This window comes from Strongylocentrotus purpuratus, unplaced genomic scaffold (assembly GCF_000002235.5).
Source record: "Strongylocentrotus purpuratus isolate Spur 01 unplaced genomic scaffold, Spur_5.0 spur5_scaffold_18, whole genome shotgun sequence".
NCBI classification, from domain to species: domain Eukaryota; kingdom Metazoa; phylum Echinodermata; class Echinoidea; order Camarodonta; family Strongylocentrotidae; genus Strongylocentrotus; species Strongylocentrotus purpuratus.
In genome coordinates this window covers 28,708,002-28,780,090 of record NW_022145603.1, presented here as the reverse complement: position 1 = coordinate 28,780,090, position 72,089 = coordinate 28,708,002, and the positions used below count along the sequence as shown (strand labels likewise).

At 37.1% G+C, this 72,089-nt stretch overlaps 3 protein-coding genes and 1 long non-coding RNA gene across 4 annotated transcripts; 3 read left to right on the top strand and 1 right to left on the bottom strand.

Moving 5' to 3' along the window:
- Window positions 1-5,025: 5,025 nt before the first annotated feature.
- LOC115925340 lies at window positions 5,026-8,196 on the top strand. The gene is made up of 3 exons (XR_004064638.1): window positions 5,026-5,094; window positions 6,645-6,716; window positions 8,130-8,196. It is a non-coding gene; the product is annotated as an uncharacterized LOC115925340 (long non-coding RNA).
- A 5,885-nt stretch (window positions 8,197-14,081) lies between these two features.
- On the top strand, window positions 14,082-24,646 carry LOC100890960 (G-protein coupled receptor GRL101). Its single transcript, XM_030989676.1, has 6 exons — window positions 14,082-14,147; window positions 15,562-15,633; window positions 19,593-19,664; window positions 21,215-21,286; window positions 22,125-22,196; window positions 23,150-24,646. Coding segments are annotated over exons 5-6 (1,125 nt in total). The 5' UTR covers window positions 14,082-14,147; window positions 15,562-15,633; window positions 19,593-19,664; window positions 21,215-21,286; window positions 22,125-22,194; the 3' UTR covers window positions 24,273-24,646.
- Window positions 24,647-39,043: 14,397 nt separating this feature from the next.
- On the top strand, window positions 39,044-51,984 carry LOC105444749 (hyalin-like). Its single transcript, XM_030989675.1, has 10 exons — window positions 39,044-39,333; window positions 40,964-41,221; window positions 42,431-42,694; window positions 43,738-43,989; window positions 44,874-45,137; window positions 46,191-46,442; window positions 47,324-47,587; window positions 48,544-48,762; window positions 51,098-51,167; window positions 51,704-51,984. The coding sequence occupies exons 1-10, from the start codon at window positions 39,243-39,245 to the stop codon at window positions 51,798-51,800; spliced, it is 2,031 nt and encodes a 676-aa protein (XP_030845535.1). The 5' UTR covers window positions 39,044-39,242; the 3' UTR covers window positions 51,801-51,984.
- An 8,868-nt stretch (window positions 51,985-60,852) lies between these two features.
- On the bottom strand, window positions 60,853-62,160 carry LOC580134 (muscarinic acetylcholine receptor M1-like). Its single transcript, XM_780206.2, has one exon. The coding sequence runs from the start codon at window positions 62,158-62,160 to the stop codon at window positions 60,853-60,855; it is 1,308 nt and encodes a 435-aa protein (XP_785299.2).
- Between the last annotated feature and the right edge of the window lie 9,929 nt (window positions 62,161-72,089).

Below are 72,089 nucleotides of genomic sequence, written 5' to 3'. Positions count from 1 at the left end.
AGTTATATGTTTATCGGCAATTGCAAGAGAATGAAAGCCACGTTACCAGCTAAGAAAAACAACGAACAAAGACTTGCTCCTGACTACCGGTGTCAGAATTGGTAGATCGCACGATTAATGCACAGCATGGAAGAAGATGAAGGATCTTCAGGGCCAAGCTTGGAAGGGGAAAGACATGGGGAAAAGGAAGAAGAAACCATCGGTAGATCGCTGTATGATAATTAACTGTACATGGGTACGGTCCACTTTACCAGGCAGCTACTGTTCACTCCGTGCCTGGGCCGATTTCAACACTAAAACAAAAATTACATGATGAAAATATCGACTAATAGCACATCGTTTGCATGTATATGTCATCATTTTTTTAAATGGGAATTGATATTAATACTAAGAAATATTAGGGGAAGGTAAAGCATTGTACATAGAATTATGATTTATTAGACTTTTCAGCCTTTGAAACAAAAATAAGCAGAAAATCGTATCTCTCTGAACAGGCTTTCTATTGAACATCCGGGTAAGTGAATATACTCTTTCACGGACGTGATGTCCTATATAGTAGACCAGCGCCGTGACTGACTTTCTATACAAAGAGAGGCGGATATTTTCGACATTTCAATTAAGGATTTCGAGTAGCCAGATTTTTGTGTGGATATACTATGTAATTGAAAAACTTATAAATAACATATGCTTGCCGTAGGTACCAAATTAAGGGACATTTATTTGCTTAGAATATCAGCTTTAAGGAATAATGCTGAGTGTATCTCACTCTTCTCTATTCTTTTCTTTCCTTCTCTCCATTCTAGCGCATAGGAACATATTCATGATATGCGCTATACAAGTATATTATTATTATCATAATTATTTCCTGTAGATGTCTATTGTTCACTGTTGACGGTGTCATGTGGAAGTCCGAAACGTTTGTACGCTCTCCCAGCACCGCTACGATACATGACAGACGTCGAAGCTTTTAAGAGAGCACTATCAAAATGTGATTTGCATTAGGCGGTGTCTCAACATTGTGAAAAGCCAATTATCTAAAAAAACAGCTTTGTAGATAATTCGCTGTCTGTCATCAATTATCCCGCGAAAAATCTCGCAAAAATGTCGCGAAAAATCCTACAACCATTCGAGAAAATTCTCCCATATCGAGAAATTTCAAGGGATTTTTCGCGGGAAATTTCTGTCTGTCACCTGTCTGTCACCTACGTAAGTAAAATAGTGTCACGCAGTTTGGTTAAGATATTTGATGTAATATTATGTATGTATTTTATTCAATGCTTTAGTCTACTTTACAACTATCCATGATTATTGTACTAGTCTATGTTACGATTCCAATTGCTTTGCATACAGCGGAGTTCTATTCTCTCCTCACTTTGACCTTGCATTCACTTTCAGAACTTTCACTCTGTCCCTTCTCACTTTGACTTTGCCTGACTTTCAGAGCTCTCGTTCTTTCCCTTCGCTCTTGTTTGACCGAAACTCTCATTTTAACCTTGCACTGTCCTTCAGCCCTTTCAGCTTGCTTCTTGTCTTGACTTTCTCCTGTCCTTGTATCCTCTCTCTCAATATGACTTTGAGCTCTCTATTTATGTGCTCAATGACGCCCTTCTCCGCAGCGCGATACTTGTGACCTACATGACTGTTTTTTCTCCATCTCTCTCGAGGGGTATATAAGACAGACTGCATTCGTATCTTAGGCAGTTAGGAGCGAAGAATCTGTCTGTGAAGAGTAAAACTAGTGAGCTGTCGAGAGTTAATTGTGTCAGTTAGTGTGACAAGCCTGTCATCACAGGGTTTGAAGCGAAAGTACTCTACGAATGGGATAGAGAGCCAACCTGTTCAGAAATGGTCTCCAGTCATGTTAGTCTATCTTTTTAGCCTGTTCTAATGCCTGCTGCATTATTTTGCCTCTCTGATTCGCAAGACATTCTCTTTTATCCATCCTTGTAAATGTGTTTGGCTTTGGTGTAATAAACTCCTCAAATGTAATTTCTGCCTCTCGAGTGTTTATTCTCCCTGAATCTCGGCCATCACTAACAACTAAACTTCAACATATAACGGGGCTGATGTATCTTGGGACTTTTACTTCCCATTGTCGAACAATATAAGTCGCCGTTACAATATCTAGATAGCTGTTATCTACGTAATTCAAGATGGATCGGTAAAATTGTGTCTGACACCGCCTATTGATTCCTTTCGTTTGCCAAAAATGCTTACGCGTCATGTACTTTTAATCTGCTTCATTTTATGTCAACAAGTGGTTATTAAACGAGAAATATGCCATTGAACTTCTTTTTTGGGGGGTAAATTTGTAAATAATGCATAGAATACACTCAGATTTAAAACAATACTATTATTGTACTAGATGTACTACAGCAAAATCCCCTCTAGCGCCATCTCAGGTCAGCTGTAGCAGTATGGTCCCGTAAATCGCTGCTTCCTTAGCTACGATGTTGGTTCTCGTCTGCGAAGTGGGAATTAGGAATTGGGTTACGTAATGTTTGTAAGATGACAATGGAAAGGTGCCGTGCAATAAACAGTACGGCAGGGCAGTCTTGAAGGAAAATCGAACCTTAGAGCAAATTGGTCTGATATTGAAATCTGAAATGCACACAGATGTAGTTAATTCATATTTCAAACATTAATCCAGACGCGGATTCACGGGGGGGGGGGGCGTGACAGCTAAAGCAGCGGGGGCTAGGGTAGGGGGCAGTTTCCATAAATATAAAACGATTTAAAAAAAAGAATATTTTTTCAATAATTTATTGCATTTTACCCCGGTCCCGTTCCCATGCCTTGAGCCATAATGGATGGCCGCCCAGAGGATTTTTTTTATGTAGGGGACCGGGGTAAAATTCAATAAAATATTAAAAATTTATTGCATTCTCTGTTTTTTTATTTATTTATGGAAACTGCCCCCTCCCCTAGCCCCCGCTGCGTACAGTCATGGTTCAGTGACAAAGCAATGGCCTCGTAACTGTGAGGCCCCACGATCAAAACCGTGTCGATGTGCTATATTAGTGCCCTTTCGTGGGGCATTAATCCTCATTACTGTCATTTATGACTTAAGGGCGTAGGTCCCCTAGTTGATAAGCATAGTAGCATACACATGCTTTAGCAGTCACGCAAAACACACACTTTCAAATTATTATTGAATACAATCTGAGAATGTATACTTTTATCTAGATCTATAATTTTTAAATTATTTTTAAAATAATTCCATAAATTGGGGTAAACCACAAATATTCCAACTATATGAGCGACAGTGTAGTTCAATATTCATGGCTCTGTTTGAAGTTGAAATCATTTGATGTTATAAGTAATTCAACTTGACTTACATTCCGTTTATTCTACTCTGACTACAATTTATCCTGCTTAACCTTTTTTTACGACCATTCAATTTTAAATCAAATACTATACCCTAGTCACGCCGGCAAGGCCGACACCAAACTGACTACAGACCGAACAATACTATTACCTTACCCCCGATGGCAAAATAGTTGGTCGTTTTAGAGCCTTTGGATGTCGGTTTCGCAGGACGATCGACAGGGTGGAGTCGGTTTGGCAGTGTGACTTATGTCTTAGACTTCTAGATAAACCTAACCTAAAATTTCGCATCATCACATCATATTAATTCTAGATAATTGAATACGTTTCAATATGAGACTTATTGTTGCGTTATCGATGTGATATGGATGCAATAAGCAGTACGGTAGGGCAGAAAGTTTATCAGTTCCGTATCGCTTTAATTCCAGCCTTGAAGGAAAATCGAACTTGTATCATATTGTAATCTGAAATTCGCACAGATGTAGTTATTTCATATTTCAAACATTAATAATTTGTTTTACTATTGATCCGTTTCATTTGTTCATAACAGGCTTTACAGATCTATAAAATAATTATTCATGTATTTAGACAATGTGATATGCTTTTCTCCGTCTATTATGATTAATTGCAGTGCCAGTAACTAATAAAACGGGCGCCAAGACGTTCAGGAAATAAACTAAGGACCTTTCAAATTTCATATGCATTGCTTTTAGAAATCATGTTGTGCAATGTTTCCAATCTCAAGTGAAATATTAAACAAATGAAAAGCAAAAACCGTGAAGATACAATCCCGGGACGTAACGAAGGTAACCTTCTCTTCACACGTGTAAAACGTACGATGACTGTGTGTATATTCATACTACAGTCCACAAACAAGCTGCATCTAGGTTAAATTATGAGCATTTGCGGTGGAAGGGTCTTAACCCCATTGACTACTGAATGCATTCATACCATAGGCTTAATACAGTAGCCACCCGGTTCCCGTAGGCAATGGGCTAGCACAGGGAAGCATATGGCAGCTTTCTAGCAATCCTTGCAGATATTAACACTATAATTCACCGGGTAAACTAAGAAATGATCTCTTACATATTTGTTTTGATACGAGGAGAAAAACCTGTCAAAAATAATCATGTCTCTTAATATGCTATGATCAATACGGCTAAAGGCTAAATCAAATTCTGAATAACATTTTATATTCTTACGTAATCTTAAAGAAAATCGTCATAGAAGAAATGCTCCAGAAAAATATTTGATATTTCAGGGGAAATTTTAATTTCAATTTCAATTTCATATTTATTGCCCAATGAAAATTGGTTTTACTAACATTTTACATTTATCGCAAGTTACGAATTTATAAAAAATAAATACAGAAATCATAGCAAATGTAGATTACTGTAACTACTTTTTTTCGATCATTTGCCTGACAGGCTTTATAGACCTATATATTATTCATGGATTTAGACAATTTGGAATGCTTATCTCCGTATATTGTGACAAATTGCAGTGCCAGAAACTAATAAATCAGGAAATCAACTCAGGACCCTCCAAAATTTAATTTGCATTGCCTTAATAAATCATGGTCAAATTATGTAATACGTCATTGTAATGTTTGAACAGGTGTCTCATTAGAGAAAGTGATTGATTTTTCAAAAGTCTTCGCTATTGTGATTAATCTGATATCATTAAACCGATCAGGCATCTTTCAGACAACAACATTGGAGACATTGAGGTTGGAGTTTTTGATGGTCTGCAGAATTTAAACTATTTGTGAGTACAATTTCTTTTTGCTTTTCTACGTGTTTACCGAATGCAATTAAATGGTTCATCTGACCACGTGACCATGCAAGAGACCTGTATATCGATTTAATAAATAATTTTTGAAACAAAAGTTTCTCTTCAAAAAATAAAAGGGGCTTGCCAGAGGCCTTAGTTTATGATATTCACAAAGGACCATTAATGGTTCCATGACACATGCTCCGCCGACGATTTCTCCGCCGACATTTACTCCGCAAAACGCGACAATTGCTCCGCGACTTTTGCTCCGCGACATTTGCTTGCCAGAGGCCTAATAATATGATATTCACAATGTTTAATTAATACGTTCATTTCAATATTTCAATAAGATAACGCAATGTGATTAATGCCAATAGCGGATGCATATGACTTGTCCAAGTACACTGAGACGAATAAATTCCTTGCCACTTCCTATAGCTTAATTCAAAGGACATGGGAAGTATTTGATGAGCCCTTTAAAAAAAAATATATATATATATATATACATATATTATGTTAGATGAAAAGTAATTTGATACTATTAATGCTAAGCTGCTGAGCAATGTTTCCAATCTCAAGTGAAATATTAATCAAATGATAAATAGAAAATCATGAAGATACCATTCTGGGACGTCAATTTAACAAAGGTAACCTTCTCCTCACACGTATAAAACGTACGAGGACTGTGTGTATATTCATACTACAGTCCACAAACAAGCTGCATCTAGGTTAAATTATGAGCATTTAGGGTGGAAGGTTCTTAACCCCATTGACTTCTGAATTAATTCATACCAATAGGCTTAATACAGTAGCCACTCGGTTCCCGTAGGCAATGGGCTAGCACAGGGAAGCGTATGGCAGCTTTCTAGCAATCCTTGCATATATTAACACTTTAATTCACCGGGTAAACTAAGAAATGATCTCTTACATATTTGTTTTGATACAAGGAGAAAAACCTGTCAAAAATAATCATGTCTCTCAATATGCTATGGTCAATACGGCTAAAGGCTAAATCAAATTCTGAATAATATTTTATATTCTTACGTAATCTTAAAGAAAAGCGTCATATAAGAAATGCTCCAGAAATATATTTGATATTTCAGGGGAAATTTTAATTTCAATTTCATATTTATTGCCCAATGAAAATTGGTTTTACTTACATTTTACCTCTATCGCAAGTTACGAATTTATAAAAAATAAATACAGATATCATAGCAAATGTAGATTACTGTAACTACTTTTTTCGACCATTTTCCTGACAGGCTTTATAGACCTATATATTATTCATGGATTTTGACAATGTGGAATGCTTATCTCCGTATATTGTGATAAATTGCAATGCCAGAAACTAATAAAAACGGTCGCCAAGACGTCCAGGAAATCGACTGAGGACCCTTCCAATTTCATATGCATTGCCTTTAGAATCATGTTCACATTATGTAATACATCATTCTAATGTTTGAACAGGTGTCTCATTATAGAAAGTGATTGATTCTTGAAATTCTTTGCGATTGTGTTTTATCTGATATCATTATCCCGATCAGGGGTCTTTCCGACAACAACATTGGAGACATTGAGGTTGGAGTTTTTGATGGTCTGCAGAATTTATTTTTTTTGTGAGTAAAATATCTTTTTGCTTTTCTACGTGTTTACCGAATGCAATTAAATGGTTCATCTGACCACGTGACCATGCAAGAGACCTGTATATCGATTTAATAAATAATTTTTGAAACAAAAGTTTCTCTTTAAAAAATAAAAAGGGCTTGCCAGAGGCCTAAGTTTATGATATTCACAAAGGACCATTAATATGTTCATTTCGATATTCCAATAAGGTAACGCATTTTAATTAAAACCAATAGCGGATATGTATGATATTTCTAAGTACTCTGAGACGAATAAATTCCTTGCAACTTCCTATAACTTAATTTAAAGGACATGTTAATTTTTGGGTAAGCCTTTAACAAATTTATAAAAAATAAAAAAATTATTTGATGTTAGATGACGAAAAATACGATACTATTATTAATGCTAAGCTGTTGTGCAATGTTTCCAATCTCAAGTGAAATACTAAACACATGAAAAAGCAAAAACCGTGAAGATACAATCCTGGGACGCAACTTTAACGAAAGTAACCTTCTCTTCACACGTGTAAAACGTACGATGACTGTGTGTATATTCATACTACAGTCAACAAACAAGCTGCATCTAGGTTAAATTATGAGCATTTGGGCTGGAAGGGTCTTAACCCTATTGACTACTGAATTCATTCATACCAATAGGCTTAATACAGTAGCCACCCGGTTCCCGTAGGCAGTGGGCTAGCACAGGGAAGCATATGGCAGCTTTCTAGCAATCCTTGCAGATATTAACACTTTAATTCACCGGGTAAACTAAGAAATGATCTCTTACATATTTGTTTTGATACGAGGAGAAAAACCTGTCAAAAATAATCATGTCTCTTAATATGCTATGATCAATACGGCTAAAGGCTAAATCAAATTCTGAATAACATTTTATATTCTTACGTAATCTTAAAGAAAATCGTCATAGAAGAAATGCTCCAGAAAAATATTTGATATTTCAGGGGAAATTTTAATTTCAATTTCAATTTCATATTTATTGCCCAATGAAAATTGGTTTTACTAACATTTTACATTTATCGCAAGTTACGAATTAAAAAAAAAAATACAGATATCATAGCAAATGTTGATTACTGTAACTACTTTTTTCGATCATTTTCCTGACAGGCTTTATAGACCTATATATTATTCATGGATTTAGACAATGTGAAATGCTTATCTCCGTATATTGTGATAAATTGCAATGCCAGAAACTAATACAAACGGTCGCCAAGACGTCCAGGAAATCGACTGAGGACCCTTCCAATTTCATACGCATTGCCTTTAGAATCATGTTCACATTATGTAATACATCATTCTAATGTTTGAACAGGTGTCTCATTATAGAAATTGATTGATTCTTGAAATTCTTTGCGATTGTGTTTTATCTGATATCATTATCCCGATCAGGGGTCTTTCCGACAACAACATTGGAGACATTGAGGTTGGAGTTTTTGATGGTCTGCAGAATTTATACTATTTGTGAGTTAAATTTCTTTTTGCTTTTCTACGTGTTTACCGAATGCAATTAAATGGTTCATCTGACCACGTGACCATGCAAGAGACCTGTATATCGATTTAATAAATAATTTTTGAAACAAAAGTTTCTCTTTAAAAAATAAAAAGGGCTTGCCAGAGGCCTAAGTTTATGATATTCACAAAGGACCATTAATATGTTCATTTCGATATTCCAATAAGGTAACGCATTTTAATTGAAACCAATAGCGGATATGTATGATATTTCTAAGTACTCTGAGACGAATAAATTCCTTGCAACTTCCTATAACTTAATTTAAAGGACATGTTAATTTTTGGGTAAGCCTTTAACAAATTTATAAAAATTAAAAAAATTATTTGATGTTAGATGACGAAAAATACGATACTATTATTAATGCTAAGCTGTTGTGCAATGTTTCCAATCTCAAGTGAAATACTAAACACATGAAAAAGCAAAAACCGTGAAGATACAATCCTGGGACGTAACTTTAACGAAAGTAACCTTCTCTTCACACGTGTAAAACGTACGATGACTGTGTGTATATTCATACTACAGTCTTGAAACAAGCTGCATCTAGGTTAAATTATGAGCATTTGGGCTGGAAGGGTCTTAACCCTATTTACTACTGAATTCATTCATACCTATAGGCTTAATACAGTAGCCACCCGGTTCCCGTAGGCAGTGGGCTAGCACAGGGAAGCATATGGCAGCTTTCTAGCAATCCTTGCAGATATTAACACTATAATTCACCGGGTAAACTAAGAAATGATCTCTTACATATTTGTTTTGATACGAGGAGAAAAACCTGTCAAAAATAATCATGTCTCTTAATATGCTATGATCAATACGGCTAAAGGCTAAATCAAATTCTGAATAATGTTTTATATTCTTACGTAATCTTAAAGAAAATCGTCATAGAAGAAATGCTCCAGAAAAATATTTGATATTTCAGGGGAAATTTTAATTTCAATTTCAATTTCATATTTATTGCCCAATGAAAATTGGTTTTACTTACATTTTACCTCTATCGCAAGTTACGAATTTATAAAAAATAAATACAGATATCATAGCAAATGTAGATTACTGTAACTACTTTTTTCGACCATTTTCCTGACAGGCTTTATAGACCTATATATTATTCATGGATTTTGACAATGTGGAATGCTTATCTCCGTATATTGTGATAAATTGCAATGCCAGAAACTAATAAAAACGGTCGCCAAGACGTCCAGGAAATCGACTGAGGACCCTTCCAATTTCATATGCATTGCCTTTAGAATCATGTTCACATTATGTAATACATCATTCTAATGTTTGAACAGGTGTCTCATTATAGAAAGTGATTGATTCTTGAAATTCTTTGCGATTGTGTTTTATCTGATATCATTATCCCGATCAGAAATCTTTCCGACAACAACATTGGAGACATTGAGGTTGGAGTTTTTGATGGTCTGCAGAATTTATTTTTTTTGTGAGTAAAATTTCTTTTTGCTTTTATACGTGTTTACCGAATGCAACTAAATGGTTCATCTGACCACGTGACCATGCAAGAGACCTGTATATCGATTTAATAAATAATTTTTGAAACAAAAGTTTCTCTTTAAAAAATAAAAAGGGCTTGCCAGAGGCCTAAGTTTATGATATTCACAAAGGACCATTAATATGTTCATTTCGATATTCCAATAAGGTAACGCATTTTAATTGAAACCAATAGCGGATATGTATGATATTTCTAAGTACTCTGAGACGAATAAATTCCTTGCAACTTCCTATAACTTAATTTAAAGGACATGTTAATTTTTGGGTAAGCCTTTAACAAATTTATAAAAAATAAAAAAATTTTTGATGTTAGATGACGAAAAATACGATACTATTATTAATGCTAAGCTGTTGTGCAATGTTTCCAATCTCAAGTGAAATACTAAACACATGAAAAAGCAAAAACCGTGAAGATACAATCCTGGGACGTAACTTTACCGAAAGTAACCTTCTCTTCACACGTGTAAAACGTACGATGACTGTGTGTATATTCATACTACAGTCCACAAACAAGCTGCATCTAGGTTAAATTATGAGCATTTGGGCTGGAAGGGTCTTAACCCTATTTACTACTGAATTCATTCATACCTATAGGCTTAATACAGTAGCCACCCGGTTCCCGTAGGCAGTGGGCTAGCACAGGGAAGCATATGGCAGCTTTCTAGCAATCCTTGCAGATATTAACACTATAATTCACCGGGTAAACTAAGAAATGATCTCTTACATATTTGTTTTGATACGAGGAGAAAAACCTGTCAAAAATAATCATGTCTCTTAATATGCTATGATCAATACGGCTAAAGGCTAAATCAAATTCTGAATAATGTTTTATATTCTTACGTAATCTTAAAGAAAATCGTCATAGAAGAAATGCTCCAGAAAAATATTTGATATTTCAGGGGAAATTTTAATTTCAATTTCAATTTCATATTTATTGCCCAATGAAAATTGGTTTTACTTAAATTTTACCTCTATCGCAAGTTACGAATTTATAAAAAAATAAATACAGATATCATAGCAAATGTAGATTACTGTAACTACTTTTTTCGACCATTTTCCTGACAGGCTTTATAGACCTATATATTATTCATGGATTTTGACAATGTGGAATGCTTATCTCCGTATATTGTGATAAATTGCAATGCCAGAAACTAATAAAAACGGTCGCCAAGACGTCCAGGAAATCGACTGAGGACCCTTCCAATTTCATATGCATTGCCTTTAGAATCATGTTCACATTATGTAATACATCATTCTAATGTTTGAACAGGTGTCTCATTATAGAAAGTGATTGATTCTTGAAATTCTTTGCGATTGTGTTTTATCTGATATCATTATCCCGATCAGGTATCTTTCCGACAACAACATTGGAGACATTGAGGTTGGAGTTTTTGATGGTCTGCAGAATTTAAACCTTTTGTGAGTAAAATTTCTTTTTGCTTTTCTACGTGTTTACCGAATGCAATTAAATGGTTCATCTGACCACGTGACCATGCAAGAGACCTGTATATCGATTTAATAAATAATTTTTGAAACAAAAGTTTCTCTTTAAAAAATAAAAAGGGCTTGCCAGAGGCCTAAGTTTATGATATTCACAAAGGACCATTAATATGTTCATTTCGATATTCCAATAAGGTAACGCATTTTAATTGAAACCAATAGCGGATATGTATGATATTTCTAAGTACTCTGAGACGAATAAATTCCTTGCAACTTCCTATAACTTAATTTAAAGGACATGTTAATTTTTGGGTAAGCCTTTAACAAATTTATAAAAAATAAAAAAATTATTTGATGTTAGATGACGAAAAATACGATACTATTATTAATGCTAAGCTGTTGTGCAATGTTTCCAATCTCAAGTGAAATACTAAACACATGAAAAAGCAAAAACCGTGAAGATACAATCCTGGGACGTAACTTTAACGAAAGTAACCTTCTCTTCACACGTGTAAAACGTACGATGACTGTGTGTATATTCATACTACAGTCCACAAACAAGCTGCATCTAGGTTAAATTATGAGCATTTGGGCTGGAAGGGTCTTAACCCTATTGACTACTGAATTCATTCATACCAATAGGCTTAATACAGTAGCCATCCGGTTCCCGTAGGCAGTGGGCTAGCACAGGGAAGCATATGGCAGCTTTCTAGCAATCCTTGCAGATATTAACACTATAATTCACCGGGTAAACTAAGAAATGATCTCTTACATATTTGTTTTGATACGAGGAGAAAAACCTGTCAAAAATAATCATGTCTCTTAATATGCTATGATCAATACGGCTAAAGGCTAAATCAAATTCTGAATAACATTTTATATTCTTACGTAATCTTAAAGAAAATCGTCATAGAAGAAATGCTCCAGAAAAATATTTGATATTTCAGGGGAAATTTTAATTTCAATTTCAATTTCATATTTATTGCCCAATGAAAATTGGTTTTACTAACATTTTACATTTATCGCAAGTTACGAATTAAAAAAAAAAATACAGATATCATAGCAAATGTTGATTACTGTAACTACTTTTTTCGATCATTTTCCTGACAGGCTTTATAGACCTATATATTATTCATGGATTTAGACAATGTGAAATGCTTATCTCCGTATATTGTGATAAATTGCAATGCCAGAAACTAATACAAACGGTCGCCAAGACGTCCAGGAAATCGACTGAGGACCCTTCCAATTTCATACGCATTGCCTTTAGAATCATGTTCACATTATGTAATACATCATTCTAATGTTTGAACAGGTGTCTCATTATAGAAATTGATTGATTCTTGAAATTCTTTGCGATTGTGTTTTATCTGATATCATTATCCCGATCAGGGGTCTTTCCGACAACAACATTGGAGACATTGAGGTTGGAGTTTTTGATGGTCTGCAGAATTTATACTATTTGTGAGTTAAATTTCTTTTTGCTTTTCTACGTGTTTACCGAATGCAATTAAATGGTTCATCTGACCACGTGACCATGCAAGAGACCTGTATATCGATTTAATAAATAATTTTTGAAACAAAAGTTTCTCTTTAAAAAATAAAAAGGGCTTGCCAGAGGCCTAAGTTTATGATATTCACAAAGGACCATTAATATGTTCATTTCGATATTCCAATAAGGTAACGCATTTTAATTGAAACCAATAGCGGATATGTATGATATTTCTAAGTACTCTGAGACGAATAAATTCCTTGCAACTTCCTATAACTTAATTTAAAGGACATGTTAATTTTTGGGTAAGCCTTTAACAAATTTATAAAAATTAAAAAAATTATTTGATGTTAGATGACGAAAAATACGATACTATTATTAATGCTAAGCTGTTGTGCAATGTTTCCAATCTCAAGTGAAATACTAAACACATGAAAAAGCAAAAACCGTGAAGATACAATCCTGGGACGTAACTTTAACGAAAGTAACCTTCTCTTCACACGTGTAAAACGTACGATGACTGTGTGTATATTCATACTACAGTCTTGAAACAAGCTGCATCTAGGTTAAATTATGAGCATTTGGGCTGGAAGGGTCTTAACCCTATTTACTACTGAATTCATTCATACCTATAGGCTTAATACAGTAGCCACCCGGTTCCCGTAGGCAGTGGGCTAGCACAGGGAAGCATATGGCAGCTTTCTAGCAATCCTTGCAGATATTAACACTATAATTCACCGGGTAAACTAAGAAATGATCTCTTACATATTTGTTTTGATACGAGGAGAAAAACCTGTCAAAAATAATCATGTCTCTTAATATGCTATGATCAATACGGCTAAAGGCTAAATCAAATTCTGAATAATGTTTTATATTCTTACGTAATCTTAAAGAAAATCGTCATAGAAGAAATGCTCCAGAAAAATATTTGATATTTCAGGGGAAATTTTAATTTCAATTTCAATTTCATATTTATTGCCCAATGAAAATTGGTTTTACTAACATTTTACATTTATCGCAAGTTACGAATTAAAAAAAAAAAAATACAGATATCATAGCAAATGTTGATTACTGTAACTACTTTTTTCGATCATTTTCCTGACAGGCTTTATAGACCTATATATTATTCATGGATTTAGACAATGTGAAATGCTTATCTCCGTATATTGTGATAAATTGCAATGCCAGAAACTAATACAAACGGTCGCCAAGACGTCCAGGAAATCGACTGAGGACCCTTCCAATTTCATACGCATTGCCTTTAGAATCATGTTCACATTATGTAATACATCATTCTAATGTTTGAACAGGTGTCTCATTATAGAAATTGATTGATTCTTGAAATTCTTTGCAATTGTGTTTTATCTGATATCATTATCCCGATCAGGGATCTTTCCTACAACAACATTGGAGACATTGAGGTTGGAGTTTTTGATGGTCTGCAGAATTTAAACTATTTGTGAGTAAAATATCTTTTTGCTTTTCTACGTGTTTACCGAATGCAATTAAATGGTTCATCTGACCACGTGACCATGCAAGAGACCTGTATATCGATTTAATAAATAATTTTTGAAACAAAAGTTTCTCTTTAAAAAATAAAAAGGGCTTGCCAGAGGCCTAAGTTTATGATATTCACAAAGGACCATTAATATGTTCATTTCGATATTCCAATAAGGTAACGCATTTTAATTGAAACCAATAGCGGATATGTATGATATTTCTAAGTACTCTGAGACGAATAAATTCCTTGCAACTTCCTATAACTTAATTTAAAGGACATGTTAATTTTTGGGTAAGCCTTTAACAAATTTATAAAAAATAAAAAAATTATTTGATGTTAGATGACGAAAAATACGATACTATTATTAATGCTAAGCTGTTGTGCAATGTTTCCAATCTCAAGTGAAATACTAAACACATGAAAAAGCAAAAACCGTGAAGATACAATCCTGGGACGTAACTTTAACGAAAGTAACCTTCTCTTCACACGTGTAAAACGTACGATGACTGTGTGTATATTCATACTACAGTCCACAAACAAGCTGCATCTAGGTTAAATTATGAGCATTTGGGCTGGAAGGGTCTTAACCCTATTTACTACTGAATTCATTCATACCTATAGGCTTAATACAGTAGCCACCCGGTTCCCGTAGGCAGTGGGCTAGCACAGGGAAGCATATGGCAGCTTTCTAGCAATCCTTGCAGATATTAACACTATAATTCACCGGGTAAACTAAGAAATGATCTCTTACATATTTGTTTTGATACGAGGAGAAAAACCTGTCATAAATAATCATGTCTCTTAATATGCTATGATCAATACGGCTAAAGGCTAAATCAAATTCTGAATAATATTTTATATTCTTACGTAGTCTTAAAGAAAATCGTCATAGAAGAAATGCTCCAGAAAAATATTTGATATTTCAGGGGAAATTTTAATTTCAATTTCAATTTCATATTTATTGCCCAATGAAAATTGGTTTTACTAACATTTTACATTTATCGCAAGTTACGAATTAAAAAAAAAAAATACAGATATCATAGCAAATGTTGATTACTGTAACTACTTTTTTCGATCATTTTCCTGACAGGCCTTATAGACCTATATATTATTCATGGATTTAGACAATGTGGAATGCTTATCTCCGTATATTGTGATAAATTGCAGTACCAGAAACTAATACAAACGGTCGCCAAGACGTCCAGGAAATCGACTGAGGACCCTTCCAATTTCATACGCATTGCCTTTAGAATCATGTTCACATTATGTAATACATCATTCTAATGTTTGAACAGGTGTCTCATTATAGAAATTGATTGATTCTTGAAATTCTTTGCGATTGTGTTTTATCTGATATCATTATCCCGATCAGGTATCTTTCCGACAACAACATTGGAGACATTGAGGTTGGAGTTTTTGATGGTCTGCAGAATTTAAACTATTTGTGAGTAAAATTTCTTTTTGCTTTTCTACGTGTTTACCGAATGCAATTCTTTTAATGGTTCATTTGACCACGTGACCATGCAAAAGACCTGCATATCGATTTAATAACAACTTTATACAACAAAAGTTTCTCCTGAAAACTAAACAAAAAAGGGCTTGCCAGAGGTCTCCTCGACACAGCATTCATTGATGTATGCAAAGATGATTCCATTTTTGAAATACATTTTGATCACAGAAACAAAACAGAATTACACTATGCGTTGGAGACTGATTTTTTTAAATCTTTGTCAAATGTTGTCAAGTAATGCGTTTCTAAATTGCTCCCATCTATTATAATTATGTTAATAGTTCAATATTCATGGCTTTGTTCGAAGTTGAAGTGATTTGATGTCATAGGTAATTCAACTTGACTTACATTCCGTTTATTCTACTCTGACTAAAATTCATCCTGCTTAACCTTTTTTTACGACCATTCAATTTTAAATCAAAAATTATACCTTAGTCACGCCGGCAAGGCCGACACCAGGCTGACTACAGACCGAACATACTTTTACCTTACCCCCGATGGCAAAATAATTGGTCGGTTTAAAGCCTTGGGATGTCGGCTTAGCCTTGTGATTTAGGGAAGATGAACCAGACAATTTGTGTACGCATCATCGCAAATCATTAATCCTAAATAATTGATGATATTTCAATATATTGTTTATTGTTGTGTTATCATTATAATCGGGGAGTTCATTTCAAACGACATCAGCTAGATTCAAGTGGCAGCATTTTCACCTCTGGAGACCCTTCTGATATTGTAAATTGCAATTCATTCAAACATTTTAACCATTTTACAGCCTATTACTTCTCTTGTACATGCATGCATGTTAAAACTGATTAAGAGAATTATGATATATTTACAAAGTTCCATTAATACGTACATTCCGATATTTCAATAAGGGAACGGAATGTAATTGAAACCAATAGCGGATATGTATGATATTTCTAAGTACACTGAGACGAATGATTTTTGTTGTTAATGTTAGATGACGAATAATAAGATACTAGCAATGCTAAGCTGCTGTGCAATGTTTCCAATCTTAGATGAAATATTAAACAAATAGAAAATCATTAAGATGCCATCCTGGGACGTCAATTTAACAAAGGTAATCTTTATTAAACACGTGTTAAACGTACGATGACTGTGTGTAGTACAGTCCACAAACAAGCTGCATCTAGGTTAAATGATGAGCATTTGGAAAGAAAGTGTCCTACCATAGGGGAGCGTATATCACCTGTCTAGCAATCCTTGCAGATATTTACATATTAATTCATCGGATAGAATACGAAATGATCTCGTACATATATATTTCTTTTGATATAATGAAAAAATCTTGTCACAAATATATCTGTCAATATGCTATGGTCGATAACTTCAAGAAAGTTTTATATCCTCCCAATAAACAAAATCACGTGAAAATCACGTCAATATCAAGGTATCGACTTGAGGAGAGTTACGTTCTTCAAACACCGGACATTTACGTAAATGTGTTAATACGTTTTTTGCATTAGGTAACTTAAAACACACGTACACTAAATCACGCAATTGTCACTGCAATATCACCATTATAATAACGTGATTATCCCTACCTTGGAGACCATGGTTTGTAAACCTAATACTCCCGTGTTTGTTTGGTTATGAAATTACATCTTCATACACGAATTTATCGTGTCACAGAAACACGTGAAGCGTTAGTGATAGTTTTAGTCAAAATATCTGCGTGAAATTCACGTGAATATTACGAGGCTGACTTGGGATGAATCATGTTCTTCATTCACGTGAAATTTACGTCGAAGAGGAAGTATGTTACTGTAACCCGCGTTCAACCCAATAATTACGCAAATGTTACACAATAAATGAACCAAAATAATGACGTTCTCATCCCGTTTCTGAACATCGTGTCTTGGATCTTCCATAATTACGTCAAGGCGCGCCGGAAGCAGTTTGGGATTAGAGGGGGTTGGGTGGAGGGGGGGGGGTGGGGGGTTGCAAACATCCCAGAAGAGAAAGCTAGTTGCAACTGGTCCAGTTGATGAACCATTTAATGCCAACTGGTAACCCTGGAAATTGAAATGGGCTAAATGATCCAGTTGATCCAGGCCAGTTATAATTCAACTGGTCTAGCTGAGCCATTAGAACCATTTGGTAAAACTTCCAACCAGTTGAACAGCAACAATACTTCAATACTGGTACGTCTGTATTTCCAATGTAAGGGCATTGGTAATAAGTAGACTTACATAATTGAATTAATGGAGAAAAAAACTCGTATACTTGTACTTTATTGAAATTATTTTAGTTCACAGTTAATGTTTCCCTTATTCATGTTTAACTATTTATACGAAGTAGCGAAATGTCCTAATAACTGGTAATTTATATTTGTAGTATTTTCGAAATGAATTGCATATAACTAAATCATCAGTAATTAAGAAATATGCTGTAAATTCAGATAAATTGTTTAAAAAACATAGATCTGCACGCACCCTATATTCAATATGCAAATGAATTGGTGTCAGCTGGGTCAACTCAAAATATGCCAACGCTCAGTCATCAACTGGTGCAACTGGAAATATGCACACTCCAGTTATCAACTGGTGCAATGAAAATATGCCAACAGTCAGTTATCAACTTGTGAACAAAGAAATATGCCAACAGTCACGGGATTATCACCACGGAACTTAAATGGTAACTGTGAAACCATCAAGACACCCAAGAATAACTCATTTTCACACATGGAAAACACGGAATACCCAGCTTATATTAATAATCCGTTTGAGTCACGCGATCATCACCGCGGAACTGCTGGCAACTTTGACTACGATTTAAATAGGTGTTTTAAGACACCCAATCATGACTTATTTTTCACACCTAAAAGTCACGTATGCCCAGCTTATATTAATAATCCGTTTGAGTCACGAGATCATCTCCGCGGAACTTATGGCAACTTTGACTTCCATTTAAATAGGTGTTTTAATACACCTAATAATGACTAATTTTTCACACCTAAATATCACGGATTCACAGCTTAGATTAGTAATCAGTTTTAACTACGTGATCATCACCAAGAAAGTTATGGTAACTTTGAAACCATTTAAATAGGTGTTTTAAGACACCTAATAATGACTAATTTTTCACACCTAAAAGTCACGTATGACAAGCTTTAGATCAATAATCCGTTTGAGTCACGAGATCATCACCGCGGAACTTATGGCAACTGTGACTACCATTTAAAAAGGTGTTTTAAAACACTTAATAATACTAATTTTCACACCTACATATCACGTTTTCACAGCTTAGATTAGTAATCAGCTTGAGCCACGTGATCATAACCAAGAAATTTATGGTAACTTTGAAACCTTTTAAAGAGGTGTGTAAGACACCTCAGAATTACTAGTTGAATATAACCAGAGATTCACGGACAGAACAATAAGACGATTAGCCGGTGTAAGTAACGTGATTATTACCATCAACCTTGGATAACCTGTGAAACCAATCAATAAAGGTGCTTACAAGACCAAATAATTACGTATTTATCGCCACCATCGGTTAACTGACAAAAAACTCGTTGCTTGGTCAAGTGGTTATTTGGTCATAAACACTTGATTTACAGAGGTAAGTGGAATCACGTTGCTCCAGTCGCGTGATAAACTGGTGGTTTTTAGGTTAGATGAAAACGTGAACAGGAGTACCTTTTTGTTTAAATGAAGGCACGTGTCGATAACGTTTAAATCTAGTTCAAAAGGCACTATACTTTAAAATCACTTAAAATACACTCCCAAAAGAGGTTACTTTTTGGTGTTCTGTTTATTGGGCTAAATAGATACAAGTTTTCCAGATACTGAAGCGAGTTAATGTTTCACATGTTCCGACTTTAAACTGCATTACGCCTTAACATCGCATATTCTTGTGTTTCCCAGAAATTTGTCACCGAATTCCATTCAGCAATTAAGGCGTGGGGTATTTTCTGGACTCCGTTCTCTTGAATTTCTGTAAGTGCAACACAATTCGGGGGAAAGTCTAAGCCATTGCCCCCCCCCCCCCCGTGTCGCAAACCATTTTTAAGATGTTAGTATATAACTAATCAAATTCAGTTCAATTCAAATGTTATTGATTAAAATCCAAACAAATAGAATCATTCTCATTCTCAATAAAATGATTTTTCTTCTTTTATTTTATTTTCAAATAAAAAGGAATAAAGAAAGACAAAATTACAACATGATAGTAAAACAATATGTATAAATATGTTTTATGTTTACATACTCCTCCCAACGAGGTGACCGAGACAATGTGATCCTATTCCAAATACAACCTCGTGGGAGACAGTGAGCATGGGATGACAATTAATAATACTTTTTTTACAATACTAAATTTTAACGAGATTAATAATATGGTGAAAACAAAAACAACAAAAGCAAACAACAACAAAACAACAAAATAATTAGGGATCTACTAATCTCGTATATGGTCGTATCTCTATCCTTATAATAGACTTAATATTGCAAAGTCAAAATATATTAACAGTATAAAGATTAATAGCAATGTAAATGGAAAAGGTAAAACATTACAAGGTCAATTAACAGCAACACTTCAACTTTATATAGATTTTTGTTGTTGTTAAAGGGGGAGGGTAGGGGGATTTTACGTGTTCTTTATGTAGATTTATTATTTTTTAGTAGTTCTATTCATTTTTCATACAGTTCGCTTATTCAAAATATTATTATTGCGTTTATGTCAGTTTCTTAATTGGACATCATTAGTTAAAATTTCTCAAGTAGACTCCAAGATTATATTAGTATTACGCTGTGTTGACCGATTGAGCTAACATGGGTTGATGAAAAGTTGATTTGTATAATTAGTATGCAGATCGTATAGTCAATCGATCAAAGGTCGGGTGGCATCCCAATATAAGTTAATTTGTGTTGATATGCAGGGCTGCATACAATTCATATTTGTTTATTCAAACATCTAAATATTTCTTACATTTTTAAATATTTGCTAAAGTTATTTTCTCAGACCTGCTAAGCTCCACTTGTTAGAAAATGCTCGATATCTCATTCATCTTGTGAAATCATTTTTCAATCATTAGTAAGCTAACAAGAGACAGTGGTATGAAGCTTCACCAGAGCTGACCACTTGTTTACAATAGACTATAAAATACCAAAATAGGAGTTGCTGTAGCATCAACAGGAAAAGAAAGGTTATGTGGAGGTATTGTATGAAAGAATGCAATTCTTTTGTGAATATGTGCTGAGCTAGGGGAAGTTACATACCACTGCCTCTTGTAAGCTCACTTATGATTGACAGATGATGTCACAAGATGAATAAGATCTGGAGCATTTTTTAAGGGTGGAGCAAAGCAGGTCTTAAAAAAAATTGCTTTAAAAAGTTTTGTTTAAATCTATGAAATATATTAAGATGTTTGAAGAAGAAAAAAAAGGGAGTTGTAAACAGCCCTGCACATCAACTTATATTTGGATGTCACCCGACATTTAAGATATCCACTCCCTAAGATGTTCGCTTTTTCCTTTCTTTTCTACAGGGATTTGACGAACAACAATATTCAGAGTATCGAAGGATTTACGTTTGAATCACTGGCGTCTCTCAAATATCTGTATGTAATTTCAATATCATTTACTTTGCTTGATGTTTACATCCGTGGACAAGGGATTTTAGCAATATTTACCCAGGCGTATGAAACGAGCACCAGACAGTATTTGGATAGTAATAAATTACGATCCATTATGAGGAGCAGTATTAATACCGATCGCAACTAAAATATAGGCTCTACTACCACATTACAGTTGGAGGTGCCTTGGTTTAGTTGCTCAATCACTTGACTCTCAATCCAGTGATTGAGAGTGCGAATCTCAGCTCAAGTCTAATGTACATTGGCGAGACATTAATCCACGTTTGCCACACTCCATCCAGATATAAATGGTTACCTGGCAATCGATGGGGTTAAAATTAATACAGGGCCTTCAGGGTGGACATTATCGTTCCTGATGTTTCTCCCATGGGTAAACAAAATTATTCGCAGTAGAAGTAGTGGTATTAGTAGTACACTGTAACAAAATCAGCGTCTGTTTACTAACATGTTTTTGTTCCAAAAATCCAAACAGATGCACTAACACACACATGTTAAGGTGTTGGTATTCAACCACTTAAAACGCAGGTAAATTAGCACTTATTGTTAAACAATGAGTTTATCCGCTTGTTAGCAAACAGTTATGTCTTTTACCGTTAGATAATGCATAGTTTATCCGTTGTGAAATTGGTCAATATAAGTAAGCGTTTGTAGATACGCTGCTGCTAGCAGTTTACAAGCACTATTTTCAGAAAAAAAATTGGTTGAATCTGGTTGAAGTTGGTTGAAACTCTAAAATTTACTGTGTAGAAGTATGCAAATTATGCCCTATTACAAGTTCTTGTTTTATTCTCTCTGGAACCAGGTTCTTCCATGATTCTGAATTGGTAGCTATCGATCGTAACGCACTTGCTGGTCTCACATCAATAGAAAAAATGTAAGGAAACTTTCTGATTTCAGTTCTTATTGTTGTTATTTGCTTTCCTTCCTTTCTGGAGCTGATGACTACAACCCGATGACATTTGCATCGGGTAAACCGAAATGCAAAAAGTCTAAATATATAAATTAAAAGAAATATTTTGCCTCACAACTCTAACTATCGTTGCTATGCTTCATGTGAATGGTCATTGTAGCGAGGTATACAATCATTTATTTGAATTAGACATCAATTAGATCTCTGAAACGCTAAGCATAGGTGACGTAGGACTTAGGGTACGTTTATGCTTAGTTTTGAAGGCAGAATGAGCGATTTGAAACGCTCATCGTAAACGCTCATCGTAATCGCAGTTTCTATGGTGTACTGTTTATGCTTACTTCTCTGGCTCCTCTAGGCAATTCTGGCTGGGTGGCCTTGCAGCTTGATTCGCAAACCTGCAATGCGCATGCTACGTCGACCCACTTGAGGTCAGTGCGTTGAACCCATTTAAACGCGTTTACAAATGATTGTGCGTTTATGCTTCCCCAGAATCGCCGATCGTAAACGCACCTTTTTGTGAGTTTACGATCGGTGATTACGATCGCAGTTTTTTTTTCGGTGATTCTACAAAAATGAGAAAGGACGCAACCGTGTTTTGAACTAAACGCGTAACAGATGCCTCATTCTGGCCAGAAAAAGCTGAGCATAAACGTACCCTTAATTATGTACATTTCATTTCCAATCACAGAAAATAATAAGGGACTCTGCGTTAGGAGTCTGCAATATGTAATCAAGACAACTCAGGTGAACTTCTAGAATATTAATGGAAGCGGGGGGGGGGGGGGGGTTTGTGGTTCGTGCGTTCTTTTTCTACAAGTGCTTCGCTAAAATCCTTTTATAATCTTCAGGGGAGGAACTTGAGCCCCCAGGCCCCTTCTACCACTATTTTACTACCCTTTTCTCTTATCATCCAGGTCTACATCTGATAATCGTCTGTGTTGTCTTCTAAAGGACAACGTGAACGTCACCTGCGCTAGGACATCACCGACGGGTCCATTGGAAACCTGTAGCAGGCTCTTTCCGAACTTGGCCTTGAGGATTGCAGGATGGTTCATGGGGTTGTTGGCTTTGGGCGGTAACGGGGTCGTTCTCTTTGTTCGGCTACGGGATAGGAAGGAGCACACATCTAAGGTTCAGAACACCATGATTGGTAGCTTAGCAATGGCTGATATTCTGATGGGACTGTACATGATCATCATAACCTCTGCTGATGTTTACTACGGTGGTGAGTTCTATCTCAGTGCTCCTCAATGGCGGGATTCCCACATGTGTCGATTCGCAGGTTTCCTCGGGTTTCTCTCGAGTGAGGCATCGGTTTTTACCTTGACCTTGATCACCGTTGATAGGTTCATTAGCATCGTGTTCCCCTTCGGGAAGCTTAAGATTCAACACAAGGGTTCCTTGATTCTCGTCGGGTTAGCCTGGTCATTTACCATAGTGTTAAGTCTAGGTCTTGTGATTGTTACATCCTACATACCAGATATCTACGGACTTTCCGACGTGTGCCTTGGTCTCCCGCTCCATGTTGATCCACAGGACACAGGAATGCTGGTTATCAGCAGAGATTTGTCTAATGAGCTTCAAGTTATTTACGAGAACACTAACAAAAGTTTTAGACCTCCATGGTTATTCTCCATTATAATCTTCATCGGATTAAATTTGGTTTCCTTCGCTTTCATCTTGGTCTGTTACATCCTGATCTTCATCAAGGCCAGTCGGTCTTCCGCTAAAGTCCGCAACAGCCAATCTAATAAGCAAGAGACCAAATTGGCCTTTCGTATGGCACTGCTCGTTGCTACCGACTTCGCCTGTTGGATGCCAATAATCATCATGGGCATCCTTTCCCAAACTGGCGCCGTCACCCTCGATCCTTCCCTCTACGCCTGGACAGTAATCCTCATCGTCCCCATCAACTCATCCATCAATCCCTTCCTCTATACCTTCATCATGTACATCGATGACAGAAAGAAGAAGAAGAAGAGAAAGAGCAAAGACAACCAAGCGAACTTACCAGAAGTGCAAACCAACGCAGTGTAAATCAGCCTCCTGCCAACGGTTACCGACCGAAGATCCAATCTCTCGCGTGTAAGGTAGTGGAGTTTACCCATCACTTGACAATTGTTATTATTATTTGCTTATCTTTTAAAATATTGTTATTAACATGATGTCCAAACTTTGTATATTGATAAATACTATGTTTCCTACGAGGTGCTATTAAGCAAATATTAATCGACTACGAGGGTAATGGTGCAAACTATCATCGCCGAGGTGATCTCGGGGCTACTATCTTCCCGAGCCGCAAGGCGAGGGAAGATGGTAGCCCCGAGATCACCGAGGCGATGATAGTTTGTATCCATTGCCCGAGTAAAGGAGGTTAATATTTGTTTTATATCCCACATCGGCAATAAGGTCTATTTAAAGTGAATTTTACATAATAATAAGAACTGATTCTGCAAACAGTTTAGCTTCAGCTAGATTTTACAAAGCGCAACATGCATACATGAATACAGTCGATGCGCGCTCATTTGACATTGACATTGACTTTGACATTTCGCGTAACCTACTTTGCTATGCGTATTCAATGGGCAAGGGTGGGCAAGTGGGGTAGCAGCAAAAAATTACTTTACAATAAGTACTATCTCGACCTGAGATCAGTAGATAGTACTTGTCTATACCTTTTTCGTGCTCTGTACAATCGCAATGCAAACAACTATACATGAGGGATATAAATACATATATAATATTTGTTTTCGTTTTATAAGCGCTCAGATCAGTATTCTGTAAAAGCGCTTAATAAGAATAAATCATTATTGTTCCTAATAATAATCATGTACTGTTGGCAGAACACGCTCCTGATACTAAAAAACCCTATATCTGCAGAAAGATTTAAGATCTGGTGATGGAATCTACAGCCGACGGGGCTGGCCGTCTAATGGACCGTCAATTTCACACTCGTGGACCTCCTAACAAATCTTTGTTTAGGGTTCACCCCCCCCCCCCCTCCCACAACCCGTGATTAGAGGGATCGCATTCACGTTCCCCAAAGCTCCGGGAAAGGCGTACTTTTCGCGCAACAAAGTCCGGCTCGTAATACACGAAAAATCGGCCCGTAGTTGACTTTACACACCGGACTTAGGGGTGTTTTCAAAGGGAGGAAAAATGCATACGTGTACCCTAAATACCACTGAGTGGGGGGGGGGGCGGTTCACTTGACCGACGCCTCACAATGCCGAAAGCAATAATAACCGAAATTCTTTAAATATTTTTTTTGGGTACTTTTTTTGTTGGGGGGGGGGGGGAGTCTCTCTCGTTGCTGTCGGTCCCATGGATCTTTTAGCATCCTTTTTCTCTTGCTTTATATTTGTTTGATTTGTCGGTCTCGTTGGCTGTCAGTCTAGTGGGCTTTTAATCTCGTGAATCTTGTGTCAATGTTGGTCTCGTAGGATGTCGGTCTAATTGGATATGGATCTCGTGAATCTTGTGTCAATATTGGGTTTGTATTCTGTCGGTCTAATTGGCTATGGGTCTCGTGAATCTTGTGTCAATGTTGGTCTCGTTGGCTGTCAGTCTAATGGGCTATGGATCTCGTGAATCTTGTGTCAATGTTGGTCTCGTAGGCTGTCTGTCTAATGGGCTATGGATCTCGTGAATCTTGTGTCAATGTTGGTCTCGTTGGCTGTCAGTCTAATGGGCTATGGATCTCGTGAATCTTGTGTCAATGTTGGTCTCGTATGCTGTCGGTCTAATGGGTTTGGATCACGTGAATCTTGTGTCAATGTTGGTCTCGTAGGCTGTCTGTCTAGTTGGTTTTCGGTCTCCTAAATCTTGTGTCAATGTTGGTCTCGTAGACTGTCTGTCTAGTTGGTTTTCGGTCTCGTGAATCTTGTGTCAATGCTGGTCTCGTAGGCTGTCGGTCTAATGGGCTATGGATCTCATGAATCTGGTGTCAATGTTGGTCTCGTATTCTGTCGGTCTAATGGGCTTTGGATCACGTGAATCTTGTGTCAATATTGGTCTCGTATTCTGTCGGTCTAATGGGCTATGGATCTCGTGAATCTGTTGGTCTCGTGGGCTGTTGGTCATTTTTTTAGACAGTGGCTCAGCATTCAGTATTGAAAGTGGCTGATGGAACGATAAAGGTCTTTACTTCTCGATGTATATACAAATGAAAATGTTATCATTTCATGTGCCTTCCTAAATTCGCTAAGGGTGGAAACTATTTTCTCAGTCAATGGGGCGGCATGTGTAGGGGGTTTAACGGGGAGGGGGAGGGGGGGGGCACATTCTGAAACATAATGTGATGTTTTTAATAATGTTTTTATGTCATAGAAACCATATCAAATATATGTAAAGGTCAAACGGTTAAAGGGGTCTGTTGTCCTTAATATAAAACAAATTGAATCTATCGAGCTGCCGCAGCATTTAATTAAGAAAAAAGAGGGGAAAATATACAAACCTATAGAGTAAAACAAAATGTACTTCCATTTTACTCACAAGATTACATACAAGATGATAATTGACATTTATCTGAAATACAAGTGATTTGATGTATCGGTAAAAGAAGAAATTTTAAGTAATTCATTGTGTTGGTCTGTAGTTGATCGCAGCACCTTGTAAACCAATACGGCTGTTAGACAAAAATGTATCTTAATGTCCATAACTTGTTTCATTAAATGTGTATAATATAGAGGGTGATATATATTGTGTTCTGTTGTAAATACTCTTACACCGTGATATATAATAATAAATGATTATAAATGTTTTTAGCTATTGCTTGTCATGATGAAAAGTTCAAGACATGAAAATTATTCAAAACAATCATTTATATTTTATAGATTGTTATTATACATATACAAACATATTGTGTGGATAATGTGACATTATATCATCCATTTTTAATGAGCAGACTCGTGCAAATTATGTTAGTCCGAAGAAAAAAATAAAGACAAAAACAAAGCTCTGCTGTATCTTGCAAGAATCTAATTTAATGGATTGTAGGGTAGTTATGCTATTATTATCATTAGGTTACTATTGTTCTGAATTTTTTCTTTGTATTTTCTTAAACGAGTGCCCTGTGATGTATTATGGTTAAAATGCTATTAAAATCAGTATAAGATTTCGTGTTGATATTTTCTTATTGTCTCTCTCGATTCGCAAATATTTGTAGCATCCGTATTTCTAAGTAATATTATTTAGCCATTTCAATAGATCTTAATATAATTGTGTAGCATTTATATATTGCACAGGGGTACATTGCATGCATCTTTTAAAATGGTGTTGTAAATATCTAAATATTATGTTTTTTTATGAAATCACATCATAAACATGTACATCAATAGATATAGATATAGAACGCTATTCAGTTGATTCAACTTATAAGGCATTTGTATACGCAATTTGGAAATGTATAGGGGACTAGTTATATTATATTAAGATTTCGTGTTGATATTTTCTTATTGTCTCTCTCGATTCGCAAATATTTGTAGCATCCGTATTTCGAAGTAATATTATTTAGCCATTCCAATAGATCTTAATATAATTGTGTAGCATTTATATATTGCACAGGGGTACATTGCATGCATCTTTTAAAATGGTGTTGTAAATATCTAAATATTATGTTTTTTTATGAAATCACATCATAAACATGTACATCAATAGATATAGATATAGAACGCTATTCAGTTGATTCAACTTTTAAGGCATTTGTATACGCAATTTGGAAATGTATAGGGGACTAGTTATATTATAATTCTAATCAAGAGTATAATCTTCTATTTGTTTCATTACAGACCGTGTTCATTGTTAAAGTCGACGTATAGCGGCTGACTGACACAAATAGACAGCAATCTTATTTATTAACACGGTCTGTCTTATGTTTGGTATCGTGCCAGTACCGTAAATTATAATGGTAACATTAATCATGGCGGGATTTGTTTTTATTAAGCGAATAAATCGAATTTAGATTCTTTAGTAATTCATTAATGTGTCAGGTCTATCTTTTGTTTAAGTTATCCACTTCATTATGCAAAACAGTCACCAGTCACTGACTGATTGATTAGTCGATTGGTTTATTGTTGAATGATTGATTGATTGATTGATTGATTTATTGAATTGCAGTTGGTTTTCTTATTGATTGGTTGGTTGATTGATTTATTGAATTGCAGTTGATTTGCTTATTGATTGGTTGGTTGATTAAATGATTGATTGATTGAACTAATGATAAAATGAATGATTGATTGATGCATTGCTCGATAAGCCTTGATTGATTGATGGATGAATAGATTGATTGCTTGATTCATATTATTCGTCAAGTATAATGCATTTAAATCATGGCCAATATACAAGACAAAAATAAACTTGCAAAAGATGACACATGGAAAGCTAATATAATAAGCATAATTTACCTTTATTGTTTTTAAATATATCATACCGCCTCCAACCGCCCCATTGATGTACATAGGTCTATAAACAATGATACAATATATAAATAAATAAAAAGTATAAAGCGCGCAGTCATGTCATATATATGTTCGGCTATTAACCGAGGCCAGTCAATATATTATACTTATTGGCCTGCTTAGCAGAGCATCTAGACTAGTAACGTGGGTCCGTGATTCCGTGAGTAGCACTTAAGTTTAACCTGTAATATAGTCTAAGATTTTAAGTGTGCTTGCATGTGAATGGACAGAGAGAGAGAGAGAGAGCTGAGGAGACTCGGAGGAGGGGAGGAGGAGGAGGAGGAGGCGGAGAGAGAGAGAGAGATGGGGGGAGGTGAGCGTAAGAGCCGATAGGTAGGTCCATGGTAAGAGGGTCCATAATTACATTCAGCGATGTACACTATACATGTAGGCCTATATCTAGCTTCATTGCATGAATGAATGCATTCGATGCTGTTTCACGCACTAAGTCTAATATAGGCATTACGCGAGGTCTAACAGGGTATTTGAGTAATATGTTATCACGAGTATAAACCACTTTTGTGGGTGTCATTGGGTAATTTTTGGTGCCGAGTTCGAGCATGAATGTTGCTATAAAAGTTGCAAATTTTAACACTAATGAGGCATAATTATACACATATATACACAATTAACATATTGTTATTTTACATATCCTCCCATTCCAACTTTAATTAAACACAATGTGATGTCACATTATTACTTAATAAACAGCATGAATCAAAACTATTTTGGTTATTTTATGCAAATCTATGCAAATTTCTGTGAAAATGAATGTCCTGAAGAGTGTCATACAAAGCAATTTTCAATAAAACTGGATGAACTACGGTAAAAAAAAGTAACCATTAATGACAAGAACCATTAATTTTGCAATTTTTACATCTCCTAAATATTCAGGTCCTAATTATATGAAAATTTATGCTAAAAGGAAAATATTTATTAGAATAGTGAAATCGACTCCACTTTGGCTTTTTTGAAAGGAAATTAGTAGTAAGCAGATAAATAAAAAGCATTTAGAAAGAGAGAGAGAGAGTGGAGGAGAGAGAGAGAGAAGGGGGACGAAAGAGAGAGAGAGAGAGGGGGAGAGAGAAGGGGGCGAAACAGAGAGAGAAACACAAAGAGAAATGAAGGGTGGTGACGTTTAAAGGTTGGTCCCCAGACGTAAATAATCATATCTGATTGATACACGTCTGTTAGAACCCAACACACACACACACATACACACACACACAAACGAACAAACAACAAACACATGTACATACATTTATACATGCATACATGCATGCACGCACATGCCAAATTTGACAACCATAACGTAAAAGAATTGGACATATTTCGAAATACTGACAGCTGCAAACTGTAGTGTTTTATTATAATGAACTCCGAAATAAGAGGACACACTTTCAAGTAGTAACATAAAGATTGAGTATTTCGTCAGGAAGATGCGAACTCTTTATTTTGAGTCCCATCACTTAGAAAATAATGGTCAGGGGCGTCGCTAGACCTTTTTTAGTGGGGGGAGGGGGGGGGGGGAGGGAGGGGGGGGGGTGTAGAGGCCAACGATTACCGACAAAACTAGCCCCAATTACCGACAAAATTAAATGTCCCAATATTTACAAATTTAACCCTAAATACCCGGGGCCGAAGGCTAAATTGTTTTTCCTACGGACTATCTATAGCAGGCCTGATCTATAGTACTTGCGTATGCGCAAATAGTCATTTTCCTCAACGACATAAATATACGAATTATTTCGTGCTTAGTCAGCATCATAGGCTTCATAGCTATATATTTTAATGCAGGCGCAGAGCTAGGATCTCATTTTAGGGAGGGGCGGTATAGTGAGCAGGCGATTCACTCAAAGAGCGCGCGAAGCGCGCTCATTAGGGGGCTGTGGGTGATAGGCCTACCGCGCGAAGCGCGGAAGCTTAGACATTTCCTTAAATTATTAGGAAAAGAAGACGATTTATTGTACCCCCCCCCTCCCGCGCGAAGCGCGAAAGCTTTTTGCGTTTCATTAAATTATTATAAAAAGAAGACGATTTCCTGTACCGTTCTCGACTGTTAATCCTTGTCTGAATTAAGTTTCCCCTTCCCGCGCGAAAAGCTTAGACGTTTCATTTAATTATTATAGAAAGAAGATGATTCGTTGCACCGTTTTCGACTATTAATAAGCCCTATTTATCTCAATTCAGTATCCCCCTCTCGCGCGAAGCGCGGAAGCCTTGACGTTTCCTTAAATTATTAGAGAAAGCAGACGATTGGGTATACTGTTCTCGACTCTTAATTCTCGTCTAAATTCAGTTTCCCCTTCCCGTGCGAAGCGCGAAAAGCTTAGACGTTTGATTTAATTATTATAGAAAGAAGACGATTCGTTGCACCGTTTTCAACTCTTAATAAGCCCTATTTATCTGAATTCAGTTTCCCCCTCTCGCGCGAAGCGCGGAAGCTTTGACGTTTCCTTAAATTATTAGAGAAAGCAGACGATACGATGTACCGTTTTCGACTCTTAATAAGCCCTATTTTTCTAAATTCAGTTTCCCCCTCTCGCGCGAAGCGCGGAAGCTTTGACGTTTCCTTAAATTATTAGAGAAAGCAGACGATACGATGTACCGTTTTCGACTCTTAATAAGCCCTATTTATCTAAATTCAGTTTCCCCCTCTCGCGCGAAGCGCGGAAGCCTTGACGTTTCCTTAAATTATTAGAGGAAGCAGACGATTGGGTGTGCTGTTCCCAACTTTTAATCCTTGTCTGAATTCAGTTTCCCCCTTCCCGCGCGAAGCGCGAAAAGCTTAGACGTTTGATTTAATTATTATAGAAAGAAGACGATTCGTTGCACCGTTTTCGACTCCTAATAAGCCCTATTTATCTGAATTCAGTTTCCCCCTCTCGCGCGAAGCGCGGAAGCCTTGACGTTTCCTAAAATAATTAGAGAAAGCAGACGATTGGGTCTACTGTTCCCAACTCTTAATCCTTGTCTGAATTCAGTTTTCCCCTTCCCGCGCGAAGCGCGAAAAGCTTAGACGTTTGATTTAATTATTATAGAAAGAAGACGATTCGTTGCACCGTTTTCGACTCTTATTAAGCCCTATTTATTTGAAATTAATTCAATTAATTCAATATAAACAACAAATGAATTCATTCATAGACCTACACAAACATCACATGCATTGCAGCCCTTAAATATCACCCCCTCGTCCCTTAACATTTTTGAAACAATCACATTTTTTTTCTTCTTCTTCTTCTTCCTTTTTTGTTGTAATATCAGGGGGGATGTTTGTACAGGCCACCACCCCCTACTTCAAGCCAGGGGGGATTCAGCCCCCCCCCCCCCCCATCTCCCCGGGATTTACGCCCCTGCTGTGACATCACTTTTGGAGAAGGGGATGTACGTGGCGGGCCACTGTTCACAGGCGAGGGGCTTAACTCTCCACCCTTCTCTCTCTCTATCTCTCTCACGGCCAACTCGGGTTTTACTAATCCTTTGACATCACTTTTGGAGTAGGGGCAGTATGTGTCCACTGCAGGTTGCAAGCGAGTAGGCCTGAGCGGAATCTAAACTCTCGACCCTTTTCTCTTTCTCTCTCTTACGGCTAAGTCGGGTTTTACTAATCCTTTGACATCACTTTTGGAGTAAGAGCTGTTCCGTACGTGTCCAATGTTAAATATCTTCCTTCAAGCTTATCGAAATGATTTCTAGATTTAATTTCATTGTCCGCTTTACATAGACTTCAAATTTAATTTCATGATAACCCTGGTACTTTTAGTAAAAGGTTCTTCAAACGACTCAAGTGTAGAGCGGGTTTAGGATATAAACTAATAACTCGGGTACCAACACATCACCTTTTATTTCTTTTCTATTTTCTCAATATTGTCATTCATTTTCTTCAATAATTCCGTCCGTTCCGTCATAAAAGCCTGTAACATCAGCGATATATAATTGATTTCGCTTCTCTCTCTACCACAATCTATCTTTATTTTATTTTCTCAAGCGCCGATGATATTGGCATTCATTTTCTTCAATCATTTCTTATGTCCGTCGGCTTACTTTTTGCCATAAAAGCCTGTAATATTAATGATGTTTAATTGTTTTTGCTTATCTCTCTTCCGCGATCTATCTCTCTTTTTTTTTCTAAAGCGCCTGGTGATATTGGCATTCATTTTCTCCATTAATTTCTTTCGTTCTGTCGGCCTACTTTTTATCATGAAAACGCTTTTCACTCCCCTGCGATCTATCTCTCTTTTTTTTTCTAAAGCGCCTGGTGATATTGGCATTCATTTTCTCCATTAATTTCTTTCGTTCTGTCGGCCTACTTTTTATCATGAAAACGCTTTTCACTCCCCTGCGATCTATCTCTCTTTTATTTTCTCAAGCGCCTGGTGATATTGGCATTCATTTTCTCCATTAATTTCTTTCGTTCTGTCGGCCTCCTTTTCATAATGAAAATGCTTTTCTCTCCCCTGCGATCTATCTCTCTTTTATTTTCTCAAGCGCTGGTGATATTGGCATTCATTTTCTCCATTAATTTCTTTCGTTCTGTCGGCCTCCTTTTCATAATGAAAACGCTTATCTCTCCCCTGCGATCTATCTCTCTTTTATTTTCTGAAGCCCCTGGTGATATTGGCATTCATTTTCTTCGATCATTTCTTTCGGTCCGGCGGCTTACTTTTTGTGTTTAGAGCCTGTAAGATCAGTGATATTCATATGTTTGCGCTTATCTCTCCCCCTCTTTTATTTGATGCAAATCATATTATGATGCATATTTCACGCATGAGTGATTAGAATTAATTTGAAGAAAGGGTACTAAAACGTCATTTGGCGGACGGTATCTGAATTTCAAAGAGAAAATCACATTTCTAGTAAGTTCATTTTCCGCCCTTTCATATGACACATAAATCAGGAAAAATGAGCTAGGAATGTGTGTGTGTGTGTGTGTGTGTGTGTGTGTGTGTGTGTGTGCTCTCACCTCAGCATTCTTGTAGGGTTTTATGTGCGCTTCACATACCCCTTGTGAGGCATTTTTACTTTGTGGGGTATTTTTTCAGGACCCCACAGAGTAAAGTCTTTCAAATGACTGTATATTCGGTGTCCTATGCCCTGCGGGGCATTAGAAGTGGTACCCCATAAATGACTTTTTGTGAGCGTGTGCTAAAACTTGCACACTTTTTTATGGTAACATCGTAAGCACACCGCCGGGTTGTTATCGCCAGGTTGTACATACCCCACTAGTAAGGGACCACAAGGTATATCTGGAACGCACAGAAATACCCCACAATCAGGTGCCCCACAAAGGCCCTGATGTGAGAATGTGCGTGTGTGTGTGTGTGTGTTGTGTGTGTTTGTTGTGTGTTTGTGCGTGCGTGTGCGATCGCGCGCGCTTGCGTAAATTAGTGTGGGTGTGCTCGTGCTAGTATGTGATGGCTATCGCCGATCATCCCCCCACTCCTCGGTACAGATTTACGCCCCTGTGTCAAAGGATTAGTAAAAACCCGAGTTGGCCGTGAGAGAGGGAGAGAGAGAGAAGGGTGGAGAGTTAAGCCACTCGCCTGCGAACAGTGGCCCGCCACGTACATCCCCTTCTCCAAAAGTGATGTCAAAGGATTAGTAAAACCCGAGTTGGCCGTGAGAGAGGGATAGAGAAAGAGAGAGAGAGAGAGAGAGAGAGAGAGAGAGAAGGGTGGAGAGTTAAGCCCCTCGCCTGTGAACAGTGGCCCGCCACGTACATCCCCTTCTCCAAAAGTGATGTCAAAGGATTAGTAAAACCCGAGTTGGCCGTGAGAGAGGGAGAGAGAGAGATAGAGAGAGAGAAGGGTGGAGATTTAAGCCCCTCGCCTGCGAACAGTGGCCCGCCACGTACATCCCCTTCTCAAAAAGTGATGTCAAAGGATTAGTAAAACCCGAGTTGGCCGTGAGAGAGGGAGAGAGAGGTAGAGAGAGAGAAGGGTGGAGATTTAAGCCCATCGCCTGCGAACATCCCCTTCTCCAAAAGTGATGTCAAAAGATTAGTAAAACCCGAGTTGGCCGTGAGAGAGGGAGAGAGAGATAGAGAGAGAGAAGGGTGGAGATTTAAGCCCCTCGCCTGCGAACAGTGGCCCGCCACGTACATCCCCTTCTCAAAAAGTGATGTCAAAGGATTAGTAAAACCCGAGTTGGTCGTGAGTGAGGGTGGAGAGTTAAGCCCCTCGCCTGCAAACATCCCCTTCTCCAAAATGATGTCAAAAGATTAGTAAAACCCGAGTTGGCCGTGAGAGAGGGAGAGATAGATAGAGAGAGAGAGAAGGGTGGAGAGTTAAGCCCCTCGCCTGTGAACAGTGGCCCGCCACGTACACCCCCTTCTCCAAAAGTGATGTCAAAGGATTAGTAAAACCCGAGTTGGCCATGAGAGAGGGAGAGAGAGAGGGAGAGGAAGAGAGAAGGGTGGAGAGTTAAGCCCCTCGCCTGCGAACAGTGGCCCGCCACGTACATCCACTATGAATATGACTTACCAAGAAAGCGGACAAAATATACAGTTCCTCAGGTAGACAAAGGAACAACCCTTCACTGCTATTATGTACAAATGTGTAGAACATGTGTCACATGCACATTCACCTTTATACATAATAGCAACGAAGGGATGTTCCTTTATCTACCTGAGGAACTGTATATTTTGTCCGCTTTCTTTGTGGTCATGTTCATAGCGCCTTCTCCAAAATTAAAACCCGAGTTGGCCGTGAGAGAGGGAAAGAGAGAGAGAGAGCTATAGCACTAGAGAGAAAAAGAGAGCTAGCTAGAGAGAGAGAGAGAGAGAGAGAGAGAGAAGCCTGAGAAGAAGAAGAAGAAAAAGCAAGGTCAGAGATATAGAAAGACATGAAAGAATACAAGACGGGGGAGGGCACGAAACATTGTACAATGGATATTTTGTTCAATTATTAATTGTGTCGTCATAATTATTGTGTCGTCATCACGTAGACCTACACAGCCGGTCATCAACTGTTTGTTTTCCATATCAACACCGTTTGAGGCGCGGCCAAATCCTACGTGTGCCCACATTTGAACCCTAATTGATATACTTTGATATAATTCATCGGGCTTTACCGCAACAAATTACCCCCGCAGACGCCAAGGTTCCCAAAAGAGGCACTGCATCATGATGTGCAGGATGTGCTTGTAGGCCTACAAAAGACGTCCTTCCGTAAATTGATAAATTCTAATTGGGTTTGAACAAGTAGAAGATACGTCTTCCAGCATCGAGTTACTGTGGAAGACTACACGTACATTCCTACCAAAGTTATAACATTAATCGAAGTAGATTAACCCTCCTAGTGCCACGATAGTGCAAGGGAGTTTATGCATGGCATCATGCGTGTAGCGGGAAGGAAAGGCTTATATTCCGCATCAAACACACACCCACACTAACACCGCAACTGTCTACACCCACACATACTCAATGCAACATTCACATGCACATAAACATACCGGAAATCCATATTTACGGATGTTTAAATAAACATTGAAGGAGTGAAGGCCTATACATGTCATAAAGTTTTCAATGGAAAGCAACGGATTTGATTTTTGATAACTAGTATCTATCTCATTATTATTTTGAATAGGTCAATTTTATTTTCGATTTGATCAGCCTTTCAATAGTATAAAGTAAGCTCAACAAATTTGAAGACGTTTATGTGAGTATATGCTTCGTATGTATTACTATATTATAATCATTATCATGAATTAGGGAAAAGGAAAACACGTTTGAAATTATCTGATGTTATAATCTCGAGTTCTAAGAAGGGGGCGGGGTGAGGAAGTCTTCCCCCTCTGTCAGCCCCTCCCCTTTCCTGACACCTCATACACCTACAAGATAATTTCGTTAAAGGAAACCTCACCCCAATAAATAACTTAATTTATTCTGAGATATTTATTATATTCTTGCTCATTAATCTACAAGATTACCCACCAAAGTGTAATACGAAAGAGGCATACAGAGAGAAAATGGTGCTAAGGTAGTGACTCCAATGCTAGATGTGCAATTAAAGATAATCTGAAAAATTCAGTGAAAACAGACCATAGACCTTATTGATATTGGGAAAACTGATACCACAGTGATCGATTCCTGAATTCTATATTATTATAATTTAATTTAATTTTAGGTGAATGCAAATCGTCACAAAGCAATGAACTCGCTGTGTATACCATTCCTACATTTAAGATTTTTAAAAGCCGAATAATGTCTTATTTTCATAGAAAAACGGTTGAGATAATTCAAAAATTGGTTGGGAGAATGCATTGTTAAAGGGAGTTACACCTTGACGCCTTCAAAGAAAACCATAAATATATTTGATGTATATAATAAGTAACATTCCATAAAAAACATTTGGAGTTTTTTTTTCATCAACCTCCAACAATGTTACCGGTTCACCCCGCGTTTGATTATTCCTAACCAGGATATTGGCTCGGTTCCAAAACGTATCTAAAGGCAATAGGTGGGGTTATTCACACGTTGAGAAAAATAAAGGTTTGGATCTCGGTCCAGACCTCACTTTCTCGCGTACATGTGAACGTGCCTTATGTTAACATTAAATTGCCATGTGGTCATAAATAATTCATGAATGGGTGTGGTGGAGATTTAAATCACGCTTGGTTTTCCGCTCATTGAGATTCATCATTATAGAGTTAAAAACGTCCTGACGAATATTGAAACCGTTAACAATTCATAACTGGTAAAAAGTCCCAGACGATCAATGGGGGGGGGGGGGGGGGGATTGTGTGATGTTTTATTTCTCTGTACTTCCCTTTTCTTCTTCTCATTCGTATCTATATTGTGTTGATTTATTGTTGTGATTCAAATGTAAACATTCAATTTGTTGAGTTTTAGTTATAAATGAAATTTGAAGAAAAATGGTACGTACAGTGTGTAATAGCCCTTCTGTGAATTACATTCAATTTAAATTACCGATGTTGTAATATGGCATACAACTAAACAATAATTGTAAGGCGACATGCATGGTTAACTATTTTTCTTCAATTTTCCTTATACTTATATATATATATATATACTTATATAACATAACTTTAAAAAAAAGTACAATGTCACTTCAAAAAGATAAGAAACGTTATTACTCAGATTATCTCAAGGCTTTCTGACAGCGGCTTTCGCAGGTTGCGGTTCACTTGATATGTTTTCCTCCGTTGAAGTTCTAACAGCGTATTTGATTGGTGGAAATGGGCTAAATAGAGAGAGGCGTATTTTAATTACACAAAAGTTAATTGACCGCCAACTTGGCAGCGCCAAGTGAGCATTCAGAATACAGATTTGGGGGTCCGTTAGCGCTCAACTGAGGAATTAATGCAGAGGAAAGTTTAAAGCAAAGTTAAATGAATGTTCAGAATATAGCCCCTGGTGTGTTGATGTCAGATATTCAAGAGTAAGAAACTCATGTAGACCCGGATAACACCTATACCTGTATGTACTGTGTATGTGTTCCTCTTTCCAATTTCCTGTTTTTTTTTTTATTCATGCAGAATCCAGTTGAAAAGATATTGATGACGTATGAAAGGTATGACTCGATGTCGATGGTATGCCAGACATGTGATATTATTATATGATTCACTCGAATCAATATTTAACTGTACTCCGTCTACCAATCATGACAATAGCTCTCATGAGAAGAAAAATAAGGACATAATAACATGAAAAACCACAGTTTATTTACTTATTACGGGATGGAAAGGCGGCGAGAACACGGTTTCAGTCGAACGGATGAATTGCCTCCTCCTCCCCCGTACTATAATACTGACTGTGGTCTTGAGTCCCACTGGACTGGTGGTGTTTAATTCTCACTTGATCCGATTTTGTAATATAGATTTCAATTTCGTCATATCGAAATAGAATATCGGTGTGCGGAACAACCGAATAAAAAGAGAAAACGGCTGGCCCTAGCTTGTTATTATGACGTGTATGATCGATATCTGTCCCACCCAGTAGCGGATCCATGATTCTCCTCTCAGAGAATCATGCATTATTCTCTGAGAGGAGGTGGGGAGGGGGTGGGGCCGGGGGGGGGGGTAACCGTAAAACAATGGGAAAAAAACTAACCAATGGTCTAAATTAGAAGCCGGGAGCACAACAAGGAAAAAGAGATGGGTACATTTTCTTTCTTAGGATAATTACGTCAGATGTGGGTTGCGGGGAGGGGGGGGGGGCGCACCCCCTCAGCCAACCCGCCAAACCTTAATCCACCTTAATAATGTACCGCTCCCCATGCATGTAATCGCCGTGAACTTCACATTCAGTCATCCTTTTATGGACATAACCCGCATAAAAATCCCTAGCTGCACTATTGAACAATAACCATGTATGGTGTTTACGTCAAATATAGATCTTCACACATGCAGGCTGGTGCACTCGATCCGCAATATTTGTATTACATATCATTCACATTATGATACATGCAAGGAGATGCATGTGCAGTATGTCACGCTTAACCGTTGTGAATACATCGACATAATACAATCTGGACATAGAGGCCTAGTGTCTAATTTGCAAAGTTTATAACTTCCAGAGTTGCACAGAATGGATGGTAGCGGGAGATGGTGTGGTATGCCAGCTTGGTTGTTTACGGTGGCGCTCATGGCATTCACGGTTCATATCGCACAAGGAGAAGGTAAGTCAAAGGGATAGTCAACTTTATATTTGGAGTAAAAGATACAACTTTTTTCTTCAATGAAGTTGGGATAACTTTGTATAACCTTTGTTCATACAATGATTCTGACAACATCATTAGGCTAGTATATTCTCGATAGATAAAGGTTTAAGATTCTCATAAAATGTATTGATCAATCTAAAAAGTCACAGAGAGATAACTCTATAGTTCCTAAAAGATATAAATCAGTATTTTCATAATCATTTCTTTTCCTGAAAAGAGGTTTAAACAAAAAATATTCCAAATTTATGAGTCAAAGTGTATTTGGAGTTGAATAGAAACTGTCTTTATTGTGCGGTTATCCATCATTGTTACAGCGCTTAGAGACTTCGGTGGTAAGCGCTTTATAAGTAAAGTTTTTATTATTATTATTGTTATCATAACCTGCTCTAAGAGTTTCTTTGTTAACTTTGGAACCGTCTGAAATTTTACAATCACATTTATTTTTATTCTTCTTGTTAAAATACAGTACACCGTGTATTGGTTGATTCCTTACATGTACATGCATATACATATTAAATACACATGTGAACGTAAACAATAATTATCCAAATCAAAAATAAAATAAATCGATGGCTGGATTGCTCTATTCACAGCCATTGATATATATAGCGAACAATGCCTTATCGGTACCCGTTGGTCCCCCATTGTCCCCTTTTTCTTATGTTAACTGAGCGCTGATTTGATGAGATAGGCCTAACTACCTGTCAGTGACCATGCAAGGAGGTCTAATCCCTCCTGGCCAAACGTGTGCAGATATGCTTTAAAGGTCCAGAAATATTTAACCAGATAAATCAATACCAGAAAGTATTACAGCAAGGAAGGAGACACTGACGCAAGGAACACATCCAATTAAAATCAAACTTTGCCTCGTTTGCTTTCCTTTGTGTTTCCGTGTGCGTTTCTCCTCAAACGGGATGACGAATGCTAAATTCTTGTTGTTTTTAAAGAAATAATTATTGTAGTCAATGACTGTATATGTTGAATATCTCCTTTCAATGTTCATGGGACTATCCCTAACATGTGACAACTCATGTAAATACAGCATTACTTTCATACACTTTCATACCATTGCCTTGTGTGTTACATTATGTTATGTTAGACATGTTTACCCACTTTTTTGAATAGATAGAATGGGATACAATTAACAATCATCTGAGCAGCAGCAAACCAATTTGATTGGTCTATTTGAGACACCCCTTGCAGGGAATGCTGGTGTGACCATGCAGCTGCCTAAAAGTATATGTTGATGTGAATTGGCTATTAAAGCCACATTGTCCTATTTGTAGCTACTTGCTCCCTCTATATACAAAACAATGCCTAATCGGTGACCATTGGTCCCCCATGATCCTCTTTTTCTTATGTTATTTGAGAGCTGAGTTGATGAGATAACCACCTGTCCAGTGACCTTGCAGGGTGGTCTAATCCCTCCTATAAAATAGTACAGATAAGCTTTAATTGTTCGCAGTTGCTCAATATATGTATAACAAATAAATATCCAGTCAATATAAATGTTATTGTTAGGACACAAATAAAGGCATTATTATGCCCCCGGAAAATTCATTATTATTTTTTTTTCTTCTCAATTTAGATCCAGATACCACTCCACCGAATGTGACGTGTACTGACGTCACAACGAGGCCCTTTTTACCGAACAGTTTTCTTGGACTGAATGCGGGTGTTGAATACACGTACGAGGATTCAAACCCTGATCCCAGTGGGGTTACTTATAACGTAACCAAAGGACCAAGCGGAGATCTGTTCCCGCCCGGACCCGCCCCGGTGACGATGTACGCGGTCGACATATTTGATAACGAGGCGACATGTCTTTTCTACGTGGAAAATACGCGTAAGTATCGAAATGGATCAATAGCCCACGAGCAAAGGCTCCCCCCCCCCCCCCACTCCGGGGTGCGTTATTTTTTTCGGCGGCACAAATTGGGGTTAGGTGCGTGTTGAGCCTATGGGAAAGTTTAGGGTTAGGGTTAGGGTTAGGGTTAAATCAAGACCCTTTTTTAAAGCCCCAATCTGTGCCGCAGAAGAAAATAACGCTTCCGGGGTCGGAGGGACCGCATTCATGTTCCCAAAATGTCCGGTAAAGAGGTACTTTTCACGCAACAAAAGTCCGGCTCGTAATACACACCAAAAAAAAATCTGCCCGTATTGACTTTACACACCGGACTTAGGGGGTGTTTTCAAAGAGAGGGAACATGCACGCGTACCCTTAATAATACTGAGAGGGGGTGGAGGGGGGGGGGGTTTCTCCCCCGCTTTGTATTAAGTTTGGGAAAAAGAAGCAATCCAGAGTTTTGAGAACGTAAAGATCTGGCAGGTTTGTAGCGATTCACCAAAGAAATATTGTTATATTGAACAGTGCCACGAACACAATAAAACAATGGAGTACTTTAAGAACCAGACATATGACTGGGTTGTTGGAGAGGTTAACAATTACCAGCAGCAGTATTCTACATTGTATATTTGGCAAACTGAGTGAGAGAACGGTTGAACAAAAGAGTATTTTTTGGCCTAACACTTTATAAAACCAATGAGCCGGTACGGGAATTAACCTAGATATGTCATCCATTGTGTGCGTCAGATAAAATATTGCGAGCTGATTTTATAGTTATCAGTTCCGTTTTGCTTTTTAGTTTGATAATTGTTATGACCCTATTTGGCATGTTTGGATCGGTGTGGAGGGTGTGACCGTGTGACTGGATGTAATGCATTCAATTTCAAAAGTTTGTGCATACAATTAATGTAATTTTAGACCTTCTTTGAAGTAGCAGTTCTCAAGGGATTTTTTGTTGCTGGGGGGGGGGGGGGGGGTTCTGGCCAGCTGAAGCTCCACCCCCTTAAAAAAAAACCTTCAAGCCCTCAAATATTTCGCGAGGCCAATGTAGAAAATCAATACAAGAGCCCTAAGCCCCTGATGAGCTACTACCCCAAAAGATAATAGCTTCTATCTACTCTTCTAGCTCGGACCTCTATTTCAAAACAACCCCTGTAACTTGCTCCCAAATAAACGAATAACTCGATTTGTTTTCCTTCCACTGTATAGTGACTGAGCTACCAGTGAATTGCCCAGACCTGAACAGAACGGTCGCCACTGACATGGGACTGCCCACATATTCTTACACCCCTTCCATAGAGGCCAGTGACGTCACAAAGTCCACTTCCGGGTACAGATACCACGGAGGTGCAGTTTCTGTGGATCCTACAACGGCCATTGGTAGCAAGCTAGATGTCGGTACCCATCTAGACACAGTCTTGATTTCGGATGAGGTGCTGAGTAAGACGTGCATAGGGTATATTGTTGTACAGGGTAGGTTGTTTGAACTAAAAAAATGTCTGACTTATCTTAATGATAATCATCATAATGACAATACATTGGCGGATCTACGGGGGGGGGGGGGGTAATAAAAATGTAATGTGCATAGAAACACGTATAGATGCCAGGAAAACATCACTTACGTGGGTTCAAAATAGCACCCCAAAATTTCACCTCGCCGCATCGTCATTGGGTCAAACCCCCCTTAGCAAAAAGCTATATCCGCCCCTGTAATATAATGGTAATGATGGTCATAACAATAAATTATACTCACTTTCAATGTTATTTCTATCATCAATATATTTACCATCATTGTTTTAAACAATTTTGATTGTGATTACGATTACGATTATTGTTATTGTTATCGTTATATTGCTATTATTGTTATTATTGTGGTCATTATTGGTGTCATGAGTGTTGCTTTTGTTTGCTATATTATAACTATATTCATGATACAATTATTAATGGTAATATCTTATCGCTATTTGTCTTATTTTTATCATCATTTGTTATTGTATTTATTTATTAATAGTAGTAGTAGTAGTAGTAGTAGTAGTATAGTAGTAGAAGTATAATTGTTATTTTCAACAACCTCATCATTGGTAATATGATTATGATCCATATCATCATTTTGAATTAAATTCTTGTGATTGTTACATTAGTTAGTAGTAGTACCATCGCGATGATTATTTATGTGTAATATCATATCTCCTTTCTGTACTTATTTGAAGTTCAATTAAATACCATGTGTCATTTATTTTAAAAAACGCTGTGATAAAGTTGTATATTATGTGGAGTCTACTATAAATGCCAGTTATATTTTTATGATTATTATCATGTCCAGTGACCTTGCAGGATGGTCTAATCCCTCCTATAAAACATTACATATAAGCTTTAATTGTTCGCAGTTGCTCAATATATGTATAGCAAATATATATCCAGTCAATATACATGTTATTGTTAGGACACAAATAAAGGCATTATTATGCCCCCGGAAAATTCATTATTAATTTTTGTTCTTCTCAATTCGAATTCAGACACCACTCCACCGAATGTGACGTGTACTGACGTCACAACGAGGCCCTTTTTACCGAACAGTTTTCTTGGACTGGGTGTGGGTATTTCGTACACGTACGAGGATTCAAACCCTGATCCCAGTGGGATTACTTATAACGTAACCAAAGGACCAGGCGGAGATTTGTTCCCGCCCGGACGCACCCCAGTGACCATGTACGCAGTCGACATATTTAATAACAGGGCGACATGTCTTTTCTACGTGGAAAATACGCGTAAGTATCTAGATGGATCCCACGAGCGAAGGCTCTCTCGATCCCCCACTTTGTATTAAGTTTGGGAAAAACAAGCAATGAACAGTTTTGGGAACGTAAAGATCTGGCAGGTTTGTAGCGATTAATCAAAGAAATATTGTTATGTTGAACAGAGCCATGACTCACAATGAAACATAAGCAAAAGAAGTTTGAAAGCAATACGTTCTTTTATGGGTAACCAATGGAGTACCTTAAGAACCAGACACGTGACTGTGTTGTTGGAGAGGGTAACAATAACCAGCAGCAATATTCTGCACTGTATATTTGGCAAACTGAGTGGGAGAACGGTTGAACAAAAGAGTATTTTTTGCCCTTCTATAAAATAAACCAACGAGCCGGTACGGGGATTAACCTAGATATGTCATCCATTGTGTGCGTCAGATAAAATATTGCGAGCTAATTTTATAGTTATCAGTTCCGTTTTGCTTTTAAGATTGATAATTATTATGACCCTATTTGGCATGTTTGGATCGGTGTGGAGGGTGTGACCGTGTGACTGGATGTAATGCATTCAATTTCAAAAGTTTGTGCATACAATTAATGTAATTTTAGACCTTCTTTGAAGTAGCAGTTCTCAAGGGATTTTTTGTTGCTGGGGGGGGGGGGGGGGGTTCTGGGCAGCTGAAGCTCCACCCCCTTAAAAAAAAAACCTTCAAGCCCTCAAATATTTCGCGAGGCCAATGTAGAAAATCAATACAAGAGCCCTAAGCCCCTGATGAGCTACTACCCCAAAAGATAATAGCTTCTATCTACTCTTCTAGCTCGGACCTCTATTTCAAAACCATCCCGTCTAACTTGCTCCCAAGTAAACGAATAACTCGATTTGTTTTCCTTCCTCTGTATAGTGACTGAGCTACCAGTGAATTGCCCAGACCTGAACAGAACGGTCGCCACTGACATGGGACTGCCCACATACTCTTACACCCCTTCCATAGAGGCCAGTGACGTCACAAAGTCCACTTCCGGGTACAGATACCACGGAGGTGCAGTTTCTGTGGATCCTACAATGGCCATTGGTAGCAAGCTAGATGTCGGTACCCATCTAGACACAGTCTTGATTTCGGATGAGGTGCTGAGTAAGACGTGCATAGGGTATATTGTTGTACAGGGTAAGTTGTTTGAACTAAAAAAAATGTCTGACTTATCTTAATGATAATCATCATAATGACAATACATTGGCGGATCTACGGGGGGGGGGGGGTGTAATAAAAATGTGATGTGCATAGAAACACGTATAGATGCCAGAAAAACATCACTTACGTGGGTTCAAAATAGCAACCCAAAAATTTCACCTCGCCGCATCGTCATTGGGTCAAACCCCCCCCCCCCCTTAGCAAAAAGCTATATCCGCCCCTGTAATATAATGGTAATGATGGTCATAACAATAAATTATACTCACTTTCAATGTTATTTATATCATTAATATATTTACCATCATTGTTTTAAACAATTTTGATTGTGATTACGATTACGATTATTGTTATTGTTATCGTTATATTGCTATTATTGTTATTATTGTGGTCATTATAGGTGACATGAGTGTTGCTTTTGTTTGCTATATTATAACTATATTCATGATATAATTATTAATGGTAATATCTTATCGCTATTTGTCTTATTTTTATCATCATTTGTTATTGTATTTATTTATTAATAGTAGTAGTAGTAGTAGTAGTAGTAGTATAGTAGTAGAAGTATAATTGTTATTTTCAACAACCTCATCATTGGTAATATGATTATGATCCATATCATCATTTTGAATTAAATTCTTGTGATTGTTACATTAGTTAGTAGTAGTACCATCGCGATGATTATTTATGTGTAATATCATATCTCCTTTCTGTACTTATTTGAAGTTCAATTAAATATCATGTGTCATTTATTTAAAAAAACGCTGTGATAAAGTTGTATATTATGTGGAGTCTACTATAAATGCCAGTTATATTTTTATGATTATTATCATGTCCAGTGACCTTGCAGGATGGTCTAATCCCTCCTATAAAACATTACATATAAGCTTTAATTGTTCGCAGTTGCTCAATATATGTATAGCAAATATATATCCAGTCAATATACATGTTATTGTTAGGACACAAATAAAGGCATTATTATGCCCCCGGAAAATTCATTATTAATTTTTGTTCTTCTCAATTCGAATTCAGACACCACTCCACCGAATGTGACGTGTACTGACGTCACAACGAGGCCCTTTTTACCGAACAGTTTTCTTGGACTGGGTGTGGGTATTTCGTACACGTACGAGGATTCAAACCCTGATCCCAGTGGGATTACTTATAACGTAACCAAAGGACCAGGCGGAGATTTGTTCCCGCCCGGACGCACCCCAGTGACCATGTACGCAGTCGACATATTTAATAACAGGGCGACATGTCTTTTCTACGTGGAAAATACGCGTAAGTATCTAGATGGATCCCACGAGCGAAGGCTCTCTCGATCCCCCACTTTGTATTAAGTTTGGGAAAAACAAGCAATGAACAGTTTTGGGAACGTAAAGATCTGGCAGGTTTGTAGCGATTAATCAAAGAAATATTGTTATGTTGAACAGAGCCATGACTCACAATGAAACATAAGCAAAAGAAGTTTGAAAGCAATACGTTCTTTTATGGGTAACCAATGGAGTACCTTAAGAACCAGACACGTGACTGTGTTGTTGGAGAGGGTAACAATAACCAGCAGCAATATTCTGCACTGTATATTTGGCAAACTGAGTGGGAGAACGGTTGAACAAAAGAGTATTTTTTTGCCCTTCTATAAAATAAACCAACGAGCCGGTACGGGGATTAACCTAAATATGTCATCCATTGTGTGCGTCAGATAAAATATTGCGAGCTGATTTTATAGTTATCAGTTCCGTTTTGCTTTTAAGATTGATAATTATTATGACCCTATTTGGCATGTTTGGATCGGTGTGGAGGGTGTGACCGTGTGACTGGATGTAATGCATTCAATTTCAAAAGTTTGTGCATACAATTAATGTAATTTTAGACCTTCTTTGAAGTAGCAGTTCTAAAGGGATTTTTTGTTGCTGGGGGGGGGGGGGGTTCTGGGCAGCTGAAGCTCCACCCCCTTAAAAAAAAACCTTCAAGCCCTCAAATATTTCGCGAGGCCAATGTAGAAAATCAATACAAGAGCCCTAAGCCCCTGATGAGCTACTACCCCAAAAGATAATAGCTTCTATCTACTCTTCTAGCTCGGACCTCTATTTCAAAACCATCCCGTCTAACTTGCTCCCAAGTAAACGAATAACTCGATTTGTTTTCCTTCCTCTGTATAGTGACTGAGCTACCAGTGAATTGCCCAGACCTGAACAGAACGGTCGCCACTGACATGGGACTGCCCACATATTCTTACACCCTTTCCATAGAGGCCAGTGACGTCACAAAGTCCACTTCCGGGTACAGATACCACGGAGGTGCAGTTTCTGTGGATCCTACAACGGCCATTGGTAGCAAGCTAGATGTCGGTACCCATCTAGACACAGTCTTGATTTCGGATGAGGTGCTGAGTAAGACGTGCATAGGGTATATTGTTGTACAGGGTAGGTTGTTTGAACTAAGAAAATGTCTGACTTATCTTAATGATAATCATCATAATGACAATACATTGGCGGATCTACGGGGGGGGGGGGGTAATAAAAATGTGATGTGCATAGAAACACATATAGATGCCAGGAAAACATCACTTAAGTGGTTTTAAAATAGCACCCCAAAAATTTCGCCTCGCCGCATCGTCATTGGGTCAAACCCCCCTTAGCAAAAAGCTATATCCGCCCCTGTAATATAATGGTAATGATGGTTATAACAATAAATTATACTCACTTTCAATGTTATTTCTATCATTAATATATTTACCATCATTATGTTAAACAATTTTGATTGTGATTACGATTATTATTATTGTTATCGTTATATTGCTATTATTGTTATTATTGTGGTCATTATTGGTGTCATGAGTGTTGCTTTTGTTTGCTATATTATAACTATATTCATGATACAATTATTAATACAAACATACATACATATTGGTATTTATTGAGCGCCTTTACATGAACATGCTCAAGGCGCTTTACATTTTAAAATACAAACATAATAGTTATATACTCTCCAAGTGCATTACACTCTAAAACAAAATGACAATTACAAAGAAAACAAATGTTTCTTAAATAATGCGATTAATGATAATATGTTATCGCTATTTGTCTTATTTTTATCATCATTTTTTATTTCATTTATTTATTAATAGTAGTAGTAGTAGTACTAGTAGTAGAAGTATTATTGTTATTGTAATTCATCATCAACAACCTCATCATTGGTTTGATTCGTATCATTATCATTTTTAAATTAAAATCTCCTTTTTGTACTTATTTGAAGTTAAATTAAATAACATGTGTCATTTATTTAAAAAAAAACGCTGTGATATAGTTGTATATTATGTGGAGCCAGTTATATTAGTAGTATTATTATTATTATCATTGTTATTATTGCATCTAAATAGATATAGAAAAACCCAGCGTGACCTGTCCGGCAGATATCACAGAGAGTTCGACCAATGTCATCCAATATTCTGCTAATGTATCTGACAATGTCGGTGCTTCCGTAACCTATTCCCCTGAGCCTGGTAGCATATTTAATCCTGGTGTTACTACGGTGTCTGTTGTGGCACGTGATCAGGCTGGGCTCAATGATACCTGCAGCTTCGTGGTCCAAGTCACCAGTAAGTTATATGTATTTAAACTCACTCGCATAAATTATTTGAATGTAGGCTTGCTGAGATATGTGCGGTAAACCGCCGCGCTGATTCATTGTTTTTATATGTTACGTGTAAATGAATGGCAATTGACCTCCGCCCCCGGCCCTACCCCATCACTCCGGGGTTGGAGGACCCCCCCCCCCCCCGCTCACCCCCACTAAGTGTTATCATAGGGTACGCGTATGCTTGTTCCATCTCTTTGCAAGAAGTGGGTAAAGTCAATACGGGCTGGAATTTTTGAAAGCACCCCAAGCTATCTCCTGTGTGTATAAGTTAATACGGGCCGAACTTTGTTGCGTGAAAAGAACCCCTTTACCGGGGATTTGGGGAATAGGAATGCGGTCCATCCGACCGCATTCGTGTTCACCCGAAATCCGAACTAGTTCATTTCTTATTTGCAATAACACGAACACCATATGCTTCAGCAAATCGTATTTATCCGGCCTTAATACAAAACGGTACATTTTTGGTAATAACGACATGATCATATTTCTTCCTAAAACCGCTGTATTGATGAAGTTGGAGTTATGTTTAATTACAATCAATGCATCAATATTTTGTTCATTTTAAATCTTCAGTTAGCGAGTTACCAGTGGAATATATTACTCCCCAAGAAACTATCCAGCTTGACTCTGCAGAATCGACCTACCAATACCCACCTATAACAGAAGATGATTTAACCCTGATGGATTCGACATATCAGTTCTATGGTGACGTCACGGTTGCTGTCATGTTCAATGGCACGCAGAATAATACCCTGTCTATAGGAACGTACATCCTCACGATCTTCATTGAAGATACTGTCTTTAACAAGACGTGCTTGACGTTGGAGTTATTGATGAAGTTGGAGTTATGTTTAATTACAATCAATGCATCAATATTTTGTTCATTTTAAATCTTCAGTTAGCGAGTTACCAGTGGAATATATTACTCCCCAAGAAACTATCCAGCTTGACTCTGCAGAATCGACCTACCAATACCCACCTATAACAGAAGATGATTTAACCCTGATGGATTCGACATATCAGTTCTATGGTGACGTCACGGTTGCTGTCATGTTCAATGGCACGCAGAATAATACCCTGTCTATAGGAACGTACATCCTCACGATCTTCATTGAAGATACTGTCTTTAACAAGACGTGCTTGACTGTGATACAAGTAGAGGAGAGGCCGTCTACAAACGGACGTTCGGGTAAGTTATTTTTATTGTTAGTATCATCATCATCAGCAACCTACAGTATTATTACATTTTTTATGATATCATTATAAAACAAATTGTCGTTAGTTAGTAGTAGCACCACGAGGCTGATGATTATCTCTGTGAAATGTCTCCTTTTTGTGCTGATTTGAAGTTAAATTTTGTAAACGCTGTAATAAAGTTGTATTAGATAGCGTAATATCAATGCAAGTTATACTATTATCTTATTATTATCATTATGATTATTATGATTATTATTATTATCATATGATTATTATAATTATTATTATTGTCATTATTTTTAAATCTGTATGAAAAACCCAACGTTACCTGCCCGGCAGATATCACAGAGAGTTCGACCAATGTTATCCAATATTCTGCCAATGTATCTGACAATGTCGGTGCTTCCGTAACCTATTCCCCTGAGCCTCGTAGCAAAAGTTCGGGTATTAAGTGAAAAGATTTTACATTCACAGGTCCCCATCGCATGAAGCTTGCCATTGATGGTAACTTTGTCATAAATAGGAACTTCCATAGAAACCTTTGGCTGTTGAGTTATGTTGCCAAGGGAAAAAATATTGATGGCAAAGCAAAACGGTAAATTTAATGCAAAATGCTAAATGTTAGTTTTTATAAACTTGGATTTAAACTCTTAATTGTCGCTCGTTTATATAATAGAATAGCATTTTGGATGATTCATTGTATGATAATAGTGTTAAATTGTGCATAATGTCGGGAGAAATTAAACGTTTTATATAAACTGAAATAAACATAAGATAAGTCCAGGTGTTGCCCCATTTTAACGTGCATTAACTCACTCGCTAAAAGCTCAAATATAAAATCAGCATTTAAAAGGGCCAATGAGTGACAACATTATTCAAAACCATGGAACGGTAGATTTTAAACGCTTTTGATAAACTGGATTAAACCTCTGTGGTGCGTGTTGATTACCACATGTTACAATTTTGTAAAAAAATTACCGTTTTGAAAATGTAGTCGCTCACCAGCCTTTTTAAATATCTACATGTATGAAAGTACCACAATGTTCATTTAATTCTGTCTTTATAAATACTTTATCCTCATGCAGGCTTCTCCACAGCCAAGTTAGCCGTCAGTGTGGTAGTCCCGTGCGCTGTTGTGCTGTTAGTCGTCTTTGTGATCGGGTTTAGGTAAGTAAAACCATAAACCTAGCGTAAAACAAAAAGAAAATGACAACTAAAGCCTAGTTCAGATATGAAAGCGGTAGGCCACGCCGTTTTTTTTTTTAATTTATTTTAATTTGTTTAAATTTTTATTGTAATTCTAATAAAACAGCTAAGTGAATACACGCAAGTCATTTTTGTTGCGCGCAGTTGCCGTTAATTTAAACGTTTACACAAATATTTACAAAAATAAAAAAATTATCGGGCTGTTTAATCCGTTAGTTCTGTACAAGCCTTAAAACTCTCTAATCACATTTGCAAAGAACATACTTCAATTAACCGAAAAAAATCAATGCTCAAACTGAAATTGAATGAAAACGTTATTGATACCAGAGAGAATACGATCCATGTACATTAAAGGCTTCTTAAATCCGACGAGATGATACAAATACAGTACTGTATCTCATAAATGTATCCAGCTGTTGATATCAGCACGTTGATACATGCACATTCCTGGTGTTACCGGGGCGCCTGTTTTAATATCATATCATTCCTCTCTACAGTGTTTACTACGTCAAGAAAAGTAAGGAAAGACGGAAGATGAAAGTCAGTCGAACCGATGGAAAACAGAGTTCTAGCACGAAGACTTCAGATGTTTAGCAGCCAATTTCCTCCGTACTTTATGCATCTCGGTCAAAGAGTGAAAGAAGACCCCGGCGATCCCGAATGCGACTGCCAATAAAAGGGATCCGGTAACTTTGTCTCCGAATTTTTGAAAAAAATCCTGGATTTAGCTCATGCTGCAATGATAATTATAAACATTTAGGTCAGTCAGGAACCCCATGACTTTTACAAGCCGATCGCCTATTTGATTATCAAGATATCTATGCTTGGAAATCGAAACCAAATGTTGCGTTTTCCAAACGTTTTTTTATAACATTACAGTCTAGTGGGGAAATTGCGTATGGTTAAACCGGTGACTCAAAGATTTTTTACTTTTTTAGGCAGTTCTTGATCATTTTGATGCGCAATTGTTTAGGGCTTCAATATAACACCATATCAGACACTGATAACACGTAATGCCGTGCATCTCAGATTTAACATTGTTAAACGATTCCTTTAAAGCTACTATTGAGCTCTGTGGATCCTTTGGCGAGAGAACATGGCTATAATTTATTCCGGATCGTTTATCCTGCAGTAGATTCATTGTTTGAATCAGAAGAATAAAAACAACCTCACAAAAATAACAATACTCCATTCTTTTGCGTGGCAGACATTTTAACAGTACTTGTGCCCATGCATGCATGGTCCTCCTGAGAAATTCATATTGAATCCGCAAAGTGATTAAGATGCATTTCAGTCAATCAAATTTATTGCTAAAATGAAATTATTAACCACGACGTAATAGTTCTGAACGCTTAACATTTCAAAACCGTTTGGCAAGTCTGTTGAAAATAAATATAATTGATGTGTATTCATGCTGTACATGTATTTCCTTTGTATATTCAATATTTCGAAGTTTACTCACCTAAGGTCACTTAATGATTCTTCCTCATGATTTTAACAGGTATATTGACATTTGATGCTGTGTGGATTTTCATTTGACTTTGTAAATTTAATTCATTCTAGGTGAAAAGTGGCATAATACCCGTTACGGAGATCGTACTTTTGCCATTGCAGCCCCTAAATTATGGAACAGTTTACCAATTATTATTCGTCAATTCCCATCTGTAGAGTCTTTTAAGGCAAGTTGGAAGTATTTTTGTTTACCGGTAATAGTAATTTATAGGGCAGTTTTAATTATCTTTAATGTTATTATTAGAATTATGCATTATTATTGCTGTATGTTTATTTCATGTTGTACCTTACTTGTATGTTAAGCGCTTAGAAACATTGTATTTAGCGCCTTATAAATGTAATTTATTATTATTATTATATGGGTTTTATTCTTCATATATTCTTTTGTCATGTGTAAATTTGCAATGTTTGTTTGTTATATATTTGTAAAAATGCAAAAGAAAAAGAAAATCAAACAGAAATAAATAAATCAAACTGAAATAAATAAATCAAATCAATTCAAATTTCTGTTAGGTAATTCATTGGCAATGGGAACCGTGATTGGGGCAAGTGCGATGGCTTAGGTATTGGCGTACATTCTCACAAAGGGAGGATGGAGGAGGGGCCTGACAACTTTTACCTGAACATCCACTCCTCAGTTTCTAAATATTTGTCACTTTTTGTAGTGAAAATAACAAATTACATATCTAAGCACCCCGAATATTCATTATAATATTGAGTTGGTGGTTGTGCGAATATTGTAACTTTAATTTTAAAGGTTAAATTCTGGTAAAGGTAAAAGACAATGTGTAAGCTTTGTCATGCTTTTTATGCCAGTTTGGATTTATATTCCTTTTTTTTTTAATGTCTCCTGAAAAGGATGGATCGTCGAATGTTTACTTTTATAACAGTACTATTATTGTCATTTTCATTATAAAATTTAATAATTTGAAACATTTTGTTCTTATATACATGTAATTTGTAAAAAGTAATAAACATTTTGTTGGTTTTAACAAAAATGAACCCCATTTGATATGACGTTGCAGTGTATTTCTATACGTAATGTACTCAATATGTATATAGCGATATATCAGATGATCTATGAATCAGCTATTAATTACGCCTACTTCATATTGTATGTAAATTCCGATCATCTCAAACATGCATAACTAGAAATTTAATGCGTTAACCATTGGCGTTCTGAGTTTGTGGGAGGAAGTATATGCTAATGGACATAGGCCATAATTATAATGTCATTGTAGCTATATTATATAGATCATCGAGACACCAAACACACTCATTAATGCGACGAATGAGTTGATGTTGTGCATGGTCTCCTATCTGGATACACCAAGTCAATATAGTCTGACGCAGTTTCTTTAATCACCGAAACAATCAAGAGATTCTGGTAAGCAAGATGAATGTCTTTCAAAAGTTCTTTTAATTATATTTTGCTTATTTCAACGCTGTTTAACTGGACTTGACGAAAGTAAAAACCGCAGATTATTATATCAATCCATAGTCGTGAGGAGCCCACTTACAAAGGAGAATATTGAGAAGTAAACAAAGGTGCAAGCGGTATGCTTACGTCTAATTTGTTACAAGGACATTCCAATTGAATCACTGCAGGGGAAGAGAATAAGAGCACGGGGGTGTTTCACAAAGATCCTAAGTCGAACTTAACTCTAAGTTGGACTTAAAAGTTATGGAAAGCCGTTTGCATCTTTGAAAATATTTTGTGAAAGTTATTTTAAAAGGCATAAAACGTTGATTCAAATAATTCATATTTTCTATCATCTAGGAGATTTTATGTTCTTGATGTGGAATTTATAAAAAGTCTAAAATACTTGGATTTTTGCGTTTGAATATAATCTATTTCAAGGCTACAAATGGCTCTCCATAATGTTTAAGTCCAACTTAAAGTTAAGTTTGACTTAGGATCTTTGTGAAACAACCCCCTAATCTCATCAATACGTAAAAATATCTTCATGGTTGTTTCATAACTCCAGCACACACAATTGTTTTGCCCACCCAAACAAGGAATTAAGAGGGCATTCACCCAAACTATATCAAATCCGGTCAAAACCAGCGAAGAGTATCGTCTCTCATTCAATATCGATTTAATTTTTGTAAAAGAATATCATAATTTACCGTATCGAATGCTTTCATTGTTCAAGTCGAGCATTACTGCAATATCTACGTTTCCATCATTGATATAATTATGCCGTATATATTTGATCACAATCAATTAATCTAATATTTTTGATAAAATTGGTAGAACCAACTCAACACTCAAGAAAACATGAATGATATGCTCTAATTGCGTGTGTAATGATAACATATTTCTTATAGATTGAACAAGTGATCATCGAGACACAAGGTGACAATGAGACACAACTTACACCGCATTTATTTTGAAAATCTTTTTCTTGCATGCAGCTAATATAGGGGAAAACTGATCATAAGGTTTCAGCGATTTCATCTAACATAATAGGCGTATCATAATTTGTATATGTTTATTCAAAAATAATAACAGCGGACCCTTAAAGTGATGAAATGTTACTTATTATACTACTTCTACTGTACTAACCCCTTAACATGCAAACAATCCTGAAAAAAATTCGTCACTGTGTGACACCCTCTACCGGTAAATTCTCCCAACCATTTCCCCATGAAAATAAGACATAAGACATGCTTTTAAGTATCTGTCAATACTTAAATGTCTGGAATGGTTTATCGAGCCAATTTATTGTTTTGTGACTATTTACATACACCTCAAATGTAATCAAAGTGTAATAATATAGTTGGGAGAATTAAGGTCTATTTTCACACAAACTATCAGATTATCTTTTTTTTAATTCACTACCTTAGCACCATTTTTTCAATTTGAACAATGTTACCAAGTCCCTTTAATGCTTTAGGCGTTCATATTTTAAGAGTTTGTGTATAAGCTTATTCAAATAAACAAAAACAAAATGAGGAAATACTTCGAACACGAAACAATTTGAAATGGCTGAACAGTTCAAAATCACATAAGTAGTCATGCCTCTAGTAAACGTCATCGTGTGAAGCTTACATTCAGAACAATCATGACTATACCACTCGCTACGCCAAATTAACGGTATTATCAATTGGAGCATAACAATAATTAACATTCCATTTATCGACGTATATGTAACAGGAAAAGGTTTGACTGCAAGAAAAATTATTACTTAAATACTGTACTTCTTGGCCCTACAAACATTAGAAGCTGACGTTTGAGGTTTTTTGTTATATAATGTAAAATGGAATTGGTACTCTATTCTGCTAAATGGTTTATCATGTCTTTCTGCATTAAAACTACATACAAAGTTACAAACAATGCACACATGCACATTGACTATTCCATTAATTAATTATCTCATTCAGTTTTCATATTTTTTCACATGTTTTTTCAAATGCTCTTATGTTGAGACCAAAATATTCATGCACCATGTGTTTCCCTGATAAAAAGTATATACAAATAAAAGAACGTTTACATTTTTTAATGTCCATGGTCTCGTGGGGGAGTCCTGACAGTACTGTTGATAAAAGCACCTCCCTATCTCCGGTGTAATAGTCAATGGCGAGCCGGACTTTGTCGCGCGAAAAAGTACCCCTTTACAGGAAATTTTAGTACAGTACATATCAAATATTATTCACATCTGTGTTACAATTATTTGGACAATATATAGCAGTGGCTTAGATAATATAGGAGGGGCACGAGGAGGCTAGTGCCCCGCAATCGAATGGTGAGCAAAAGGCGAGACAACTTAGTGAGAACAGGGTAGGACCGTAGAAGAAGGAGAAAAGAACGAGAAAAGGGGGCCCCTGGACCACCTCTCGCAACCTTCTTCCCCCTTAAACAGTAGCCTTGTAAATTCACATTTTATTTCTAGAGTGATTATAACAGTGTTCCAGCCTCACTGTCCTAATCTTTCCAGTGCTCCCCAATGGATGGTCTTAGGCTACGCCACTGAGTTGAAATACTCACATAAATCATTTTACATTTAAACAGGGGCTACCTTGTTGAAATGATACTAAATCATTATTAAACAAGTGAATAAATATAAAAATGAATAAATATGTTATTTATTCTGTCCGTTATTTTTTTTAGATCAGGGTCCTGTATTATAAAGAGTTGCAATTGATTTTAATCAACCGCAACTTGAAATTAATCATTTCTCTTATATAAGTACACAGTTGCAATAATGTTTAAGTTGTGATTGATGTTGACTAATCGTAACCCTTTACAATTGACTCGGATTCTCCAGAGATGGATGGAGGTTGTGGATCATGCAGAGTACCAGCGAAGATCTTGATTGGCCTACTGCTACTCAAGGCAACAATGGTTCGTCCGGCATCTTCTCAAGGTGTGTTAACACTGCTATTTATTGATGCAAATGGAAAATGGTTGATATATTATTCAACAGATTCATCGGGCCAGAGATGGTCACCAAGTCTATTGCTATGTACAGGTATCACGGGGGCGATGTCTCAGTGGTTCTTGAAGTGAAGGCCAATAACATTGGAAATCCCTTAGACCTCGGGACCTTGGAAGTGACCATCTCTGATGACGTCTTGCAAAAGACGTGCGAAGAACCTATCCAAATATTTGGTATGTATTATTTACTTGGGGCTCATGTTTCACTCCTCCAAATGAACAGAACCTAAAACATCAATAACAATTTTGTGAACCTAGTGTTATGCATCATATACCTGGATGTTCCATTGCAGAAAGGAAATTACATATACAAAACAATTTACACCACATTATTATGAACTACGTACGAATAATGAAAAGTTGAGGTTTTAAGCTCAGATAAATAGAAAGGGGGAAAAAATCTCTTCACCCCTATCCATAGGATAGAAACTTTAGAACTTCCTATATTTTACTTGCCAAATTTCTTATCATTTTGATGATTCCAGAACCTTGCAGTACACATTATGCTAGATGATCAACCTTTTTTGATCGACTCCACAACGTTTCTTTCACAATGCAATCGCATGACCAGAACTGGTCTATACCTTTAACCCCTATCCATAGGATAGAAACTTTAGAACTTCTTATATTTCCTGTCCAAAACTTCTTTTTTTTTAAATCACAGGACGCCCTCTGTTGTCAACGGTTGTACTTATCATCGTTGCGGTGATCGTAGTGACCGTTTTGATATCGGTCATATCAAAAAAAAAAAAAAAAAATGCAGGTCAGTGAAAACATAGGGAATGTATGACGCAGCCGATAAATCGACTTTTACCAGTTAAAAATGAATGATGGTCGAGTTTTCCTAGCAATTTCAACATCAAATATGAAAACACCGTGGACATATTGAAGATTTCCACGTCTGTGAAAATAAGCAAATCTTAAAGCACACAGTGATAGTCCAGAGGTTTTAATCAGAATTAGGGAACTTAAGACCCAATGCGTCAAAGAATGTTGAGAAAGTGATTTGATGCATTAAGCATGAGTAGATAATTGAGGATTTCTTTGATTAAAATTGATAAATGTTATTACCACAGATAAGCTATATACTGATACAAAATTGCTTCAAAAATATAGTGAGACATTATTGTTTTGTAGTTGTATCAAAAAGGCATTGATGCCAGTATGTTTTCAACAAGTGGACTACAAAAATTTGAATCTGATAATAATTTTCATATTGGATTTTCAGTTCTACTTTCCAGGCGATATTAGAAAGTAAACATTCAAAACACATTATATGTCTGTAATTACAAATACGTTTTTATGACTATTGTCATTTCCTTTGTCGGAAAATCGTCAACACTTTGGTAAAGGATAATACTTTTCGCACAATATTTAGTGAATAAAGTGCAATATATTACAGACTTAAATGCATTCAACCATTATTTATACTAGCTATACCCGGTCATTAAATGGTCATTTCCTTTTCTGTCTCCACAGGGCTCTGCGTGCCTGGAAGAGGGCCCACGCAAACTAAACACGAGGAATGTTATCAACTTGCCGCTACCTTTAGATTTAGATTTAGATTTAATGTTTGTAATATATTTATATTTTGATGTTATATTTGATTCTCATTTTGCATAATTTATAGTCGTACTTTTTAGTCATTCATATTTTGTTCGTTTATTGTGTTGTATATTGACTTTGTAAATTGAATTATTTCAGCTTCCCAGCTGCATGTTCTTTTATTTCAATAAACCGAATCAATTTCAATTTCAATTTACCATATATGAGTTAAAGATACCCATTCGCTGTACTATTGACGGTGAATCAAAAAATATGACGACCAATAATAATAATTATAATTATTTTTTTTTTAACCAAGGGTAAGGGGAGCCTCATCAGTAATAATATTGTTCTCTCTGAGGACCCTGCACGTATCCAAATTGTCACACCGACTTTAGCCTAGCTATACCATGAATTGAATGAATGAATTTCTTCCTACCGGTTACTCATTTAACTCAACTGGGTGGAGTGTGGCAAATGTAGATTAATGTCTTTCCAGAAAAACTCATTGAGCCACGGCGGGACTCGAACCGTGAACCATAAGTATGATCCACTGTCCGATGACGTTTCCACTAGACCACGACATATCTATGGTGTCACAACCACGCATCCCACTACCACCACCCCTTTAACAGTGAGAATCCTGGAAACCCAAACATATTGCCAGATACATCCTTCTTTTTTTTTAAGGCAATCGCCCAATAATTAACATCTGCAACATAAATCCTCTATTTCATTCCATTCCCTATTTCTAAGAACAAAAAGCACACTGAGATAATAACGGTAATTGTTATGACTATTTAATTTATACTTTATGATCATTTTCTTTTCCTAAATGTAACCTTAGTTAGTGAGATGCTTTATATACATACATTTGATTTTACTATTTTATCACTGAAATTTACAGTAAACATTTTTTCTTCTTCTTTTAACCAAGTGTGCACAGTGCACCTATAACTTTACATTCACGCCAGCTATAAATATCAGCTTTGATAGAAAGATGAACTTTTTCCGGTTGGTAGGAACCAGTTTAAGAACGTAATAATAATGTGCATTTTGTCATTTGTGAAAACATTTGTATACTATGTTATCTATAACACATGATAAGTTATTTATTTTCAGATAATCCACAATTGTATCATTGTTTGCTAAGTATTTATTACTGATAAACAAAGATTTATGGACTTGGTTTGTCAAAAAGTGGAAACATTAGAAATCATATTTGTGAAGCGTTTAGTAAAGGTTATTGGGGGAAATTTTTTCATAAAACTTACCCCGAATAAATTTGACATCCTTTAAGTTTTTACAATGTGCAGTTATTGTGCCGTTGTCGTGCCGTTATTATGCCGTTATTGTGCAGTTATTGTGCCGTTATTGTGCCGTTATTGTGCCGTTACTGTGCCGTTATTGTGTGATACTAGTGTAAACTTCTTTGAGTTACTAACAACAAACAAATGCCAATGTACTTTTACATTAGGTAACAGTTACTCTAAACCACAACAATACCTTATATACACCGCCAGACTGACTCTTAACCGACTCCACCAAACTGATCGATTCTATGTCATTCGACTTTTTTTTGTTGTTATTTCTGTAATTCTGGAGTTCAGGATCCCGTCTCATTGAAAGTTGCGATTGGTCCAAATCAATCGCAACTGGCAGTCTCCTATCTTGTTTATAATAGTTGCGATTTGTATCAATAGCAAATAAGTTGCGATTGATCTCAACTGTTGATAACACCGGGACTTTATGGAATGGTCTTGTGTTCGTCGATGCTGATGACGAACTTCTTCCTTTCCTCTGCCGACATGCTTTTGAGATGTGCCATGTCTTGTGGCAGTTGCAACACTCCGCCTTGCTGAAACTACACGATTGAGGGGAACGAGCACCTAAACACCTGTAGCCTAGCCTGATGGGTGGAGTATTTCCACATGCAGTCAGACCGCCAAATATTCTTCTTATTATTATTATCATTCCGTTGTAATGATACTTCCATTGTGGTGTATTATCAACTCCAAAGATTATAGCATGACCATGACCATTAGATGCTAGCCTTTATTATGTATTATTTGTTAGTTCTGTCTACAATCGGTCTCTTGTCGTTGTGTTCGACGTGATTGGGGCATAATAGTTGAGGCTTTTGAGAACTTATGGTTTACGTCTTGGGCGACATAGCATCCTGGTGATCGTCAATCTAAAGAGTGGCTGTGCCATGGCGTAAGCCAAAGGGTTAACCAAGCTGTTGCTGAAAGCAATCCAGCGCGTTATCTCAGATAGGTTGATGGATTTGTTGAGAGTACGGTAGAAACCAGGAGCCAAGGCGTACATGGTGACCGAGACGGCGGTTGGTAACCATGTCAGAATGAACACCAGGACAATCATGGTCATGGTCCGCATTGCCTTACGTCCTTCGACTCTGGACTCCCTCTTGGGTTTCTTCGAAACAACGTTGCTCTTTGACGTCGAAATATCTTCATCGTCTCCAGACAGACCTATTGGTTTTGGATAATTATTAGTCGACTTTTTTTCCCCATTTAGAGAGTGCTCATTATCCGTCTCTGGGCTTCCTAGATTTTTGGTCGTTCCTTCATCGCTGGTCATATCCATAGATATACTTGAAACAGTTGTATTTTCATCGTACGTTAACGAGGTTTTCGACCCAAGTTTATCTCGTAGGCGTGTCCCGAGAGAGCGCTTTTCCTTATCCTGGGATGCGGATTTTGCCTGCCCTTTCCCATTTTTCCCCTCCCTATTAAAGTACTTCGAGAGATGCTTACTGCCGATGTTCTTGACCTTGATGTATATTCGGATGTACAGACCAGTCATAAGGAGAAACGGTAAGCCGAATCTCAGTAAGAATACAAGTAGACTTGCGGTGTTAGTGAGACTGTAGTTCGGTCTGGAGAGGCCTGAAGAGATGACAAGGTTGGTTGGTTTGATGAAGTCCCAAGCAGAAGTGACCATCATCCAAACACCGAAAGATGAAACCCAGGTGAGGATGTTGACGACAGTCGCTTTGTGGATACTCCTTCCTTGGTAGTGCTGTATGGGATAGAACGTTGCCAGATAACGATCGATGCATACCACGACAACACCACACACAGACACGCCCAGGATAGAGTTTTGGAACCCCATGAACAAAATGCTTGCTACCTTCCCAAAAGGCCAACTTCCGAAGAGATGGATCATAGACAGAATCGGCATGCAGAGAAGACCCACAACCAAATCCGCAACGCTCATGTTGAAGATGTAGCAGTTGTTGTATGTCCGCAGTTTCTTCTCAACGTAGAAGGTAGCCAGAATGAGGCTATTGGTCGTGACTGTAAGTCCAGAGAGGATCATAAGAGCTAGGAAAGTCACGCTGAACTCTGCCTCGGGTGTGTCTCTGGGTATGTCCTCTGGCAGGTCCAGATCAGAAGACCATGTGGGTCCGTCCGAAACATTCAAGATACCCATCTTGCATAAAGGTCCTAATGGAGAGATACGTCTTATGAGTTCGATGGAATTCTGTAAGAATATCGTTCACGTTGCACACAAAAAAGAGAACTGATTATAGTCAGATAGCCGGCATTGGCGTAGCAGCTCCAACCTATACAGTATAATGTAAGGTTTGTGAATATGAACAGCGTTTTATACTCTCACGTCGGCAGTGTAATCGGAGTGGTAATAGACTATACAAAGTATTTAGAATATGAAAAATAAATTAAGGGGGGGGGGGAAAGGAAATTTGCCTCTTTTCACCAGCCTGAAAAAAGGGTTACGAGAAGAAAAAGAAGAAGTAGAAGAAACCTTTGATAGCCTTTATATTTTTTAGAAGTAATTTCAGTAACCACTTCTCTGCTCTTTCCAAAGAAGTGAAACGCATTCACTCATTATCAGCTCACAAAGAAAAACGCCAGCCCGCTACTTCTACACTTGACGGTCAATTCAATTTGGCAGTCTTCTTTTCAAGCCATCGTCAACCTTCGGGGAATATGATTGTCATTTTTTTTTTATAGTCAATGGGTTCACGATATATTTGTGATCAATCAGTTCGGCACTCCTAGCCCTTTTCTGTTTTATAATACAGTCTTTTTCTGAATATTGAACAAAGAACACTTTCTCCAGGAAGGACCTCGTACTTTTTATGGTTCGATTTTTGTTTTCATCAGCGGGAAAAAAGTAAGGAGAAGAAGAAGAAGAAGAAGAAATCTTTAATGGTTTTTATATTCTTGATAAGCAGCTTTCAGTTAACCACTTCTCTCTCTTTTCAAAGAAATGAAACGCATTCACTCATTATCAGCTCACAAAGAAAAACGCCAGCCCGCCACTTTAAAGAAGAAAATAATTAAAAAAAAACATTGACCTTCTACACTTGACGGACAAATCAATTTTGGCAGTATTCTTTTCAAGCCATCACTTAATGGCACATGGTGCTTATTGTAAACCTCCGGGGAATATGATTGTTCGTTTTTTAGCCAATTGGGTCAAACGATTTATTTGTAATCAATCAGCTCGTCACTCCTAGCCCCTGCCTGTTTTGCTATTTAATACGGTCTTTTTTTCTGAATATTGAACAAAAAACACTTTCTCCAGGAAGGACCTCGTACTTTTTATAGTTCAATTTTTTTTAAAAGAAATGATACGCATTTATTTTTCGTTATGACCTACCTCCAAAAGAAACGTAAGAGCATCACTTCAAGAACAAATTTGTATGAACACATATTCCAGAGACGGAGGTATCCATTATGAAAGTGTCGCTTCCTATTCTTTTTAACTAAGTATTCAGAATATGAAAAGGAAAACAAATACATAAAAGCCAGAAGTTAAGATCTTTCGAACTATAGGGGGAAAAAATCGTTTAAAGTCTTTATTTTCTGTGCATCTCCTGCTACCTATTGCACTCGATCTTTTCAGAGAAATGAAACGCATGCCATTTCGATGCTTGACCAAACAAATATTTTACAAAGGCAAAATGTCAGCGCATCCTTTCAGTTAAGAACACCAAGAAAAAGAATATTGAAAACCCACTTTCACGAGACGTATATATCTTGGTAAAGGTTACAGTCTGACTCTCATAAAACGAATGTATATCACAAAAGACGTAAGCCTTTTTAATTATAAGGTGGAAGTAGTTTTGCCTGGCAATGTTAAAATGTTTAGTGTGTAATAAAATCCACTTATTCAGCGGCATATTGCCGGGGTAAATCAATAAAGAAATGTATTTCTAACCTTGTGTATAATTATGCAAGGCCACATCGTTTTCAAATGTGTATATGCGCATCACAGAAACAAATTCTTTCATTAATACATTTTTATCATAAAATCGATATCATTGCATTTTGCCGATGAATGAAAATAAAGAACCACCCTAATGGACTAAGTGCCTTTCAATATAATACCTATTTACGTTTAGAATCTGGCGGAAAAGAAATCACAAAATGGTTCTACAATCTACACCGTCGAAAAGCTACTTTAAAGAAATCAATTAGTATCATATTTTCAATCTGAAAAGAAAACTTTCAGAAGCGATTTGATATACCGGCGTGAAATCATTTTGAGAACTATTTAATTGATAATGTTGGTATGATTCTAAGGGCAGTTCAAGTTTATTACTGCTCTATGATAAAAGTTAAGTGCCTTTATATTCTACAAATATTCTTCGTGTATGAGATGCTTTAAAGGTAAAATTCGCTCTGATATTAAATTGGTATAACATAAGAAGTAGAAAAATGACAGTAACAAATTAGCAAAGTTTGAGCAATATCCGATATAAATTGGAATGTTATGAATTTTTGAAGTTGTCATCTTTGAAACACCAATTGGTGACAGTGTGGTGGGTCTTGTGAGCTCCTCTTCAATTTGCTTTGTACAATAAATTTCGTCATTATTTTCTTAGTTATTGATGACGGGATAAACTGGTCTCGTATAGGGGTTATCTAAAACAAGTTTGCAATAATTATATTTAGGGTGAGTGCATGGTTGAACATTTTCTGAAGAGAAAATATCAATTTTTTTTATTTTTTTTTATTTTAGTAAAGGACAATAATAATGATAATAATATGCCGTACTTATATATCGCATGTCACAATATGTCTATATGCGCTGTAAGAAAGAGTTAGAAGGAAAGGTGGATAGAGTAACATGAGAAAAGTGAGATATGCTCAACACACTTCCTCTCGTTAACATTGGCAAGTATTTTTGAAAAGAAATGTTTTAAGACGCGCCTTCAAGTTGTCAACAGTATCTCAGTTTTTTTTTTAGATTTTCCGTCAGTTTATTCCAAAGTTCGGCCGATACAACCCGAAAAGAGCGAGACCCGTATAATTTAGTATTTATGAATGGTGAGGAGAGACTTTTGGGAAGATTTGAGGGATCTGTTTGAAATATATACGGTAAGTAATTCCGGTAAATAAGTAGGAGCTATTCCTCTGAGGCACTTAAAGGTTAAAACAAGGATCTTCAACTCAATTCTAGCACGGACAGCTAACCAGTGTAGTTCTTTCAGAATAGGGGAGATATGTTCACGAGATCTCGTAAGAAGCCGTCCGGCAGAATTTTGGATTCTTTGGATTCGATTCAGTTGATTCAGTTGACACATGGGAAGGGGAGCTCGCGAGATAAGTCACAGAGTTGCCAATTTTAGACTGATCGATTGCACATTCAAATATTCATAACTTTCTTGTTTTTAATAGGTTTTTGTTCAAATTTAAACTGTCCTATATCTGTTATTTTCTGCTTCATTTAAAAACCAACTTAATATCAGGGTGGACTTTCCCATTAATAAAACCTTCCTAAACTAAGTGTATTGTGGAAGATTTTTGCGTGATGCTTTGAACCCACATACCTCCACTCACAAGTAAACACACACTCTCTCTCTTTAAAGATTGATTATGTACACGGTCTATTTTTTGGTTTTTGGTTTGTTTTTGTCCCCCCCCCCCCCTCTAGTAGGCTTCTTTTTTTTCTTCTTTTTTTTCACCCTCTCAAACAACAATATAATACTGTATTATACTTTATTACTGTTTTGGTGGCAGCACCAATAAAGCCTTTGGCTTTTCTAGCTGTCTCCACATTCATATATATTTTTGTTGTTGTATTTGATGTTTTTTGTGTTAATTTCTTGGTTATATTTTAAACCGAACTTTAACCACGATTATTTTCATTTGATTCTTTTGTTAATGAAGGTAAGAGTGATGCCATAATGGTAATTAAAGAACAAGGAGATATTATCGATGGTAAAGGTAAAGTTGGTATATTTCATTCGTATTTAAACGGGTCTGCAACTGTTACGACCAGTGTTTGTTTCCTTCTTCTTTCATATTTTAGAACTGCAACTTTAAGAAGAGCAAATGTTGGGCTACATATTTTCCACACTAGAGTCACCGTCCATTTTGATAACGAGAGAAAGGCGCCGTGAAGTCTAATATGAACACCCAAGGTAGAAAAAAGCCAATCAGAATTTTAAAAAGTTTACCTCTCACTTTTAATTACACGATATTGGCATTCAATGCCCAAGAGATTGGTTTGAAGGAAAGAAATTTGAGGTTAGAGTAGGTGTCCTCCCAGAAATGGCAGTGTGTCACTGCTTAGATAATTATTATTTATTTAAACACCTGATACGTCACTGTAGTGGCAATGTTGCATTTTCATGTTTTCACGAAATTTAATTCACGTGCAATAGCTTTAGACCACCATTTCTCAACCCTTTTTTCAGTCACGGCATCATTTTCAGAAAATAAAAGGTTTCGCGTCACTTCAATCACACATTCACCACAGAATATTTCTTGTGCATCATTCTGAAACTCGAAGAGTGCCATGTACACACTTGTGCATACTCGTCTTTCATATTTGCAAGCAAGCGAGCCAACCAAAATGCATATCTAATATGTTAAAACATCATTTTGTACTCAGGATACTATTATGATATGAACAAATATATGCGCGCTCCCCGCCGCCAAAAAAATGATTTTAATGAACGAGAGAATCGATCGAACGAGCGGTAAAAAAAGGCAATTTTGATATAAAATGTTATAAAATATATTCGGGCACCTCATCTAAAAAGCATTGTGGTATTCAGGCATGTTTGTGCCTGAAATCATGCTGTTTCTGCTTTGATATGAGGTCATGGATTTGGTTCAAATGAACATATTGGAAGCAAATGCAATCCCACAATATTCAATAATCGTTGTCGCGGTTGAAATCAAGTCTAAAGCGATGAAATTGTGAATAATAAACTCGTTATGTTGTATAGCTCCCTCTCAGGATTGATATTACTTTAGCTTCACCACAATGTTTCTTGATTATAATCGACCGATATTCTATTCCCATTTGGAAATTATATATCAGAACTGCATATTCCGAGATTTTCATGGTCGCAGCTATCTTTGTATGGACGTAGGCGCTATTTGAAATCTATCGGGAGCACCGATAAATTTCACATTTTAATTTCTCGGAATCCTTATCGTTTTGCAGCCCAAACTTTTTTAAAGTTGCTTTTTCTAACACAAGGATTAACAATGATAAAGGACATTTTTAGATTTCACAGTGCAATCCTTTTGAAAATAAACCATTAAACCTCAGAGACGAAATAAACCATGAACCAGTAAGCTATCTGACTGCAGCTGGTGGTGCAGACAACATCAAAACTGATTAATATTTATATTTAGCATAATACAAATTAAAACAAAACATAGTAGGATGCGCGAAGAAAGTTAAAACCATGCTCCTATTTATATAAGTTTACAGCATTTTGGAACCTACATCAACTGTTTAGGCATTAATATCACGCAATTGATAGTAGCTCCTCGATTACTCCCAATAGCCATTGTCTTTTCGGGTTATTTTTTTTTTTTTTTTTAGGGACGCATGAAATAATTACATGACAGATGAAAGAAGATTCGCCCATATGGCAAACTGTTCTATCATATTTTATTCCTATTTCTTGATATCAAGAAATACATTTAATTCATAATTATCAAGAATTCGATTTCTTGATATCAAGAAATTAATTTTTGATTTCAAGAATTCGATTAGGCCTACTTGATATCAAGAATTAAATTCTAAATTGGGCCCCCTCTTTGGTCCCCTACCCTGCCACCGACTGGACCCGCCCCTAGGGGGTGGGGAACTAAATTCAAACAAGAATTAAGAGTCGAGAACGGTATAACGAATCGTCTTCTTTCTCTATTAATTTAATGACACGTCAAAGCTTCCGCGCTTTGCGCGAGGGGGGAAACTGAATTCAGACAAGAATTACAAGTCGAGAACGGTACAATTACGAAGGCGTCTTCTTTCCGCTGATAATTTAAAGGAACATCAAAGCTATCGTGGGGGAGCTGAATTTAGACAAAAATTAATAGACGAGAACGGTTCGACAAATCGTCTTCTTTCTCTAATAATTTAATGAAAGGTCAAAGCTTCCGCGCTTTGCGCGTGAGTGGGAAAACTGGATTTATATACTCGAGGATTAAGAGTAGAGAAAGGGGGGACGAATCGTCTCCTTTCTCTATTTATTTAATGAAACGTCAAAGCTTCTGCGCTTCGAACGGGAAGGGGGAACTGTATGGATATAGACACTCGAGGATCAGGGGCGTCGCTAGACCTTTTTCAGTGGGGGGCGGTGTAGAGGCCACCAATCATACCGACAAAATTAAATGTCCTAATATGTACAAAATTAACCCTATAAGCCCGGGGCCGAAGGCTAAATTGTTTTTCCTATGGACTATCTATAGTATATACTTGTGTATGCGCAAGTGGTCATTTTCCTCGACGACATAAATATACGAATTATTTCGTCAACTTAGTCAGCATCTTAGCCTATATATTTCAATGCAGGCGCGGAGCTAGGATCTTATTTTAGGGAGGGGCGGTAGTGAGCAAGCGACTCGCGCTCATAAGGGGAGATGTGTGATAGGGCTCCCGCGCGAAGCGCGGAAGCTATGACGTTTCCTTTAATTATTAGGAAAAGAAGACGATTTATTGTACCGTTCTCGACTGTTAATCCTTGTCTGAATAAAGTTTTCCCCCCTCCCGCGCGAAGCGCGAAAGCTTTGACATTCCATTAAATTATTTTCAAAACAAGACGATTTGCTGTACCGTTCTCAACTGGTAATCCTTGTCTGAATTCAGTTTCTCACCCTCCCGCGCAAAGCGTGGAAGTTTTGACGTTTCATCAAATTATTAGAGAAAGAAGACGATTCGTTGAACCGTTTTCAACTCTTAATAACCCTAATTGTCTGAATTCAGTTTCCCCCTTTAGCGCGAAGCGCGGAAGCTATGACGTTTCCTAATTTTTTTAGAGAGAGCAGACGAGTACCGTTTTCTACTCTTATAATAATCCCTATTTGTCTGAATTCAGTTTTCCCCTCTCGCGCGAAGCACGGAAGCTTTGACGTTTCCTTAAATTATTAGAGAAAGCAGACGATTCGTTGTACCGTTCGCGACTCTTAACCCTAAGTTGTCTAAAATCTGTTTCCCTCCTCCCGCGCGAAGCGTGGAAGCTTTGGCGTTTATCAAAATATAGAGAAAGACGATTCGTTGTACCTTTGTTGACTCTTAATCCTTGTTTGAATTTAGTTTCCCCGAAAATGTTAAACCTCTGATTTCTTTAGCTGACATTATAGGAAAGTGAGACTCCGAGAAAATACAAGTATTGTAGTTGTAGTCATTCTCGAAGTCGTCACAGCGGATAAAAAGTCACAGTTCGTAGGGAAAAATATATACATCTCACTGACTTCAAACTTCTGCATTGATATAGTACACGAGGATTGAGCAAGAATACCGACACAGCTGACCCGACACACCAAAATATTTACCGGTGTCTTTCTTGCTCCCTCGACGAGACGACCCCACCCAACAGCCCCCCCTCTCTCTCTTTTACACCCACTCCTCCTCTCTCAGACTCTTACCTCCCCTCACCCCCCGTTTCTTTTGTCAGTTCCCTTTTCTCCTTTTTCTTCTTTTAATTCTTTTTTTTTTCTTTTCCTTTCTTTCCTCTCCTCCCTCTGTTTCTTTTTCTCTTTCTTTCTTCTCTTTTCTTTCCTTTCTTTTCCATTCTTTTCTTTCGTTTTCCTTTCTTTCTTTTCTTTTCCTTTTCTTTTTTTTCTTCTTTTCTTTCTCTTTCCCTTTCCCCCCCCCTCCCCCTCTTCTCTTTTTTTCCCGACGGCAGCGCAATTTTACCGACAATATCCTGACGGGTGTGGGGGGGGGGGGGGGTGTCGCACCCCACACCCCCCCCCCCCTTTGGAGACGCCCCTGTCGCGGATTAATCGTCTTCTTTCTCTAATAATGCAATGAAAGGTAGGTCAGCTTCCGCGCTTTGCGCGGGAGTGGGAAAACTTGATTTAAACACTCGACTAACTCGAGGATTAAGAGTAGAGCGGTGCAACAAATCGTCTCCTTTCTCTTAATTTAACGAAATTTTAAAGCTTCCGCGCTTCATACGGCCGGAGGGGGAAAACTGAATTCAGACAAGGATTAGGAGTCGAGAACGGCATGTAACGAATCGTATTCTTAATTTCTCTGTTAGTTTAATTAAACTTCTAAGCATCCGTATACCTTGTGGCCCCCTGCACCCGGAACCCACGTCCCCTTCAAATCAGAATGAATTGTTGCGTTACTTTTGCGCTCGAAATCAAATGTGAATTTGTGCAATATAATAATAATAATAATAATAATATGACAAATTTATATAGCGCTTGTGACAAAAGTTTCAAAGCGCTGTACATGTACACAAATCAAAATTACTTAAAACAAAAATCAATATTACTAATGGAATTAACATTACTCAAATTACCAAGAAAACAAAATATTACTAACATAACTTAACAAATTATCATTACTTAAATTAACAAGAATATCAAATATTTCTAACATAACTTAACAACTTAACATTACTTAAATTACCAAGAAGATTAACCATTATTAACATTACTAAAGAAATTAACAAAACATGTAAATTCCTTGGAAATTAACATTTTATCAGTAATAGCAATAATTTAAAAAGACATAATAAAGGCATGGTAATATTTATTCGAACTTATTTTAGAGTTATTTGGGTTGCTTTTGGAAAAGATGAGTTTTTAGATTCTTTTTGAAAATGTCAATGGTGGGTGAGTCCTGGAATATGGGCGGGGAGAGTGTTCCAAAGAGTGGGAGCACAGACTGAGAAGGCCCTGTCACCATAGCGGTTGTGGGTGCGAGGACCAAGTGCGAGCTGGGGTCTGGATGATGATCGAAGGTTCATGCCGGTAGTCTGTTTGGGTGAGATCAGTTCAATCAGGTATGACGGTGCGCGATGATGGATGATGTTGAACGTGAGGAGAAGGATCTTGAATTGGATACGTTGGGGAATTAAGAGCCAATGTAGGGTGCGGATGACTGGAGTGATGTGGTCGTGCTTTCTAGTGCGAGTGATGAGACGTGCAGCGGTGTTTTGTATGTGTTGAAGTGGGGCCAGATGAGAAGCAGGTAAGTTGATCAATAATGAATTACAATAGTCTAAATGGGAAGTAACCAATGCATTAACTAGTCGTTCAGTAGAGCTGCGATCAAGGTATTTCCGGATTTTCCCAATCCTATAAACACCGAAGCTAGCTGCCCGACACACCTTTCGGATGTGCTCTCTTAGGTCTAACGAGTTATCAACGATAACACCCAGATCTCTTGCAGAATTGGTCGCAGTGATAACAGCTCCGTCTATGTGAAGGCTGACAGACTCGTTCCGTTTCCTAAATTGTGATGTAATGTGGATGAGCTCAGTCTTGTTTGCATTGAGCATCATGTTATTGTTACTAGCCCAAGACTTCACATCTGTCACGCAGTCTTCCAAAGACGAGATGCCATCAGTCAGGTCATTGCGTTGCATAACGATGTACAACTGGGTGTCATCAGCATACAACATGTGGCTTATACCTTTGTGGGCTGCGATGACGTCACTCACAGGACCAGTATATAGAACAAATTCCAAAGGTCCCATTACTGAGCCCTGCGGTACCCCCCAAGTTAGAGGGAATTCATCTGATTTGGCTCCGTTTACGATTACAAGTTGCTTCCGGTTCTCGAGGTATGACTTGAGCCACTTTAGAGCAGAACCTTCTATGCCGTATGTGTGACTGAAGCGTTGAATCAGCGTGTCATGGTTGATGGTATCAAAGGCTGCTGAATAATCAAGCAGCACCAGAATGGCCTCCTGTCCTTTATCTAACGCTAGCAAGATGTCATTGTAAACCCTAAGGAGAGCAGTTTCTGTGGAATGACCCTCGCGATATGCCGACTGCATAGGAGGAAAGAGCTGAAACTCCTGAAGGTAAGCCCTTAGTTGATTGGCAACAATCCGTTCTAAGACTTTTGAAAGGAACATCAGGTTGGCAATCGGCCGATAGTTTGCCATGTTTTCTACATCT

Bases quoted from the DNA above. Each gene is read 5' to 3' on its own strand.
- LOC580134 (XM_780206.2), bottom strand. From the start codon at position 62,160: ATGGGTATCTTGAATGTTTCGGACGGACCCACATGGTCTTCTGATCTG.
- LOC105444749 (XM_030989675.1), top strand. From the start codon at position 39,243: ATGGATGGTAGCGGGAGATGGTGTGGTATGCCAGCTTGGTTGTTTACG. The intron at 41,222-42,430 runs GTAAGTATCGAA...TCCACTGTATAG, and splicing joins TTTCTACGTGGAAAATACGC to TGACTGAGCTACCAGTGAAT. The intron at 51,168-51,703 runs GTAAGTAAAACC...TCCTCTCTACAG, and splicing joins GTCTTTGTGATCGGGTTTAG to TGTTTACTACGTCAAGAAAA.